This window comes from Mustela putorius, unplaced genomic scaffold, assembly GCF_011764305.1.
Source record: "Mustela putorius furo isolate JIRA1106 unplaced genomic scaffold, ASM1176430v1.1 tig00000759_pilon_pilon_pilon, whole genome shotgun sequence".
In the NCBI taxonomy this organism is placed as follows: domain Eukaryota; kingdom Metazoa; phylum Chordata; class Mammalia; order Carnivora; family Mustelidae; genus Mustela; species Mustela putorius.
In genome coordinates, this window is record NW_025421467.1 from 3,960,930 (window position 1) to 4,033,018 (window position 72,089).

The 72,089-nt window shown below is 34.9% G+C and overlaps 1 long non-coding RNA gene across 1 annotated transcript; it reads right to left on the minus strand.

Annotated features, from left to right (window-relative positions):
* Nucleotides 1-25,560: 25,560 nt before the first annotated feature.
* LOC101693118 lies at nucleotides 25,561-34,394 on the minus strand. Its single transcript, XR_201316.3, has 3 exons — nucleotides 34,227-34,394; nucleotides 30,538-30,626; nucleotides 25,561-25,656 (listed from the first exon to the last, which is right to left on the minus strand). It is a non-coding gene; the product is annotated as an uncharacterized LOC101693118 (long non-coding RNA).
* Between the last annotated feature and the right edge of the window lie 37,695 nt (nucleotides 34,395-72,089).

A 72,089-nucleotide genomic window follows, 5' to 3' on the forward strand; every position in this document is an offset into this window, starting at 1 on the left:
GATAAAAAGCTTCCAGGAAAAACAAAACCTACAAGAATTTGTGATTACCAAAAAAGCCCTACAAGAAATACTGGAAGGGGTCCTCTGAGTAGAGAGAGAGCCTAAAAATCACCTAGACCAGAAAGGAACAGAAATAATACATAGTAACAGTCACCTTACTGGCAATACAATGACACTAAATTCATATCTTTCAATAGTTACTCTTAATGTAAATGGGCTAAATGCTCACATTCAAAGACACAGGGTTTCGGACTGGATAAAAAAAAAAAAAAAGAACCATCAATATGCTATCTGCAAAAGACTCATTTTAGACTCAAAAACACCTACAGATTTAAAGTGAGGGGATGGAAAACCATTTACCATGCTACTGGACATCAAAATAAAGCTGGGGTGGCAATCCTTATACTAGACAGATAAGATTTTAAACCAAAAACTATAATAAAGAGATGAGGAAGGACATTATATCATACTCAAAGGATCTATCCAACAAAAAAAACATAACAATTATAAATAGTTATGCCTCTAATATGGGAGAAGCCAATTATATAAGCCAATGAATAACAAAATCAAAGAAACACATCAACAATAATACAGTAACAGTAGGGGACTTTAACACTCCCTCACTGAAATGGACAGATCATTTAAGCAAAAGATCAACAAGGAAATAAAGGCTATAAATGGCACAGTGGACCAGATGGACTTTTTAGATATATTCAGAACATTCAATCCCAAAGCAACAGAATACACATTCTTCTCTAGTGCACATGGAATATTCTCTAGAACAGATCACATTCTGGTTTACAAATCAGGTATCAACCAGTACCAAAAGACTGCGATCATTCCCTGCATATATTTAGAACACAATGCTTTGAAACTAGAACTCAATAACAAGAGGAAAGTTGTAAAGAACTGAAATACATAGAGGTTAAAGAGCATCCTTCTAAAGAATGAATGGGTCAACCAGGAATTTAAAGAAAAATTAAGCAAAATTCATGGAAACAAATGAAAATGAAAACACAACTGTTCAAAAGCCATCCTAAAAGGAAAGTATATAGAAATATGAGCCTTTCTCAAGAAACCTTTCTCTTGAGAAAGGTCTCAAATACATAACCTAACCTTATATCCAAAGGAGCGGGAAATAAAGGAAATAAAAGAGCAGAAAATAAAGCCTGAACCTAGCAGGAGAAGAGAAATTATAAGAACAGAGAAGAAATAAATGAAATAGAAACCAAAAGAACAGCAGATCAGATCAATGAAACTAGGAGCTGGTTCTCTGAAAGAATTAGTAAGACTGATAAACCCCCTGGCCAGACTTATCAAAAAGAAAAGAGAAGGGACCCAAATCAGTAAAATCAAGAATGAAAGAGGAGAGATCACAACCAACAGCAAAGAAGTACAGACAATTATAAGAACATATTATGAGCAATATGGAAGAAATGGATGCATTTCTAGGAATTTATAAACTACCAAAACTGAACCAGGAAGAAATGAAAAACTTGAACAGACCCTTAATCAACAAGGAAATTAAAGCACTAATAAAAAATTTCTCAACAAACAAGAATCCAGGGCCAGATGGCTTCCCAGGGAAATTCTACCAAACATTTAAAGAAGAATTAATACCTACTCTTCTGAAACTGTTCCAAAAAATAGAAATGTAAGGAGAACTTCCAAACTCTTTCTATGAGGACAGCATTACCTTGATTGCCAAACCAAAGACCCCATCACAAAGTAAAATTACAGACCAATATTCCTGATGAACATGGATGGAAAAATTCTCTTGAAAATACTAGCCAGTAGAATCCAACAGTACATTAAAAGGATTATTCATCACGATCAAGTGGGATTTATTCCTGGGCTGCAAGGGTGGTTCTGAATCTGCAAATCAAGCAATGTGATACAATACATAAATAAAAGAAAGAATAAGAACCATACGATACTCTCAGTAGATGCAGAAAAAGGATTTTTTTAAAAAATTTTATTTATTTGACAGAGAAAGAGCACAAGTAGGCAGAGCAGCAGACAGAGGGAGAAGAAGGCTCTCTGCAGAGCAGGGAACCAAATGCAGGACTCAACCCCAGGATCCTGGGACCATGACCTGAGCTGATGGAAGCCGCTCAACCGACTGAGCCACCCAGGCACCCCAGTAAAAGGATTTGATAAAGAACAGCATCCTTTCTTGATCAAAACTCTTCACCGTGTAGGGATAGAAGATACATACTTCAATATCATAAAAGACATCCATGAAAAACTTACAGTGAATAACATTCTTAATGGGGAAAAACCGAGAGCTTTTCCCCTAAGGGCAGGAACATGACCACTATCACCACTGCTATTCAACATACTACTAGAAGTCCTAGCCTCAGCAATCAGACAACAAAAAGAAGTAAAAGGCATCCAAATCACCAAAGAAGAATCAAACTCTAACTCTTTGCAGATGATATGATACTTTATAAACACCCCACCCCAAAACAGCTAAATTTGCTCAGGAATTCAGTAAAGTGGCAGGATATAAAATCAATGCACAGAAATCAGTTGCATTTCTAAACATCAACAAGACAGAGGAAAGAAAAATTAAGGAGTTAATCCCATTTACAACTGCACCCCAAACCATAAGATACCTAGGAATAAATCTAACCAAAGCAGCAAAGAATATGTACTTGGAAAACTATAGAATATTCCTAAAAGAAATTGAGGAAGACACAAAGAAATGGAAAAATGTTCCATGCTTGTGCATTGGAAGAACAAATATTGTGAAAATGTCAATTCTACCAGAGTAATCTACACATTTAATGTAATACCTATAAAAATACCACCAACCTTTTTCAAAGAAATAGAACAAATAATCCTAAAATTTGTATGAAACCAGAAAAGTCCTCAAGTAGCCAGAGAACTGCTGGAAAAGAAAAGTAAACTTGGTAGCATCACAATTCCAAACTTCAAGCTCTATTACAAAGCTGTAATCATTAAGGCAGCATGATATTGGCATAAAAACAGACACATAGATCAGTGGAACAGAATAGAGAGCCCAGAAATGGACCATCAACTCTAAGGTCAACTGTTCTTTGATAAAGCAGGAAAGAATGTTCAATGAAAAAAAGACAGTCTCTTCAACAAATTGTGTTGGGAAAATTGGACAGCCACATGCAGAAGAATGAAACTGGACCATTTCCTTAAAACAGACAAAAGACTCAAAATGGAGGAAAGACCTCAATGTGAGACAGGAATCCATCAAAATCCTTGAGGAGAACATAGGCAGCAACCTCCTTGACCCCAGCTATAGCAACTTCTTCCTAGATACATCAACAAAGGCAAGGGAAGCAAAGGCAAATATGAACTATTGGGACTTCATCAAGATCAAAAGCTTTTTGCACAGCCATGGGAACAGTCAACAAAACCAAATGACAACTGACAGAATGGGAGAAGATATTTGTAAATGACATATCAGATAAAGGGGTAGTATGCATGCAAAATCTATAAAGAACTTATCAAACTCAACACCCAAAGAACAAATAATCCAATCAAGAAAAGGGCAGAAGGCATGAACAGACATTTCTGTAAAGAAGACATCCAGATGGCCAACAGATGAAAAAGTGCTCCACATCACTCGGCATCAGGGAAATACAAATAAAAACTTCAATGAGACACCACCTCACACCAGTCAGAATGGCTAAAATTAACAAGTCAGGAAACAACAAATGACAAGGATATGGAGAAAGGTGAACCACCCTACACTGTTAGCAGGAATACAAGCTGGTGCAGACACTCTGGAAAACAGTATGGAGGTTACTGAAAAAGTTGAAAATAGAGCTACCCTACAACCCAGCAACTGCACTACTGGGTATTTACCCCAAAGATAAAAATATAGTGATCTATAGGGGCACGTGCACCCTACTGTTTATAGAAGCAATGTCCACAATAGCCAAACTATGGAGAGAGCCTAGATGTCCATCAACAGATGAATGGATAAAGAAGATGTGGTATGCACACACACACACACACACACACACTGGAATATTACGCAGCCATCAAAAAATAAAATCTTGCCATTTGACAATGTGGATGGAACTAGAGGGTATTATCTAAGTGCAATAAGCCAATCAGAGAAAGACAATTATCATATGATTTCAGTGGTATGTGGAAATTGAGAAACAAGGCAGAGGATCATAGTGAAGGGAGGGAAAAATGAAACAAGATAAAACCAGAGAGGGAGAGAAACCACAAGAGACTCAATCTCAGGAAACAGAGTAGCTAAAGTGGAGATGGGCAGGAGGGATGGGGTGGTTGGATGATGGATACCACGGAGGATATATGCTATGGAGAGTGCTGTGAATTTTGTAAGACTGATGAATCACAGACCTGTATCCCTGAAACAAATAATACATTATATGTTAATTAAAAAAAAAAAACTATATTTGCTCAACTCTTACCACAGAAAAGCTGATTCAAAAGGCCTGGAATAAGAGAGGAGATTACTGGTAGGTACATAAGGAAATACTAGTTTAGGCTTGTAAGGTGATTTCAAATATTACTTTTCCAAATTGAGGACCTTTGATTTGACCTCAAGGTCTCAAGCAATACTCCTCAAAGAGAATTAACTGACTAATTCTTTACTCAGAATTATATTCAGTGACAGTTAAAAAGTAAGTGGTGGGGCACCTGGGTGGCTCAGTGGATTAGGCCGCTGCCTTTGGCTCAGGTCATGATCTCAGGGTCCTGGGATCGAGTCCTTCATCAGGCTCTCTGCTCAGCGGGGAGCCTGCTTCCCTCTCTCTCTCTCTGCCAGCCTCTCTACCTACCTGTGATCTCTCTCTGTCAAATAAATAAATAAAACATCTTTAAAAAAAAAAGTAAGTGTCAAAGAATGTTTTATTCTGTTTTGGTTTTAAAACACCTCACAACATAGAATATTGAACTCAAAATACAGTTTTTTGTTTTGTTTTGTTTTGTTTTTAAGCAACAGATTACTCAGATCATGCTTTGGGGCCTGAAAGTATAACATACTTCCCTTTCTTCCTCCTTCTTTATCTAGATGGGAGCGTCAAATGTCTAACATACTGTACTTGTTCTTCATTATTTTTTCCAGCAGTCTTATTCATGAAATTATACAAAGAGCAAGGAAAGCAGCTGGTTTCATTAAAAATATTAAATATTCACAGATGCCTATGTTGTATCAATCTCTATAATGTCTCTGTCCAAAAGGTGAAAGAATGGCCATGTGGCACAAATAGTTGGATTTTTAATCCTCAGCCATACTCTTCTTCGTGCTCTTCAGCACCAAGTCCACTGTGCCATCTGATGTCAATATGCAATATGCAATATTCCTTTCATAAAAGAAGTGATGGGTTGTACAGAAAAGAGCATAGGATATAAAAAGAAAAGGCCAACTGTTTAGTCTTACCCATGTGTCTTTTCTTCATGAACCTCATAAATTATGTCTCAACAGATTTGAGCACCACTTTTCTCACTAATGAAAAGTACTTAAAATATATTCCTCACCTAGGAAGAGCTCCAAAACATTAATGCATAAAATAGAATATATATATATATATATATATATGTAATGCTTTTGTGTTTCTAAAACATTTTAACATAAATTATATAAAAATTAAAATATATAGACTTATTTTATGAAGTGTAGAATAAAGTTATTTTTACATTCTTGTTTTTAACTTAAGAATGTTATTAATATTGCTTCCATGCTCCTTTTCCATAAAAATAAACCATCAAATTGTCACTTTCTAAATGGTTAAATGAGATCTTTCATCTCTACTGTCTGCTCCTATACACTATACTATCTCAGAGAACTTCTTTCTACATGCTTCCTGGCCCACTAACATCAATAAAAACTCTTATATTTGCTTATGAATTCATTCTTCATGATTTTCACTTATATTGTTGCACTGATTTTCCATAGTGATCTATGAAATATGGACAACCCATGATTTCTCCATTTTGAACATGAAGAAGCTGAGGTCTGAAAGGCTGAGTAAGACATGATGAGTGATAATAAAGATCAGAGGTTTGCTGAATCCTAATAAAATGTTTTTTCCCCTAAACTCAATATATAATATATTTATTACATATGTACATGCTCTAGATTTATATGTATCATATACAAAGATTTGCCTTTTGAAGTATCAGATTTTCACTCAAGAAACTTTAAACCCTCTACAAAATATCAACAGCTTTTTTAAATCCTTCACCATAAACAGTGATTTCTTTAAAATGAAGCTAATTTGGCCCAACAAGGAGTACCCAGTTGCCATGAGAAGTTTGGCATCGCTACTGATGACTCATGCATTTATATGCAGTTTTCCAAGTACATATCATGGCCTTATTTAGCCTAGAAGGCTAGATATATGAGAGAAAATAATGACAAAGACACACTTTATGCTCCCAAAAACTTATATAATAGAAGAAAACATAGGGTGCCTGGGTGGCTCAGTTGGTTAAGCCACTGTCTTTGGCTCAAGTCATGATCCTGGCGTCCCGGGATCAAGTCCCACATCACTCCCAGTTCCATGGGGAGTCCGCTTCTCCCTCTCACGTTTCTCTCTCTCTCTCTCAAATAAATAAATAAAATTTTTTAAAAAGTAGAAGAAAATATAGACAAGTAAACAGATAACCTAATACAATGCAAATGAGTAAGTGTTCTCACATAGATAAGTAAAGGGTACTTAAGGGAGGGGGGGATACAGAAAGACCACTGCTAAGGCAATCTTGTATGGGCAGGGAAGTCTTCTCTAAAGGAAAATACATTTGAAATACATTGGAATGGAAATCTGAAGAATGAATAGGATAAAGCAGAAGAGAGGAAAACATTTCCAGAAGTACAAACAGAAAGTATAAAAGTATGATGAAGGAAGAAGGGAAAACATAACATAACTTTTTTTTTTTTTTAAAGATGAAAGTTGTTTATATATGGTACCAGAAGACTAATAACGTAACATAAGAATGCCAGAAAGTCAACTGCAGAGATGGGATGGGCCCCAATTTTGAGATTACTGGTAGGCAAAGTGAAGAGTTTGGACTTCACTTAAAAAAAAAAAAAAAAAAAGTATCATTGAAGGATGCTGTTCCCAATGTGACTGTTAGAATTTCGATATATAAATCTTTATGGGGACACAATTCCACCCACAACAGAGAAATGTGATCATCCACAACCTTTACTTAAGTGTTCTTCTCACCAAGGGTCCCAGGTTGACATCTCTGCAAGCCTATGTACTTTTGTGATTTGTTAAATTCATAGTATAGCATTATAAATCTCTCTTTTACTGGAGGTTATGGGTTTTTACTCCACAGTCTATATTGCTTTCTGTGCTTAATTTTCTCGGCAAAAATCTGTAGCACTCTGTGACTTACGAAATCTATTATGCACTTCCATTAAGGAACTTTAATACAGATAGTGGTAACTGTGTGATATAGCTAAAGCATTCCCTGACCATTCAATGTTTATAATGACTCTTTATTCACCTTCTGAACTATTTTTTTATAATCAGTGAAAAATATGTATACATTTTATCACCAGCACAGGGTGACACAGAATAGAGAAACCAGGATAAGACTCTTTCAGGACCCAGCCACTGAAGTACAAGCGAAATTTTATTTTTCCTGAACATAATCAACGTTTAAAACTTTTGTTTTAAACAATGTTTAAAACAAAAGTTTAAAACTGTAGTATTCTAACCATAAGTTTATTAATACTGATTGTATTTCATAGAAAGATGTTGAATATCCAAAGAAAATAATTCAGTTACTTATAATCTCTAGGATTAACACTAAAATGAACACATCTGTTTATTTCCAGTCATCAAGTCTTCCTACTTCTCTTTCTCCTCACCCTCTTTCTTATTATCACACCCTTCCCACAAAATTACATATTATTTATATCCATCATTTCCCCCACATACAATCCATCATGAGCATTTTCTGATGGCAAATGAATTATTGGAATTAGGGTTTGGCTGAGCACAGCAACAGCAATTGCAACAACAACAAAAAAAAAGCCTGTCCCATTACAATCAAAATGTTTTCCTAACTGGAAGAAGTTAGTCTACAAGCTGTATATGATTTTCCTAGTGTCGGAGTAGGATCCTTCTATCTTTTTCTCCTTAAAAGCTTCCATTGCCAAGGTTCTCACGTAGCCCTAGATGGCTCTCTATCTCTAACCAGTATATGTTTGTTAACATGGGAGTTGTCCTCTTTAACAATATGTAAAATTCCACTCACTCTCCTCAATCTAAAAGTGAACACCCACACTCACTTAAAAATCTTGCCTAAATGCTAGCCTAAGTCAGCACTCTGTGACTTACTTTATAAACAACTATGTCTACACAGCATGATACCATACTACACCTAATATCAGTAACTAAAATTGTAGTAACATTTTTCCATTAGTAATTTTATGCTACTTACTGTGAAAGAAATATTCAAAAATTTTCCTTATTTAGAATATATACTCTTTAATTATTATAATTGAGTCACCAGAATCTGTATCCTTCTAAAATGTAATTTTACTGGAATATAATAAACAACTTTACGAAGCACAATTTTGGAAGGACAATGGCAAAATAGATAACTTTATTAAGGCAATGGCCTTTCAGTTAATTTGATACAAAGACTGTCAAGCTTTTGACTTTCTCCATGTTGGAGGACACAGTATTATTACAAAGGCAAAAACACTGATCCCTGAAATGGATAAAATCTTCAGCTACATTATTTCTGAAGGGAAAAACAGTAGCTCAAACTAACCATTTCATTTGCTATAAACAATGTATATGTCCATGGCTAGTCCCATAACTAGTACCTATAGAGCAATGTGGAAAAAAGCACGATGAACTGACATTCAACAAAATTGCTTTAAAAGCGGAAATTATACATTCAAATATTTTTCTTTCAAGTCTATTTCTAGCACTAATTTATGTGCTAAAAAATAAAACAGTGTAATAGCATATTATTCCTATTTTTCTGCCTTATTAGACAAGATAAATTGTGTAATCTTCTTTCATAGCACACAGTGATGTAGAGAGTCATTTAATTACCTGGGGATCAAAGCAATTTAGGTAACTCTTTCTGATCATTATCACAGAGACTCAAGGAACCAAAATGCTCAATAATCAATAACAACATCAACCTCAAAACAAAGTTCAGCCCTTGTAATTTTCCTAAAATAGGAAGGCTCATTGTTTGACCAAGTAAGATTTCACTGACTCCAGAATTCCTCAAGTTCCTCTCCTCTGACATGGTTCATCACTTCTTTAGTTAGTGTTTTGTGCCCACTCCACTTTCAACACTTCTCACATTTATTAATTCTTTTTCCTTATTTAGTGTATTCTAGTAAGCAAGCTTTAAAAGCACCAGAGTGATAACTGATATGTGTATACTCAATACCTAGAGCTGTCTCTGCCATATGCTGGGCACCAAATACATAATTTATTGAAAAAAAAAAGTTTAACAAATATTTACATCACCTTTTACAGATCTCCCTTTAGAGCGTACATTAGCTATAGGTGTTTCTTCATGACAGGGTGACAAAGGACAACTCTATATATTTCTTTAGTTAGTGTGGGAATTAGCTCTGCGAAATAATAATAGGTTCTTCCCTCAAACTACACAAAGCCCGCCATGTTAACAATGAAAATTCCCATAAAAAAAAAAAATTGAGGAAAGGCTATTCTGTTTTTTTGATAGCTGCATGAAATTTTAACATACTGAAGTATCCAGTGGTTTTGCACTGAAGACAGTTTTGTCTTATTTAACCCAAATTTTCTTGTTTATTTATTAAAACAAACAACAAAACAAAACAAAAAAGACATCTTCCCACAGAGTCACCTTGTTGTTTTGCAAGACATCATTTTGGGAAACTCTAAGTTACATAAATATCACCAGGGAGTCTGGTGCTCTTCACTAGCTGCGCCTTAAGTGCTTGTGAGGCATTTGCAAAGTGCATGACAGTAATGGTCTGAGTTTTTATAATTTTAAATTTCATTTTTAGCAAGTGTTTTGTACATTTCTTTTCAATAACTGCCAAATTTGTCAGCACTGCATTTAAGTAATTGCGTTATTTAATAATGGTGTTAATTATACATCATAATGTATGTAACAATTTGCTTTTTCCCATTTATTCTGATAAGTGTTTATTAACAACAAACTGTGCCAGGCTATACAAATAAACATCATCTTGCCCTCAAGCAGTTACACAATACAATAGTTACAAAATCAGAAACAAGAAAGTGAAGTAGAGAAATGCACGGCTTCAGGACACCTGATTATTTGAATATGCACAATATTTGAAAGGTAATAATTTTTTCTTAGGTCCTGAGTTCAGATTCACATTTAAGAATCAACCATTCATTGAACTACAGTCTAGTCCCTTAGGGTTACTTTCGTTTAATTATCTTGAAACAGTCTAATTTGGTAATTTTTAAACTGTTAGGAGGTGTTCTGATACCTTTAAGACAGCTGTGTAAAATTTTAAGAGATATACAATCTCTAAAAATATACCCAAATGTACAAAAATCCTATTGGGTTGCAAATCTCAAAAAGCTTTATTGAAGAGATGTTTTATCTACATTTTTCATAGGAGGAAATAAAGTTCAAAAAGGCCAAATAATTTATCTATGAATATCAGCTGATAAATGGATAAAAATGGAAATTCAAACCCAAGACGTCTAAGACTTTGTCTAAATATTCTTTTCCCCAGACCACATCTGCCTTTTCCTTTGTGTGCCTGAAATTTTCACTAGAAAATTATGTTTTTTAATTGGAATTTTTTGCAATGCTTTCTCAAGTTAACTAAATAAACAATTTAGATGAACTTTACTATTAAAACTAGATATAAAAAATTGTTTGGTAGAGAAAGTTCTTAAAAAATTAAAGGCCCTTAGAATTCATTAATTTCAGCTATACAGCTCCCATAGCATTTTATTTCTGAGGACATCATTTTGGGGTTTTCTGAGCTATTTGTGGAATAATACTTCAACTAGCACCTGTTCCTAGGATGCTCAGGTAATGGTTCAAGCTGAAGCGATGGCACAGATTGTTATTGATATGTTAGAGTTGGCTAGTAAGGCTTACCACTTTTGCCACTGAATCAGGTGATATCTAAAGCTTTCTTTTCTCCAGGTATCCTTAACTAAGGCCTCCAGAGACAAAAAAGATCATACCAATTGTAGATTTTCAATTGGCCTTATAAGACTTTTCTTTTCACCTTTTCAGTATTTATCTGAGATGACAGAACTAGAATAAAGTTGACTTTTGCTATGAAATCTGATATCTAGAGTTATCTAGATCTTAAAGATCTAGAGTCTTCCAGAAAGTTTATAGATTGTTATTTTTATACTGTAGTATGTAAAAGGCCACAAGATACAGAATAAAATCATAGTTCTATCATCACAAAATACATGGAGTTGTAAACATTCTTTAGCTTCAATGAAGGTTTTTTTTTAAATATGTACAATAAAGGAAACAATGCTTATCTAAGGGGGTTACAGTGAGGAAAGAAGTAAGTGCAATCATAGTTTTAGTCTTTATATGCAGGTATGGTGGCTGTGGCTGGCATTTAATAGATATTAAATAAAAATCAGTTTACATGAATCTTTTTTACAACTATGCTCTCTCCAAGTTCATTGATTATAGGCTATTATAGCAAAAAGTTTTCACCACAATTTTTTGTATAGATTTTTTGGTTAAAAATTCTGGAACTCGAGGAGTCAACATGGCAGAGAAGTAGCAGGCTGAGACTACTTCAGCTAGCAGGAGATCAGCTAGATAGCTTATCTAAAGATTGCAAACACCAGCAAATCCATCCGCAGATCGAAGAGAAGAAGAACAGCAATTCTGGAAACAGAAAAACAACCACTTTCTGAAAGGTAGGACCGGCGGAGAAGTGAATCCAAAGCGATGGGAAGATAGGCCCTGTGGGGAGGGGCTGGCACCCGGCAAGCGGCGGAGCAATGGAGCACAAAATCAGGACATTTAAAAGTCTGTCCCGCTGAGGGACATCACTCCAGAGGCTAAACCGGGGCGAAACCCACGCGGGGTCAGCGTGGCCTCAGGTCCCACAGGGTCACAGAAGGATCAGGGGTGTCTGAGTGTCGGGTATTGGGACGGGAAAGCCGGCTACAGAGACAGAGCCAACAGTGAGCTCCCAGCTCGGGGTTACCTTGAACCGGCCGCAGGCTTGGTGAACTCGGAGCGCGGCCGGAAGTCAGGCAGACGGGAGTAACTGGGTGCTGTTCTCTGAGGGCACAGTGAGGAGTGGGGCCCCAGGCTCTCAGCTCCTCCAGGCCCGAGAGCAGGAGGCCAACATTTGTATTCCTGTCCTACAGAACTCTACGGAAAGCGCTCAGGGAACAAAAGCTCCTGAAAGCAAACCCGAGAGGATTACTCAGCCTGGCCCCTGGTAAGGGCGGTGCAATTCTGCCTGGGGCAAAGACACTTGAGAATCACTATACCAGGCCCCTCCCCCAGAAGATCAACAAGAAATCCAGCCAAGACCAAGTTCACCTACCAAGGACTGCGGTTTCAATACCAAGGAGAGCAGCAGAATTCCAGAGGAGGAGAAAGCAAAGCATGGAACTCATGGCTTTCTCCCTGTGATATTTTTAGTCTTGAAGTTAATTTAATTTTTTTTTCAATTTTTTCTCTTCTTCTGCTAAAATTTTTTTAACTTTTACCCTTTTCTTTTTTTAACATTTTTAACTAGTTTATCTAATATATATATTTTTTCTTTTTTATATTTTTCTTTATTCGTTTTCTTCTTTTTAATTCTTTTTAGTCTCTTTTTTCTCTTTCTTTCTTTTTGAACCTCTTTTTATCCCCTTCCTCCCCCCTCACGATTTGGGATCTCTTCTGATTTGGATACAGCATATTTTCCTGGGGTTGTCGCCACCCTTTTATATTTTACTTGCTCCTTCATATACTCTTATCTGGACAAAATGACGAGGCGGAAAAATTCACCACAAAAAAAAGAACAAGAGGCAGTACCAAAGGCTAGGGACCTAATCAATACAGACATTGGTAATATGTCAGAACTAGAGTTCAGAATGTCAATTCTCAAGGTTCTAGCTGGGCTCGAAAAAGGCATGGAAGATATTAGAGTAACCCTCTCGGGAGATATAAAAGCCCTTTCTGGAGAAATGAACTAAAATCTAACCAAGTTGAAATCAAAAAAGCTATTAATGAAGTGCAATCAAAAATGGAGGCTCTCACTGCTAGGATAAATGAGGCAGAAGAAAGAATTAGTGATATAGAAGACCAAATGACAGAGAATAAAGTAGCTGAGCAAAAGAGGGACAAACAGCTACTGGACCACAAGGGGAGAATTCGAGAGATAAGTGACACCATAAGACGAAACAACATTAGAATAATTGGGATTCCAGAAGAAGGAGAGAGGGGAGCAGAAGGTATACTGGAGAGAATTATTGGGGAGAATTTCCCCATTATGGCAAAGGGAACGAGCATCAAAATCCAGGAGGTTCACAGAACGCCTCTCAAAATCATTAAGAATAGGCCCACACCCCATTATCTAATAGTAAAATTCACAAGTCTCAGTGACAAATAGAAAATCCTGAAAGCAGCCCGGGAAAAGAAGTCTGTAACAGACAATGGTAAAAATATTAGATTGGCAGCTGACTTATCCACAGAGACCTGGCAGGCAGAAAGAGCTGGCATGATATTTTCAGAGCACTAAACGAGAAAAACATGCAGCCAAGAATACTATATCCAGCTAGGGTATCATTGAAAATAGAAGGAGAGATTAAGAGCTTCCAGGACAAACAAAAACTGAAAGAATTTGCAAACACCAAACCAGCTCTACAGGAAATATTGAAAGGGGTCCTCTAAGCAAAGAGAGAGCCTAAAAGTGGTAGATCAGTAAGGAACAGAGACCATATACAGTAACAGTCACCTTACAGGCAATACAATGGCACTAAATTCATATCTCTCAATAGTTACCCTGGATGTTAATGGGCTAAATGCCCCTGTCAAAAGACACAGGGTATCAGAATGGATAAAAAACAAAACCCATCTATATGTTGCCTACAAGAAACTCATTTTAAGCCCGAAGACACCTCCAGATTTAAAGTGAGGGGGTGGAAAAGAATTTACCATGCTAATGGACATCAGAAGAAAAGCAGGAGTGGCAATCCTTATATCAGATCAATTAGATTTTAAGCCAAAGACTATAATAAGAGATGAGGAAGGACACTATATCATACTCAAAGGGTCTGTCCAACAAGAAGATCTAAGGGGATCTTAGGAGCAGCCAACTATATAAACCAATTAATAACAAAATCAAAGAAACACATCAACAATCATACAATAATAGTAGGGGACTTTAACACTCCCCTCACTGAAATGGACAGATCACCCAAGCAAAAGATCAGCAAGGAAATAAAGGCCTTAAACGACACACTGGACAGATGGACATCACAGATATATTCAGAACATTTCATCCCAAAGCAACAGAATACACATTCTTCTCTAGTGCACATGGAACATTCTCCAGAATAGATCACATCCTCGGTCCTAAATCAGGACTCAACCGGTATCAAAAGATTGGGATCATTCCCTGCATATTTTCAGACCACAGTGCTCTGAAGCTAGAACTCAACAACAAGAGGAAGTTTGGAAAGAGCCCAAATACATGGAAACTAAGCAGCATCCTTCTAAAGAATGAATGGGTCAACGGGGAAATTAAAGAAGAATTGAAAAAAATCATGGAAACAAATGATAATGAAAATACAAAATCTGTGGGACACAACAAAGGCAGTCCTGAGAGGAAAATATATAGCGGTACAAGCCTTTCTCAAGAAATAAGAATGGTCTCAGGTATACAACCTAACCCTACACCTAAAGGAGCTGGAGAAAGAACAAGAAAGAAACCCTAAGCCCAGCAGGAGAAGAGAAATCATAAAGATCAGAGCAGAAATCAATGAAATAGAAACCAAAAAAACAATAGAGCAAATCAACGAAACTAGGAGCTGGTTCTTTGAAAGAATTAATAAAATTGATAAGCCCCTGGCCAGACATATCAAAAAGAAAAGAGAAAGGACCCAAACAAATAAAATCATGAATGAAAGAGGAGAGATCACAACTAACACCAAAGAAATACAAAGTATTATAAGAACATACTATGAGCAACTCTACACCAACAAATTTGACAATCTGGAAGAAATGGATGCATTCCTAAAAACATATAAACTACCACAACTGAACCAGGAAGAAATAGAAAGCCTGTACAGACCCATAACCAGTAAGGAGATTGAAACAGTCATTAAAAATCTCCAAACAAACAAAAGCCCAGGGCCAGATGGCTTCCTGGGGGAATTCAACCAACATTTAAAGAAGAACTAATTCCTATTCTCCTGAAACTGTTCCAAAAAATAGAAATGGAAGGAAAACTTCCAAACTCATGAGGCCAGCATCACCTTGATCGCAAAACCAGACAAGGATCCCATCAAAAAAGAGAGCTATAGACCAATATCCTTGATGAACACAGATGCGAAAATTCTCACCAAAATACTAGCCAATAGGATTCAACAGTATTTTTTTTTTTAAAGATTTTATTTATTTATTTGACAGAGACAGAGATCACAAATAGGCAGAGAGACAGACAGAGAGAGAGATGAGGAGAAGCAGGTTCCCTGCCAAGCAGAGAGCCCCATGCGGGACTCGATCCCAGGCCGCTGGGATCATGACCTGAGCCGAAGGCAGAGGCTTAACCCACTGAGCCACCCAGGCGCCCCACGATTCAACAGTATTAAAAGGATTATTCACCACGACCAAGTGGGATTTATTCTAGGGCTGCAAGGTTGGTTCAACATCAGCAAATCAGTTAATGTGATACAACACATCAATAAAAGGAAGAACAAGAACCACATGATACTCTCAACAGATGCTGAAAAAGCAATTGACAAAGTACAGCATCCCTTCCTGATCAAAACTCTTCAAAGTGTAGGGAGAGAGGGCACATACCTCAATATCATCAAAGCCATCTATGAAAAAACCACTGCAAATATCATTCTCAATGGAGAAAAACTGAAAGCTTTTCTGCTAAGGTCAGGAACACGGCAGGGATGTCCATTATCACCACTGCTATTCAACATAGTACTAGAAGTCCTAGCCTCAGCAATCAGACAACAAAAGGAAATTAAAGGCATCCAAATCAGCAAAAAAGAAGTCAAATTATCACTCTTCACAGATGATATGATATTATATATGGAAAACCCAAAATACTCCACTCCAAAACTGCTAGAACTTGTAAAGGAATTCAGTAAAGTGTCAGGATATAAAATCAATGCACAGAAATCAGTTGCATTTCTCTACACCAACAGCAAGACAGAAGAAAGAGAAATTAAGGAGTCGATCCCATTTACAATTGCACCCCAAACAATAAGATACCTAGGAATAAACGTAACCAAAGAGGTACAGAATCTATACTCAGAAAACTATAAAGTACTCATGAAAGAAATTGAGGAAGACACAAAGAAATGGAAAAATGTTCCATGCTCCTGGATTGGAAGAATAAATATTGTGAAAATGTCTATGCTACCTAAAGCAATCTACACATTTAATGCAATTCCTATCAAAGTACCATCCATCTTATTCAAAGAAATGGAACAAATAATTCTAAAATTTATATGGAACCAGAAAAGACCTCGAATAGCCAAAGGGATATTGAAAAAGAAAGCCAAAGTTGGTGCCATCACAATTCCGGACTTCAAGCTCTATTACAAAGCTGTCATCATCAAAACAGCATGGTACTGGCACAAAGACAGACACATAGATCAATGGAACAGAATAGAGAGCCCAGAAATAGACCCTCAACTCTATGGTCAACTAATCTTCGACAAAGCAAGCAAGAACGTCCAATTGAAAAAAGACAACCTCTTCAATAAATGGTGTTGGGAAAATTGGACAGCCACATGCAGAAAAATGAAATTGGGCCATTTCCTTACACCACACACGAAAATAGACTCAAAATGGATGAAGGACCTCAATGTGTGAAAGGAATCCATCAAAATCCTTGAGGAGAACACAGGCAGCAACCTCTTCGACCTCGGCCACAGCAACATCTTCCTAGGAACATCACCAAAGGCAAGGGAAGCAAGGGCAAAAATGAACTATTGGGATTTCATCAAGATCAAAAGCTTTTGCACAGCAAAGGAAACAGTTAACAAAATCAAAAGACAACTGACAGAATGGGAGAAGATATTTGCAAATGACATATCAGATAAAAGACTAGTGTCCAAAATCTATAAAGAACTTAGCAAACTCAACACCCAAAGAACAAATAATCCAATCAAGAAATGGGCAGAGGACATGAACAGACATTTCTGCAAAGAAGACATCCAGATGGCCAACAGACACATGAAAAAGTGCTCCATATCACTCGGCATCAGGGAAATACAAATCAAAACCACAATGAGATATCACCTCACACCAGTCAGAATGGCTGAAATCAACAAGTGAGGACATGACAGATGCTGGTGAGGATGCGTAAGAAGGGGAACCCTCCTACACTGCTGGTGGGAATGCAAGCTGGTGCAACCACTCTGGAAAACAGCATGGAGGTTCCTCAAAATGTTGAAAATAGAACTTCCCTATGACCCAGCAATTGCACTACTGGGTATTTACCCTAAAGATACAAACATAGTGATCCAAAGGGGCAAGTGCACCCGAATGTTTATAGCAGCAATGTCCACAATAGCCAAACTATGGAAAGAACCTAGATGTCCATCAACAGATGAATGGATAAAGAAGATGTGGTATATATATACACAATGGAATACTATGCAGCCATCAAAAGAAATGAAATCTTGCCATTTGCAACAACATGTATGGAACTAGAGCGTATCATGCTTAGCGAAATAAGTCAAGCAGAGAAAGACAACTATCATATGATCTCCCTGATATGAGGAAGTGGTGATGCAACATGGGGGCTTAAGTGGGTAGAAGAAGAATCAATGAAACAAGATGGAACTGGGAGGGAGACAAACCATAAGTGACTCTTAATCTCACAAAACAAACTGAGGGTTGCTGGGGGGAGGGGGATTGGGAGAAGGGGGGTGGGTTTATGGACATTGGGGAAGGTGTGTGCTTTGGTGAGTGCTGTGAAGTGTGTAAACCTGGCGATTCACAGACCTGTACCCCTGGGGCTAAAAATATATGTTTATAAAAAATAAAAAATTAAAAAAAAAAACCCTTCTGGAACTCACCATACCCTCCAAGTGAGAGTGTCCACTGCAGCTGTAAACGGAAGTCAGTTACTGCTATTTCTACAACTAATATATCAGAATAGGCTCAAAAAGAAGGGTGCCTATTTTGGATTAAAATATACATACAAACTTCACAATGAGTAGAGAATCTATTTTATTTTGGATTACACTGGGGTTTTGTTTGTTTACAGTACTTGCCAACTTGTGTTTGTTCTGAAGTTAGAGTTAGTCCACATTGTTGATGATATTGTAATTTTATTCTTTAAAATTCAGAAATACACTTAAAGTATTTCCAGTGTTTAAATTAACTTAAAAAAAAAAACAGTTCTTTTTTTTTTTTTTTTAGAGAGAGAAGTTTTAGGTTCATAGAAAAGTCGAGAGGAAGGTACAGAGATTACTCATATGTCCCCTGCCCCAACACATGTATAGTCTTTCCAATTATCTACATTTTCCACCAGAGTGGTTCATTTGTTAGAACTGATGAACTTATATTGACATGTTTTAATCAGATTACCATTCACTCTTGGCGTTGTACATTCTATGGGTTTGGACAAATGTATAATAACATACCATTTCAGCATCATATTGCTGAGTATATTCATTGCCCTAAAAATATTTTGTGTTCTATCTATTCATCTCTTTCCCTCATTCCCTAGAAACTGTTGATGTTTTTCCTGTCTCATAATTTTGTCTCTTCCAGAATGCCATGAAGTTGGAAATATACAGTATGCAGCCTATTCAAATTGGCTTTTTTCACTAAGTAATATGCATTTAAGGTCTTCCATGTCCTTTCATGACATCCATTTACTATTAAACGAAATGTGTTTTCTTATTTATAGTGGGTTTCTTATAGATAACATATTGTTCTCTTAGCTTTTCAATTATTTGAGGATTCTATTAATATAATCTCTAGCTCATAAAGTCTTTCCTCGGCCACACAGTCTACTAATAACCCATCAAAACATTCTTCACTTCTGTTAGTGTTTTCAATTGCTAGAATTTTTTTCTTTTATTCTTTCTTAGGATTTTTCTCTGTTTCCCTATCCATCTGTTCTTGCATGCTGTTTACTTTATTCATTAGATTCCTTAAAATGATTAATGTAATCATGGTTGTTTTAGACTTTTGGTCTGAAAACTCTAACATCCCTACTATATATGATCTTGATGCTTGCCCTATCTCTTCAAATTGTGTTCTTTTGCCTTTTGATATGCCTTGTAATTTTTTTTTCTTGATAGTCAGACATTATGTAAAAAATTCACATAAAGAAATGTTATAAACAGACCTTAGTTAGATGCTGAGGTGTGGGATGAGGGGGAGTCCTATGATTAGGACTCCAGTCTTTCAGTGAGCCTGTTCCTCTGGACTATAAGCTCAAGTCTTTCTTTACCTTAGTGTTTTGTTTTGTACTGTTTTTCCTCCCCTCAGGTTGGATAGGATGGCTAGAGTGGGCCAAAGTTGGTATTTTCCTTCATGCTATTCCATTATACTCTGATAATTCCCCAGCAGGTTAGGTTCCAATTTAACTAGTTTTCCTTGAGGGCAGGCCTTGTTAAGAAAAACAACGCAGGGGCGCCTGGTTGGCTCAGTGGGTTAAAGCCTCCACCTTCAGCTCAGGTCATGATCCCAGAGTCCTGGGATGGAGCCCCGCTCTCTGCTCAGTGGGGAGCCTGCTTCCCTTCCTCTCTCCCTGCCTGCCTCTGTGCCTACTTGTGATCTCTGTCAAATAAATAAAATCTTCAAAAAAAAAAAAAAAAAAAAAGAAAGAAAGAAAAAGAAAAGACAAAGCATTTTGGCACATACCAAAATAATTCCTCTACCATCCCCCAGCTAGAGGTCAGAGAGGACTTTTCTCCAATATATAATGTGGGAAACCAGCTGAGCTTCTGGAGGTAAATTTCATAAAATTGTGGGGTAGAAAGGTTGACTGGGTCCCCCTGGAGTTTTTAACTCACAGAATCATCCATACTGAGCCTCTTGTAATTCCTCAATCACAATTCAGTTATTCCTACTCCAGTACTAATTATTGGTTATTTCTGCTCATGAGTCTTTGCTTTGGTAAGCTGTAATTCCCTGTATTCACTGTCTGATTCCCCAGTATTGGAGAAATTAGTGTGCTCTGTGTTCTCTCTTTTCATATGAATCTAAGATTTGTTGATTTATGTGTCCAGTTTCTTACTGTTGGGCTAGAGTGACTTCCAAGGGTGGCATAAGAAACCAGAAGTCAGTCCTTCAATATATTTTTTATTCTAAAATAGTTAGTGATCATGTCCAGAGTTTTAAAGTGTTTATAAGTTTTTATTTCCAGGAATCTATCCTAGGGAATTGATATAAAATGAAGGGAAAAAAAACATAAAAGAGCTATTAATTTACTAATTCATCCTTTTATCCAAGTTTTAATGCCAACTACAATCCAGACACAGGTCTAAGTTCTCAGATAGAAAGATAATTGAAGTGAAACCTCTATAATCTCTATTCATCATGAACTCACCAAGTCAGGAATATGGTATGCTTTCTACTCCAGGTTCCTTTAAGGAAAAACACTAACTCTTCACAAAATATGATCTGCCTACAGTGTCTCACTTAAGTCATTAGGAATCCTCTCTCACATTTTCTAGACTCTTCATTCTGGCTCCTTCAAAAAGCAACTGGTGTGTGTATGTTGGGGATGGGGAGAATGGCTGCCTAACATCTATTTTATTTTCTTTTGGCAGGAAAGGACAATTTTCTTTTGGGGATTGTCACATATTCTTTGACTGCAATTAGAGTGAAGGCTGAAATATTAATCTAGGTGCTATACTTGATCATTGTGTTGAAAATGACCCAGTTTACACAAATAAAAAATTGTTCTCTTTCCCTGGAATCCATTCTTAAACAGAGAGAGCTAAGCTAGCATTTGTGCTGAGATAAAACTGGAAATTAGTTATTGTTGTGTTTTTTAACCTAGATCTTGGGTGTCCATGACTACTAATTTTTATCCAGTTGGGTTTTCTAGACTTCGTGTTATTTTTGAGTCTTGATAAATGCTTACTATTGATTCCCTTCTGGTTTGAGTTTCTCAAAATGGATTTCTATTACTTATAAAGAAGTAATTTAAATAACATATCCAGATTTAGTGTCTACTCTGCCTTTTTGTTCATTCTTGAGAATTTTATTTTTATCTCTTTCTTTCTTGCTGGCTTCCAAGTAAACCATCATTGGTACCCCCAAAGAGATTTAACTTGTCTTCCTCTGATTCTCTAGCCCAGAGTTCCTTCTTTGTCGGTTTCAAAATTCCTGGTATAAATGCTCTGGTCACAGTAATCAGTGCCTTCTTGGAGACTGGTATTAAATGTATACTAAAGCTTTATAAGAATAATAATATAAGCAAGCTATTCACAAAAACATGCATCCTCCAAAAAAGCTAAAGTGAATTTTAGTATCATCTCCTGCTCCTTCCCATGACCTTCCCATGACCTTGCACTTAGCCTTCTGGCCATACCAACCATTATCCCCAAGCAAATTGATTTATTAAGAGCTCTATGTACTTGCAACACTATTCACCCAGCCAGGGTATCTTCTTCATCTCTTCTCCCAATCTCTGCTTGTAAACTACATACCATATGCCTATCACAAATTATCGGTGTGTAACTATTTATGGGATTCTTTAAGTTATTTTCCAGGCACTGTGCTAGCTTTATATGGATTATCACATTTAAGCCTCATAAAAACACAAAGTAGGTACTATACAGCCTACTTTATAGATGAAGAAATTGGCTTTGTAATACCATGCAGTAGGAAGTAGCAAACGTTGGATTTGGAGTCAAAGCAGATGTGGCCTATTGATTCTGCTCCTAATGCTTACAGAAAATGGACTTTTTATGTAGTCCGTGCTTATTTATGTTTCTACACTTAAAACATAACTGTGTGTATACTATAACTTAATTGCATATCTACTGTCTTTGTTAAATAACTTTTAACAATTAAAATTAGATTAAATAAGAACATTTTCCTCCAGCAAATCTTATCTGACCTCATTAATATTTTTAATCATTTTCTCATCAGTACAGCAAGAGTATCACATCTTGTTTAGTTCTTACTTCATCCTAATTTTATTATACTTAGCTCTTTATATCTCTGCCATTTATATTAAGCTTCTTAAAAGTAAGAAACAGTTATAGCAAGGAAAATGTGGGATATATAGTAAAAGGCATGAGACTCCAAGACAGGTTATGTTTGGATAAAAATCCCAGATTTTGATGTACTACTAGTGTAGGCTTAAAACAAAGGCTTCTCTCTGAGACTCAGTTTTCTTATCTATAAAATGAAGACTACAATACTTACATTGTAGGGTGTTAAGGAGTGTCTTATTCATAGCAGGTACTGAGTAATTACTGAATCAATGTTAATTAAGGATTCAGTATAAGCTACCATTTAACTCTACTTTTCTCTTTAAGATCTTGCAGAATGTTTTCCCTATCTTTTTCAGATCTTTCAGAATATAACTTTTTTTTTATTGTACAAAGTAATGATAACATAAAAACTTGTAAACTTTTAATATATAAATCTCATAAGTAACATCATCACAACAAAATATATAAGATAGATATTTTAACGCCTGCACATGAATGAATTAAAATGAATGAATTAAACTTCAGTGTGAATAGATTTAGTCTCATCATCTTTCAAAATATTTTGGCCTGTAGACCACAGCTTTATATTTTTTTTCCTGGATAGTTTTTAAACAAAATTTTAATTTTTTGCAATACACTTCTGCACCTTTCCACCTACCTGCCCCTCTTCCACATATAACACTGCTGCATCATCCTGTGTGGTTAAAGTGTGACCAAATGTAATTTAGTAAGGAGAGAGGTGAAGTGACACGAAGCATGAAATTTAAAAATGAATGTTACACTGCTTTTCATATTGAACACTTAGCATTAATTCACACTGCAAGCAACCCAATGCAAATATTTTGTTGCAAAATAGAGAAAAGTAAAGGACTTCTTTACATTCACTATAGTTGTGAGGAAGTTTGAAAAATTTCTATTCCAAGTATCAGACACAGGCACTTAGTTATGTACTGAGATTCAACTTCTGGCAATTTGAATATATATCCCTCAACCAATTATACTCCCACTATTAACTTAGGGCACTGACATATCCGGTACCACATGGATGCACCTATGTGATTCTGGCTGATTTCTGATGGCATCTTATAAAGCTACAGTCTGGATCCTTGGGTCTGACTCTGTCTTATATACTTCTTCCCCTAGGACAATGTCTTTGTTTTTTTGCCAGCCCTATTCCTACTATTTTTTTTTTTAACTTTGGAGAGAAGAAATCAATTTAAACTGACTAAAGGCAAGAAAAGAAAAGGATGAAGAAAATAAAAAGTATCAGTGGATACTAGAGAATGTTTCTAATATCTTGGTCAGACTTGCAAGGCATTACTAGAGATACTCCTAAGAGGTATTCCCAAAACCATTTTTCAACAATTAACATATGTTGGCCTGTGAGTTTAATAAGGCAAAATATAGGCTCACTGTGCCAGGCGCAACTATGAAATTATTTCTGATCTGCACGGTTTACACAATGAATCCTTTCTTCTATCCCACATTTTCAAAATAATTTGTCCTCTTATAAGAAATACTTGGTATATTTATATATCACCTCCATCTCCTGTATGGGCATTTTAAATGCTTGATCGTAATTTTGGAGCTATATGAAGTATAGCTTCAACTACCACTTTAGATAACAAAAAATTTGTGGGATACATGAATGATATATCAAAGAAATTCTGCTAAATCCACATCAATGAAAAACATAAACTATAAGAAGTCTCCTATTTTGGCCATATAATCTAGACATGCCACTTAATGAAAGTACATGAGGTACCAATGGTATGTCTTTGAAGGAATATATGGATGTTTAAATTCTTTGCTGGTTAACCCCCTTCCTCAAAGCCATAGGTCAAGTTCTCAAATGTCCTTCAGAATGTTGGATGAAAGGAATAAAAAAGCAATACTTAATTCCCATTGCAATCTACGGAAAGTAAAATGTTGGATTTTTGGTTAGGCAATCTTTTGATTTTGTGGGTTTCAGATCAAACCTAGTGCTTTCTACTTCATGTTTGGCACCATTCAAACCAAAGTTTTGAGACTTTTAAACCTTGTAATGCATCAGGTCAAGTATCAAATGATAAAAAATATTCAGTGCAAATCACTCTGGTGTTTTCATTTTAAATGCATATACACCTATGTCAGGGGGTAATGTGATGCTTATTGTTGCTGACTACCCATAAAAACAGAATTATTTTCTTTCAAAAATATCATTTATTATTTGTTTGCTAAAACCTATGCTTGCTATAAAGGAATTTACAATGAGAAAAGTGATGTTGACAAGTTCCATAAAAAGAAAGTGAACATAATTGACTAAAAACAATTTCTTTTCCAAATTTTATGTATCTGATGACTTTTCTTAGAGTTAAATTATAAAATTGATATTAAAATTATATTTTAAAATTGTAAAAAGTAACTAGGGCTTTCATTAGGTTTTTTTCACTTAAGACAATTTACTTATTATCAGAGCCCATACATTATAGAAATGTGAACTTTTTTTTTTTTATTTTTTATTTTTTATAAACATGTATTTTTATCGCCAGGGGAACAGGTCTGTGAATCAGCACTCACCAAAGCACATACCCTCCCCAATGTCCATAACCCCACCCCCTTCTCCCAACCCCCCTCCCCCCAGCAACCCTCAGTTTGTTTTGTAAGATTAAGAGTCACTTATGGTTTGTCTCCCTCCCAATCCCATCTTGTTTCATTGATTCTTCTCCTACCCACTTAAGCCCCCATGTGAACTTTTTAATAAATTTGTATGAAAATACTCTTCATTGGGCTCTTTAAAATGACTTTATCTTACTGTGTTCAAATAGATAGTCAGATTCAACTTATTTTACTTCCAAATACATCACCTTCTCTAGAAAGTATGCACATATAAGTACAACTTTCCTTTACTTACCTTTTCTATGAGATAGCAAAATATTTTAATCTAACCGGTCTACATAGAGCATTCATAATCATGTCATTGAAGTTAACTCCATCCTATACTAGCTCTAAAACAAACTGAATTTTCAGAAAAAAAGTAGAAAAAAATATTCACTATGAAAGATTTAAACATTGTAAAGAAGCTCCATAGTTCTGGCAAAATAACTGATATAAACTCAGAATGATTTTGAATATTATTTAGGGCAAAGCAGTAACTAGAACAGAGCAAGTTGTTCACACTGCTTTCCTACATCCAGGTCAGGGCACAGTGCCTATAATGAATGCCTGCATATACAGTGGGTTGTGTTAATTGAGCACTTACTAGATTCACCACTTTTATAGTAAATAAAAGGATGTCTGATTTTTGTCCAAAAAGAGATGCTCCCTCATTCTCCATGGTTGCTCACTGCAAATACAAAAAAAAAATGGTTCAGACCCAAGAAATGGCTCAAATAGAGCACTGAGAGACTTCATTTTTTGAAATGCCTAGCAAGAATTTTAAGGGCCCATAGTAGATTACCAATCCATCAGACTAAAAAAGATCACCATTCCATCAGATTAAAAAAAGATTACTAAAACCAAAAAACTTTAAAAATAATAGAGAATATTTTTAAAACTATGAAATACAATTCATAGAAATGAAAAATACTATAAAGATGAATTCAATGAAGAGATTAAACTGAATAGCTGCATAGAGAAGTAGTAAACTGGAATATGAGAAGAATCCTTTCAGAATAAAGCACAGAGATAAAATTTTGGAAAAGAGGGTAAGATAAAATAATACAATACAAAGATGAAACACTTAATAGAGTCCTACAAGTTGGAAATTTAGGTAGAGAAATTATTTAAGAGATAATGGCTGAAAACTTTCCAAAATGAACAAAGGACATCATACACATATTTAAAAGAAAAAAATCTGAATGAATCCTTAGCAAGTTAAATTAACTGCAATGTATACTGAGGTTCAACATATTGCACTTACTGAAAGACATAGCCAAAGGGAAAAAATTAAAATAAACCAAAACATATTAAAGAGAAGAAATTCTCACAAAGAACCTATAGTATGTTAACATCTGAATTCCTAGAGTTAAGTTTACCCATTTAACAGTTAATAAAACAAGAAATCCACTGAAGTCAAGATATTTGGTGTTCCACGGACATGTACGGAATGCACCAATGCCCCTTGGAGGGATTCATATAATACACTGCACAATCTTCTTGTCATAGGCTGTATCAGTGGGCTTTCCTTTTCTCTTCCTCTTGCTTTTCCCATCCTTTTGTTTCTCACAACCAAGAAACTCTAGGCTTTAAAACAGAGTCACTGCCAAAGTCTACTCCCCCATCCCCTCAAAGTTCTACCTTTCATTCTAATCTGGATAATCAAAGAATGTATTCCCATTGAATAAGATGATATTCCTGAAATATTACTGAAATAAATTCTGCTTATTATTTATTTTTTCAACTCACAAAGTTTATGCCTCAATCATTTAATGAAAAGTTATTCCAAAGTTGCATCATTAAGAAAACATGGATGCTGTAACTCTGTATATATATGTACGTGTGTGTATTTTCAAATTTCTCCTGTTCTCAAAGTAGTTAACAACAATATCAACCAAAATAAATAGTCTTACTCTTTTTACTTGGAACTTTTTAAAAAATATTCTGTTTCTATTTTCTCTACATCTATGTTCATGAAATTTTCTCCTTTTTTGGCTTGTCTGATATTACTCTTTGTTTTGTTTCATCCTGCTTTTTCACTTGTAAAATGAGGTACTGAAATGTGAAGGCTCTGATGTTAAGTTGGCTTAAGTGTTACCTCGGTCCTGCTATATAGGAGTTGTGTGACTGAAAATATTGTGCCAGCAGAGCCTCAGCCTTCTCAGTATTGAAATGATGATGACTGTATCACAGGCTCTTTTGAGAATTAAATATTTTAACATATAAATGGCTCAGGTTACAGTGTTTGTTTATTAAATGTTAGGTACTTCAATATACTTCTTCTTGCCTTTACCTTAACTCATCCCAAATGTATTTGACAGTTTCAGTGATTGCTTTATCTCCTCACTACTCCCAGTCCAAGTCTTCTAATCTTACGTCTGACCCAAGCATTCTTTTCTTTTCTAAATAACTCACTCCATCCATGCATATGATTTCTAGCCACTTTACAATGAAGATACCTTTATCTTCATGTCTAGCTTTGCTATCCTTTTCTCTCATGAATTACAGGTCATTTGGAAAGTTTTGTTCATGGAAAACACAGGCGGACTCATCGTCTGATTGTTTCATCAAGCCTAGTCTTCCTTACTGCAGTAAATGAACTCCAATCCATAGGCACTTTTTTTTAAAGTAAAGACTTCAAGAAGTTTACACAATTCCTTCCTCCTCCATTTTTCATATACAATCAGCAACTAAGTCTAGCTAATTCCATCTTCTAAATGATTATCAAATATATCTTCTCTCTCAAACTCTTCACACATTATTTCCTCAGTTACAGTACCCCAATAAGTCTACCTTCATAACACCTGTCTTCAGGATAAGTTCAAGCAAACTTATGTATCACTGGCAGAGCAATCATTCTAAAATCCAAATGCATTCTTCTACCTGGAATATTGAATCCTTATATTGTTTCTCCTAAGTCCCTGTGAAGTAACTGAAAAGAAAAAAAAAAATCTATGAAAAGAAACTCAAGCATTAACTTCTCAGGGAACAGTGGCCTCATCTTCCAACCATAGATTTGGTGTTTCATCTTGGTAGTACCATAGGAACAGAGACATATTTTTCAGGGACTTATGAATGTTTTTATCTTTCTCAGACCACACTTTATCATATTGTGAGCAGTGGTATAATCTTCTATATTTCTCACTAGATAAGGAGTTTTCTAACATCATATGTAATAAACACTTATTCAGTGATTAATAATTGTCAGGGAGTATGTTAAAACTATGCATAGATTACATCATTTAATCCTCATAAGCTCTTGTGAAGTAGATAATAGTATTATTATGAACAGTCAACAGATGAGGAAACTAAAGGGAGAGAGGTTAAGTAACTTGCTGACTATCTCTTGGCTAGATGGTAATGGAAGACAAAATTCAAACCTAGACAAGGTAGCTCCAGGCTGTTTTCTCACAAACTATACTATACTTTCTCCTTTAGAGATCAAGAGCCATTTCTCTGTTTATCTGTCTTAAATGTGCAGGACAATACTAAAACAGTAATAGACACTTTGTAAATATTCACTGGATGATTATTACATAAATGAATGAATGACAAATGAATAAATGAGTATTTTAATAGAGTGCTTTTTGCCTTGATATACTGGATTTGCATGGAGCATTGGGTGTGGGCATAAACAATAAATACTGGAACACTGAAAAGAAATAAAATGGGGGAAAAAAAATGATTTGGCCAGAGAGCAAGAAACTGCCTGCACTTAAAATACTAATGAAAACTATATTTGAGTTAAAACATATTAATGGGAAAAAATATCATATTTTTTAAATTTGGGAGTATTACAGACTATAAGGATTAAATGATTGCTGTTTTTAATAAATGTATAAGCTTGCTTTATGTTTAGATTCAAAATATAGCCACATACAAAATGAATCTGCAAAATTCTTTGTTTCCCCCCTCCCACTGACAAATTAAGCAATTTTAGAGATAGTGACCATGAGCAGCCTAATGAAATATGGTATCATCAGATTCCTCATCTGTAAAATTAGGACAATGGCCTATAGAGTCTCAAAGGTCCCTTCTAGTTCCATCATTTATAATCCTCTGACTTAATTTATATCATATGTTTTACTAGTGCACAGCATGTTTTCTTTTAGTTCCAGACTAATTTCTTTCGTTTTCTAAGTCTACAGACTAGTGCTAATTGTCATGCCTAATCTATAGGCCAATTTGTAAAGGAAAAAAAATCCATTGGGGATATTGCAAAGAATCCACAATTTACAGAGGATAGAGTGGGAAACCTGCTGTGCCTGGATTGAAACAGCTGTTTTAAGAACCTTAAGCATCTGGGGAAGTCATCCAGAGAAAGGCCATCCACTGTGCTTTGATCTCTCCACTGAAGCACTGCCTGCCCATATGCTTGGTGAAAGTCCAGCCTGTTAGACCCATGCCTAGGGCTAGCTTTCCCCCTTGTTTCTGCCCAGGAAATGGCACCAGAGTGTTTCTAAAGTGTAAGTGAAATAAAATTTCATTATGGTAGAGCTTTGTATGAAACTGAGGTTACATGATATTACATTAATTAAGCTAAGTAAGTCAACATTGTGCTTTATAAGCAGATAAAACAAAATAAAAAGGGAGGAAAGGGTAATGTTCAAAAACATGTGTGCAGAACTGGATAGTTTTTTTAAATGCTTCTCAAATATTTTCTCTTTTAATCCCCATAAGAGTCCTCTGAGTATACTCTAGTTACTTCCATTTTATAGATGGAGAAATTATATTCAGATAGTTGCTTAAGAGCCCCTAATTAGTAAACATGGGGTCTGGGCCCAAACTCAAATCTCCTGTTACAACTTCCTTATCCTTTCCATCACCATGTGTCACTGTAAGAGATAAGATGATAGGGTAGATATAGTCAAGGTATATTTAATTTCCTAAAATAAACTGTATCCATATATAGAAAGCAAAAAATATTTTTTGAACATTTTACTTTAAAATCTTTTTTAAAGAGAGAAGCAGGCATAGACAGACAGGGGGAAGCAGGCTCCCTACTGAGCAGAGAGCCCAACTTGGGACTTGATCCCAGGACCCTGGGATCATGACCTGAGCTGAAGGCAGAGGCTTTAACCCACTGAGCCACCCACGCGCCCTGAAAGCAAATATTTTTTATGGAACGAAGAATAATTTGCACTGGTTGTCATTTAAGAAACAATTTTATGTAGCTTATTTCCGTAAGAGCACAAATTATCTTCACAGAATATTCAATTTTATTATCTTATTCTCGATTAGTGAAAACAATAATATGATAGGACATTGATGATGTAAACTAATCAAGCATTCACACAAAAAAGACGTTTAAAGTCTTAAATGCAAACCCTTCTCCCGAAACCATGGGAAAAGTCAAAGGCATCACTCTGTTAGGACTAACTCATTTTTTATACCTACCTTTGTGAAATCATTAATTGCCTACCTTACCTAGTCTTTTCCTCGTTTATCAACAATACCTCAAAAAACTAAAAACAGCATTTTCCAGACTTTCTAGGCATACAACCTCTGAGTAGCACATAGTAGTTGTTGGGTGGCTCCAAAGGAAGTTCTTTAAGTGTGAACAACTCACTGAAATGAACATCTTGACTTTGCCCTTTTCTCTTCTTCCTGGAATGTTGGCATGGTGCTAGTTGTCTTTTCATAGTCCTTAAATGGCAGCTATACAAGTATGAAACACACTGTTATGGATGGCTGAACAGAGAAAGAACATACTTAATATTGTGATGAATAATGCAGCCACTGACTGACCCTATCCCAGCCTGTCTGGCTCTAGGCTTTTTCCATGATACAAATAAACTGATACTTGGTTAAATTGCTATTTTGGGGGTTCTCAGTTATATACAGATGAACATAATACTTGATATATTTACCCTGAACCAATCACTATATCCAGAAAGAAATATGGGAACTGACTGGCTTATGTCTGTCTATTGCCTCTCACCTTACTAATTTCTGTCCATTTATGTATTTTTTCCAATCAAGCTAGTCAGGGCCCACACCACAAAAACCTTATAGATGCTATAAAATGGGAGAAAAATCCAGGTACTGTGAGAAAGGGACAAGAAATAATGAATGATACGTAGTCCCTCACAAATGCCAACTATAATATCTACGTACCATATTTTATTTAACTTGTCCTCCATCTGGAGACATTTAGACTACTTCTATTTTATCATTATCATAAGCAATGTCTTGTTAAACTCTGTTGTAGATAAATCATTGTAAGAGTTTCTGTATATGTATGTGTTTTGTTTTTTCTTTTTAATAGATTACTAGGAAGAGAATTATTGGTACAAATCTTACTACATTTTTTATAATCCTTGACATATTTTGCTAAATTGATTTAATAATGTTTGTTTCAATCAAACTTCTGCTCCAGGTATAAGAATGCTCAAAGTAAAGTTACCATCATGATCACTATTTATTTCTATCATCATATATATTACACTTAGCTGCATATGCAAAAATTTAATTTAATTTGATTCAAACAAATATTTTTTGTTTTAGTTTTTGGATAGTATATTTATTTGTGAATCATGAATTAATTAATAAAAATTTCAAAGTATGTTAAGTATAATTTTAAATAAATGTCAATTAAAATCTGTGTCAGTGCTTCTCAAGCTTGAAAGGGCTTTTTCACCCTAGCTTTACTAAAGTATAATTGTATACTTTAATTGTATACTAATACTAATTGTAAACTAGTATATATTTAAGTTGTATAACATTATAACTTGATATCTGTTTACATTATGGAATGATTACTACAATCAAGTTAATTAACACATCATCACATCACAGTTACTATTGTGTGTGTGATGAGAACACTTTAGATTTACTTTTAGCAAATTTTAAGTATACAATACAGTATTATTAACTATAGTCATCACTCTGTACATTGTACATTCCTCATAACTGAATGTGCAAAACTTATTCCTCATAACTGAAAGTTTTTTTCCCTTTAACCAACATCTCCCCATTTCCCCCCTCCTATTCCCTGACAACCACCACTCTACTATTTCTAGGAGTTCAACTTTTTTAGATAGCACATATAAGTGAGATCATACAGTATTTATCTTTCTCTAATTTCAGTTATCATTATGCTCTCCAGGTTCATTCATATCATCAAAAATATATATATCATATATATACATATATCATATTTTCTTTATCCACTCTTTCCTCAAGAGACATTGTTTCCAAATGTTGGGTATTGTGAATAATGCTAGCAATAAACTTGGGAGTGCAGATAGCTCTTTGACATACAGATTTCATTTCCTTTAGATATATACCCAGAAATGAAACTGCTAGATCATACAATAATTGTTTTTATTTTTAATTTTAACTATATTTCCTTTTTGTGAACATTCAGTTTATGCCCTTAATTTTTCTTTTTTCCTTTTTTTTTAAGATTTTATTTGACAGAGATCACAGCAGGCAGAGAGGCAGGCAGAGAGGAGGATGCAAGCTCCCTGTGGGGCTCAATCCCAGGATGCTGGGATCATGACCTGAGCCCAAGGCAGAGGCTTTAACCCACTGAGCAACCCAGGTCCCCTGCCCTTAATTTTTCTAAGGACTGTATTATCTTTGTCTAAGGATTGTCTATGTCTTTTTCATAAGTGTTGAGTATTTTTCTACTTCCTTAACTGTATTTAAAACTTTCAATATTTTGAATGTCAAGATTTAAAATTTTAGAATAGCCCAAGTTTGTGAAGCATCTTTTGTGTTCCTACATTGCTTTTACATTTAACTTTAAATTAGTTAAGTACTACTCATTTATATTTTCTTATACCAAGGTATTTTATTAGTTTTTTAAAATGGCTTCTTGTTTTAATGATTATCCCTAAGGATAGTTAACTAATCTGATTTTTAAAAATTCTATTATTATTTTTATTTTTACCACTTTCTTTTCTATAGTTCCTTTGGATTGATGATATGTACCCAGCCTGTTTAGGAAAATGCTCATTATTTAATATATCTTATTTTCTTTTTAAATATTTTACTTATTTGAGAGAGAGAGAATGCACTTCAGGAGTATGAGCAGGGGGAAAAGCGAGGGTGAGGGAAGGAATCTCAAGCAGACTCTCTCTGACAGGAGGCCCATCAGGGCTGGATCTCAGAACTCTGACATCATAATCTCAGTTGAAAACGAGAGTCTGACTCTTAGGCAACTAAACCATCCAGGCGCCCCTAATATTTCCTCTTTTCTAAAACAAATTTAAGAATATAAACTCCCCGGGGCGCATGGGTGGCTCAGTGGCTGCCTTCAGCTCAGGTCATGATCTCAGGGTCCTGGGATCGAGCCCCGCATCAAGGCTCTCTGCTCAGCGGGGAGCCTGCTTCTTCCCTCTCTCTCTGCCTGCCTCTCTGCCTACTTGTGATCTCTATCAAATAAATAAATAAAATATTTTTAAAAAAAAAAAGAATATAAACTCCCCTCCAAGTTCTTATTTAGCGTCATTAAACCTCACACATCATGTGAAGTTTACTCACCTCATTTTCATAAACCCATTTTTACATTCCAGATCTATAGGTCTAAGAATGTGTTTGTTAGCGAGTTACTAATCTTATATTGTAATCATCATGTGGAGCTGATATTTTATAATTTGATGGCACTTTCTTTACAACCTGGAAACACCATTTTTTTTTTTGTAAATGTTGCATTAATCTCTGAAAAGAATGGGGGGATTCACATTAACAAGATGGTGAAATAGAACGTTCCTGATTTCTTCCTCCTCCTAAAGAGGGATGCAAGTAATAAGCGGCTACACATGTCGGATGGCTCTGTGAAAAAATCCAGAAACTGGCTGAGAATCTCCTATACACCCAGTGGCTGTGAAAATACACACAATGGAACACGGAGGAAGAGCTGAAACACACTCTCATCCTACACACCACCCCTGGCACAGCACCATACAATCCAAAAGGAATCCACTCCCACCTTTTTCCTGAAGAGTGAAGAAAAGTTTAGACGACGCAACCAAGGCACCAACCTTTACTATGGCCACCCGAGAGCTGACCCCTAACGCATGTATTTCTGGGAGTTGACAGAGATTCGTTGACCCTCTGGGACCACAGAGAACCAAGAGTTCACGTTAAACCGGCGCAAGAGCGCCTCCAGCCGCTAGTCCGCTCCGCTCTGTGCGGAGTGAGCCTCTGCCAGGAAGCTCAGCTCCCAGCTTCTCCCTGGAAGCCTCTAGACCAGGCTTTGGGATCTAATTTCAGGCTGGGGCTATAGGGTCCAGCTTCTAACTTTCCTACCTTTGGCGGCTGGCAGGGTCCTCAGCGAGCTTGGCCAGTTTCCGCCTGGTGAGACCTTGAACTCAGTAATATCATCACCCACCGCTGTTTTTCAGGGGGACTCGGTGCGAGCCACTGACACGTGAGGTAAGAGAGGCTCATGGGCACTTCCGGCGTACCTCCCGCCCGCCGTCCCCTTGCTCTTCTGAGGAAAACAAAGGAACGCCCACCTCTCGCTTCTTCCGGGAAGGATCCGGCCTATACTTCCCGAGACCTCGGGTCCCTGCAGCGGCCTGACGGTCTCCTGTGTCTGGGAACTCCTGAGGCCTGGCATTTGCCGCTCCTTCGCATCTCCGGTGAACAAAGCAGAAGCTTTAAAGGGCTGCAGGCTCTCCTGCGAGTCTGGGCCTCTCCCGCTCCTATAATAATGCCCACCTCCCACCTTCTCCTTGAAAGGGGTTAGACTGCACATCCAGGGCCTCGTCTTCTCTGACTTTTCTCCGGAGGTCTGGCTCCTAACTGGCTTGTCTCTGGCAGGTGATCCCCAGTCCCCCGGTAACCTGAAACGGCTGTGGGCACTAACTGCAGCACCCCTCCGGCCCTCTCACCCCAACGACGGAGCTAAGCCTCCAGCTAACCACCTATCTCCGAGAGCTGAGGAGGCTTGCCATTTGCTTGTCCCCTGAGAGTGACAGCAAAACAACCGTCAGAAAAGGCACGGCAAGAGTGCAGGCATTTGCCACACTCCGTCCCCCAGCTCAGGGCAGAGTGGGTGGGCACTCCAGCTCCCAGGTTCTCCTTGAGGAGAGAAGGAAGTGGACCGCACATCTAGGACGACATTTCCAGCTGCTCCTGGAAGGACTGGCTTCTACCTTGCCTGTCTCAAGAAACTGAGGCACACCTCATCTCCGGAGGAAAATGCTAACTATGTGAGGAGATGGTTATGGTACAATTAGCTTGACTATAGTAATCATTTCATTATGTGTATGTGTAATAAAATATCATGCCATAGACATTAAATATGCTTATTTTTTAAAATTTCCCGGGTGCCAGGGTGGCTCAGTGTGTTAAAGCCTCTGCCTTCGGCTTAGGTCATGATCCCAGGGTCCTGGGATTGAGCCCCGCATCAGGCTCTTTACTGAGCCGAGAATCTGCTTTCTTTTCTCTCTCTGCCTGCCTCTCTGCCTACTGTCTGTCTGTCTGTCTGTCTGTCAAATAAATAAATAATCTTTTAAAAAATTTTTATTTTATTTTTTTTTTGAAAAGGAAAGCAAATGTGTATGTTCAGCTTTTGGGGAGCAGAGCAGTGTTACTGATTATCTATTAGAACAATTCATAGATTATGTTGTTCAAATCTTCCAATTTTTCAACTGTTTTAGCTACATAGCTATCATTTTTAAGGATTTAGAATGTCCCTTATGATTTTAGATATCTTTTAACTAAAAACCTTTTTCTATCATGAATCACACCACATTTGTCGATAATGTCTTTTTACAGGAGAGTGGGGAAGACAGCAGATGTATATTTTTAAAATTTCGAATCCCACTCCTTTTTCAAAACTCTGCTGCTCACGTATCTCTTAGATAACATCTTTTATGCTATCCATAATTCACCCAGACCCTCATCAATATTATTATAGCCCTAAATTCTCAGAAATTGACTTCTGAGACTCATTATAAGAGGATGTTCCCTTATTGGCAGACTTTGCTTATTGATATAAGGAAGAGTGAGACACATTTCAATATAATGTGTGGTTTATGTAAATCTGATTTTTTTTTTTTTTAAGATTTTATTTGTCAGAGAGAAGAGAGAGAGTGCACAAGCCAGGGGGAGGGGCAGAGGGAGAAGCAGGCTTCCTGCTGAGCACGGGACTTAATCCCAGGACCCTGTGATCATGACCTAACCCAAAGGTAGACCCTTAACCAATAGAGCCACCCAGGTGTCCCTGTAAACCTGATTTTAAAAGCATATCCTTATAACTAATATACATAATATTTAATGTTGATTTAATATTTTACAAGCCCAATGATTTATCTTAGGTTAAACTTAAAATCATAAGATAAGAGATTTTGCTTGATTCTTCTAATATTAAATCAATTATATATTTTAATCAGTCAGACTCATGGACCGATTTTCAATGATAAACACACAGGAGACTTAGATTTAAGACAAACAGGCACTTTAATATATTCACTATGAGGATTATGCCATTGCTTTTTGAGGGAGTGGAACACTGATGTTCATCATCTTGGAATCCCAGCCTGGTATAAATGTGCATTAGACTAAATTCTAAGCAGAAGGTTTCATGAGGGATAACAAATAGTGATTAAGTTATAACTTTTTCTGATTTTGATGATTGATTTTTCCCTTGCAAATATACTCTAGTCATCTTGATTGGATTTGAGGATATTACACATATTTACAAATTGTCCTGAAGGATGAGCTATTTCTCGGATGGCACCTCTCAAATATTACCTTTTGATTTTTCCACCTTTTCTCTTCTGTGGCTAGTCTTTTACTGAAATTAAAGGGACACATCTTTCAAACTTATTCTCAAAATTCTCACTTCATTAATTTTAAGTGTTCTTCCTGTCCTTTAGCTGCTAAAAGTAAATCAGAACCATTCTCAATGTTTCTTGACCTATAAGTGGCTTTTGATAACATAGAAATTTCACTAAAATAAATGCTTTTGATATATATTTTTAGCTCATAATCCTTTAAGCTATTTTAAAGTGCTATTGATTGAATAACTTAAAAAAAGATACATTTTCAGTTTTAAATGATAAAATGATTTTCCTGTATCACATAATTTTCTATCCAATATTCTATAATTTTGTTTGCGATTATGTAATCATAGGCTCCTAAATAATAGCTCTGTAAATCTTCAAGATCTTTTAATGTTTTACATATCCTAACTCATCTTATTCTCATACCACTTTACAGAGAAGGAAATGAGTCACAGTGAACTCAGATGACTATCCTAGGTCACAAAGCTGGTAAGAAATGAAGCAAGGATTTAAATCAGACCAGCCTTGTCTGGTATCCTCTGGGCTTTATTGGAACTTCTGGCAACATAGGATAAACAATAAATCAAACTGCATATTATTATACACAAAAGAATATGGGAAACTTTTTAAAGGGATTCAAAGGAGAAAAAATATAGCATTGTCTTGGAAGTAGAATGACAACGTACCAAGCGTGGACAGTATTTTTAACAAGGTAAGTGTAAAGTAGAAATTGGACAGTTCCATTATTTCTACTACTTATTAGTGTAACTTACTCTTTCTCTTATTTTAACCCCAAAATATTTTCCCAAAGGAGTTTGTAAGAATGATGTTATGCTCCTATCATTACATATTTTTTTGTGAATGTTTTAGATAATAATCAAGAAAGACTAAAGGATAGATAATCAAAAGAAAGGAAAATTATCATTAGTCTTATTAGCCTTTGCAGAAGTGATTCTTTTAAAAAAATTTTTTCAGTATAGTTAATGTACAGTGTTACATTGGTTTCAAGTGTACAATACAGTGATTCTATGATTCTGTACATTACTCAGTGTTTATCACACTAAGTGTACTTTTAATCCCCTTCACCTATTTCACATATCCCCTCCCCTGACCTCTCCTCTGATAACCATCAATGTGTTCTCTATAGTTGAGTCTGGTTTTTGTTTTTTTGGTTCTTTTCCTTTTTCTTTTTTCATTTGTTTTGTTTCTTAAATTACACATATGAGTGAAATCATATGGTATTTGTCTTTTTCTGACCGGCTTATTTTGCTTAGCATTATATCCTTTAGATCCATCCATGTCATTGCACATGGCAGCATTTCATTTTTTTTATGGCTAGGTAATATTCAATTGTATGTATGTATACCACATCTTCTTCACCCATTCATCTGTTGATGGACACTTGGGCTGCTTCCGTATCTTGGCTACTGTAAATAATACAGTAATCATTGGGGTGCATATATATTTTCAGATTAGTGTTTTCATATTCTTTGAGTAAATATGCACTAGTGGAATTACTGGATCATGTGGTAATTCTATTTTTTAATTTTTTTGAGGAACCTCCGTACTCTTTTTCACAGTGGCATTCCTACAGTTTGCATTCCTACAAGAGTGCATAAGGGTTCCTTTTCTCCACACCTTTGCCAACACTTACTGTTTCGCATGTTTGATTTAGCCATTCTGACAAGTCTGAGGTAATATCTCTTTGTGGTTTTGATTTTCATTTCCATGAAGATGGGATATGTTGAGCATCTTTTCATGTGTCTGTTGGCCATCTGTATGTTGTCTTTGGAGAAATGTCTGTTCATGCCTTCTGCTCATTTTTTAAATGGATGTGTGTCTATGCCTGTGTGTATGTGTCTGTGTGTATGTGTTAAGTGTGTAAGTTCTTTATATATTCTGGATTCTGACCCTTTATTGGTTGTGTCATTTGCAAATATCTTTTCCCATTGAGTTGTCTTTTCATTTCATTTTTTTTGGCTGTTGCTGTTTTTTTGAATTTTGTTTTTGTTTTTGCTTTTGTTTTTTGCTGTGCATAAGCTTTTTACCTTATGTATTTGCAATAGTTTAATTTTCTTTTGTTCCCCTTGTCTCAGGAGACATATGAAAAATGTTGCTACTTCCAATGTCAGAAAAATTACTGTCTGTGCTGTCAGGGAAATTACTGTCTGTGCTCTCTTTTAGGATTTTTATGGTGTCAGGTCCCACATTTAGGTCTTTAATCTATTTTGAGTTTTTCTCTGTGTATGGTTTGTAAAGGTGGTCCAGTTTCATTCTTCTGCATGTTGCTATCCAGTTTTCCCAACACCATTTGTTGAACGACTGTCTTTTTCTGATTGCATATTCTTGTCCTTTTTTGTCAGATTAATTGACCACATAATTGTGAGTTTATTTCTGATTGTTTTTTTAAAAAATATCTCCCAAGAAGCTCAATTAAAACATTGTTGAAACCTTAAAAATTCATCTTATTTGAATATACAATTTGAAGAGTTCCATATGGCAACATAAAATATAAAATGCCTAGTTAAATGAATAAAAATATACAGAACTTAAAAATGTGCATTATAAATGTTTCTTAGAAGGAAACTGAAGCAAACAAATAATTGAATTATATACCTAATAATAGAAGGTATTATCTCTGTTAATTTACTGTGCACATATTTATTGAATAATCAGTTTATGGCAAATACCCCATGGATAAAATGTATGAGCCAAACATTGCCTTTACAGAACTTACTATCCAGCGGCAGAAGGATTAGTCATATGGCCTATAAAGTTATTATATAATAGAAGACTGTAACCTAGTAAAGGAGTTCATAGGAACTACTCTAAGAAAGAGATAAAATATGTAAAATCAAAAATAATTTGAAGAGGCTCCTACCTGCAGTGGGTGCGAGTGGTTAGCCTCTTCAAGGCAAAAGGAACCTTTAAGACTCTGGTTGGAGCAGAAACAGCAGTATCGGGGGAAAACTCCTGTGGAATTAAAGTATGGTGAGTGAAAAGAAGTACATTGAAAGGTGAGACTATGATAGGGGGTATATATCAGATGATGTTAATCCTACTTAGACATGGTAAAGATGTGCTCTTAAGAGCAAAGGAAGACCATGGTAACATTTCAAGTAAGAAGAAAGTGTGATCCTTTTTTTTTTTTTTTTTTTTTTTTTTTTTTTTTTTTTTTTTTTTTTTTATAAACATATATTTTTATCCCCAGGGGTACAGGTCTGTGAATCACCAGGTTTACACACTTCACAGCACTCACCAAATCACATACCCTCCCCAATGTCCATAATCCCACCCCCTTCTCCTTTTTTTTTATTACCAACAAAAATCACCCTGGCTGCAATGAGAGAACAAATTAAAAAGGGGATAAGAATTCCCTGAAAGACAAGAAAGGAAAGCATAGAAGATGAAGACAAAGAAGACACCCAGGCCTAGGGATGGAAGTAGTATCGTTTAGTGAGATAGAAATATTGAAAGAACTGGAGCACCTGGGTGGCTCAGTTAGTTGAGCATCTGACTCTTGGTTTTGGCTCAGGTCATGATCTCAGGGTTGTGAGAGCCCTGTGTTTAGCTCTGCTCTCAGCTGGGAGTCTGCTTGAGATTCTCTCTCTTCCTGTGCTCCTCCCCAGCTCACCCTCTCCCTCTCTTTCTCTTTAAGAAATAATTGAATAGGGGCACCTGGGTGGCTCAGTGGGTTAAGCCGCTGCCTTCCACTTAGGTCATGATCCCAGGAGCCCCGCATCGGGCTCTCTGCTCAGCATGGAGCCTGCTTCCCTCTCACTCTCTCTGCTTGCCTCTTTGCCTCCTTGTGATGTCTCTCTATCAAATAAATAAATAAAATAAAAATAAAAAAAAGAAATAATTGAATAGATATTTTAAAAAATTGAAAGATTAAAAGATTTGAGGAAATCAGAAAATAGAACAGGAATTTAAAAAAAAAGTAAACCAAGCATCTCTGTATCTCTATCTGCACTGTTTCTCTCCCTTCTCTAGATATATAAAAAGAATTTTATATAATGAAAGAATTATTCAATGAATAGTCATGGGACAAAAAATAACTGTGGAAGACAAGTTAATTATATAAATTTCAAAACATTTAACAAATTAAATTTCAAATATAGTAAGTATTTAAAGTCATGTTTAAAAATTTTAAAATTTAATTAGAAGATTACCCAAGTAAAATAAAAATTAAATATTCTTAGGAAATATTTTGATTATTAACTTAGGCTCTTGACTTCAAACAGATACTTTTGTACTGTGTTTTGACGTGGGGCTGGAATTTTGCAAACCAATTTTTTCCTTTGATAGATGGTTCCTTATTAGAGTCTTTCAGTAGAGGTAAAGAAGGTTGTAGGAAGAAGAACGTGTGACTTCTGTTAGCTTCCTGCTTCTCTGGCCATCACCACAGCACTTCTTTATCCTTAGAGCAACAAAGAACCAATTCCTGTGGTAGCAGCTGATTACACTTTTCAATCTTTTAATGCTATGGGAAAGCATAACTTTCTGCTGTGGCATCTCATACATAGCCCCATCTTAACATCTTCTGTTCCTCAGAGATCTGAGTTCCACATTCAGAGGACTCTTCCTCCAGGTTTCTAAATGCTACCTATTCCAACCTTAACTCTTTGTTTCCCAGCCATGAAAGTGGTAATTGCTTCCTTCTGTGATACTTTAGTATCTCCTTTTTGTCTTTCTAGTTCTCTGAGACATGGTGTATAATTCTTTATACCAAAAACTCTGTTAAACTGTCTGTTGAAATTTTTGTATCTGGACTAGACTGGCTGATACAGTACTGTTATTTAACTATGGATATCCTTTAAAGAAATCTTAAAAGGAGAGATTTACAGACCTGTTAATGTTAGAAAACCTACCAGTGTTCTGTGGGAAACTACTATTTGTTAAATACTTCTCTAAGTGTTAGGAACACAGGATTTAAGACAAACTTTGTTTACTCCTGCAAGAAAACAAATGAATAAATAAAAGGAGGAGAGTAGAAAGAAATGAAATTAGATAAGAAATAAAATTGATTAAATAAATAAAATTAGCAACATTTATTATATGAAGACAAAAATGGGTAAACACAGCACTGGATTAGTGGTACTCAACAGTCAAAAACAAGGTTATATTTTTCAAAACCATTCTTTATGTAATTGAAGGATGTTAAGGCCAACTTAAGAACCCAATTGAGGGGCACCTGGGTAGCTCAGTGGGTTAAAGCCTCTGCCTTCGGCTTAGGTCATGATCCCAGGGTCCTGGATTGAGTCCCGCTTTGGGCTCTCTGCTCAGCGGGGACCCTGCTTCCTCCTCTCTCTCTGCCTGCCTCTCTGCCTACTTGTGATCTTTGTCTGTCAAATAAATAACTAAAATCTTTAAAAATACAAAAAGAACCCAAATGATATATGTCTCATATTAAGGATTTTAGAAATTTTCTTCTTTACAGCATTTTTCTATAAATGGTTGTTAAATGGATATTAATACATCAAAATTGCAGAAATGTAATGATAATGAAGCTTTAAGATCTAAAAAGCTTTCAGATATACTATCTATTTGTGACACAAAGAATAACTGAATAAATAATCATTTTCATAATTATTTTCTCATTAGTTCTTAAAATTATATTAATTCTTTCAAATACTCTTTCTCATGAAACAAATACATATTAAATACTTACTATATGCCTTGCACTCTTTCATGTGCTGATGACTTCTTTGCCTCCATGATATGGAACCAGTACCATCAGTATGTAAAAAAAATAAAAATAAAAATAGTTGACTGACATTTTAGTAGTAAAACTCCTATGAGGATCTTTTTTTTCTTTTTTAAGTCAATACCTATCCAAGGATTTGAAATCCCCTGGACAAAATAATACCAGGAATTTCTCCTCTAATATACACCCCTCCCTTTTAAAATTAATGTAGTTTAATAGAAGAAAGAACCTTGATTGTGGAAATCATTGCATTAACATACCTCTTCAGCAAAATACTATCATGCTCATTCTGCAACTCTTAAATTACCAAGTGTGTCAATTTCAGACATCTCAGATAACAAATGTTCTGATTTCTGGCCACTCTCTTCTACTTTCCTATTCTATATCCAATTTTAAAATGTTTCACCCTAATAGTTCCTCTAATTTATTAACCCTGTGTTGTTTGCAGAATGAGAGGTCTATCATTTTTCCGTTTTCAGTTTATAACCTGATCTAACACTACAATCAGTATCATGAATACAATCTCTACTCCAATATTCCTCCCCACACACACACCTTTTGTACTTACCTGACAAAATCTAAATTCTGCAACTATTTCTGCAATATATCCAGACTGCTGATTGTAGGGGTTAGAGAAGAAAATGCAATCTCACTGACGGGTCTGTCTTTGAATTGATGGCTGCAAACCTCAAGTGAGCCTTCAGACCTTCCATAAATCCTGCTGCATTTCTATTAGATATTTTCTTATTGTCTCTCCAGATCCATTCTTTACACTTTACAAAACTGTTCTTTTTCTTGGGATACTGATCTGTATGGGCTCTCTAAGTTTTGCAAAATTTCAACCTTTACTGGGAGCAGGAGTGAGGGATGGAGATCACTTGAAATTTTTGGAGTTTCTATTATCAGCCCTCCCCACTAACAAAAACTTAGACATGGGAGTACCCATGCTTCTCAGGGCCTTACAGAAGTACCTAGATTATTTTTACTTTTTATTTTATGACTTCTTATATTTCTTAGATTCTTTTTACTTTTTACTTTATGATTTCTCCCCTTTTCAGGGAAAGGTTATCTGGTCTCCAGGAAGTAGAAGTATTACACTTCTCAACTGCACTTCAAACACTGTCGCTATAGCATAAGGTCTTTACATCCCATCCTTAAAAGCTAAGCTTTTAACTTCCTGTCAAGACTCTCATTATTTTATATTATATCCTATCTCAATACAATAGGTCCAGCTATATGAATGGGATAGGATTCATTTAGACAGCATGAAATCTTAAAGAATATTGAGGAATAGAGTAATATTTCACACACAAAATATATATGAAACTGAAGTTTTCTAAATTAGCCCTGAGAACACATTAACACTAAATTGAAGAGGCTTTTTCAACTGGTAATGAGTTCCCATTAATGGAGGTATTAAGGTGAATTAGAACAATCATCTCTCTAGTATATTGTCCAGTAAATTAGTACATTATAAGAAGATTGGAGAAGGTAGCTTTCTAAAAAGGATGAATTTTATGGTTGACTCAAATTCTGAAGTTTTATGCTTCTAGTCCTTCAGTCAAAATCATTTTCTTAAGATAATATTTTTCCCTGATGCAATGCTATTACTATGACAAACTCTAGCATGCCCTTGATTGTTTTAGGTATCTGCAGCAGATAAAAGTTATTATGATACTCTGAAAAATATTTCCCAACTTCAGCAACCTCTTCTTTTGTTTTTAGACCCCATATGAACTTGAAATTTTGGCCAGGAGAGCATTAGGTGTCCTATGTGTCTCAAGAAAGAGCTATTTCTTTTGTGGGCGGAACTTAACCCATTATTTTACTTTTATACATTTGTGAAACTCTTTTATTATTTTTTTAAGATTTTATTTATTTATTTATTAGACAGAGAGAGAAACAGAGATCACAAGCAGGCAGAGGGGCAGGCAGAGGCAGAGAGAGAAGTAGGCTCCACACTGAGCAGAGAGCTCAATGCGGGGCTTGATCCCAGGACCCTGAGATCATGACCTGAGCTGAAGGCAGCGGCTTAACCCACTGAGCCACCCAGAGGCCCTGAAACTCTATTTTAGAAGGTACAATAGATTAGATGATGGAAAATACGGAAGATACCAATCATCTCAAGCTCCAAATATATGTATTAAAAGTATATATAATCATAAGATTCAATCATAAGATTGGAAAACGAAGTACTCTAGTTGAAGTCGACAATCTGCCGTGATATTCAGGGAAGGCTCCTGGTGAAAAGTGACATGATGAGTAAAATTTTGAAAGATAGATAAAAGAATTGAAATGACTTAGGTAAAAATGGAAGTGGAGGAAGAGTGAAGAATATTTACTGATTTTAAGAGGCTCTTTGTTCTGTAACCATAGCACAAGATGAAATTAGGTTTTCAAAATGACTTGAGTCTGCCGTGTTCAGGTAAAATTATGGTGATTTCTGCAGTACTCTAACCAGCTAATGAAGGTTTTCTGGTTCCCACCAATTCTTAGGAACCTACAAGGCCAGTTTGTTTGGAAAACGGAGTTATCTTTAAAGATACTCTTTGCCATTTTAATTTTGTTTTATTTTAAAAACCTTTAATACATCAAAATCAAGGAATCCCAGAAAGCAATTCCATATCTAGTTCTTCATGAAGAAAATACTTTGTTTGCCATAGGTAACTATCCATATTCTGCTGCTTGCCGCAATGAGTGAGTTCCTTGTTACCTAGGATGACCAATTTTCTTGTTTGCCTTAGAGAATCCTAGTATAAGCCTGTTGTCCAGGCTTAATTGTTATTAGTTATTCCTTTTACTCTCAGAAAAAAAGAATAATAATTCACTTGGCCACCCAAAATATAGTATAAAAGTATTGAATTTTTTTGTTATATATGCCATGTTTGTCTTTTTAAATTTACTTTAAAAATGTAATTGTTAAGGCACCTAGGTGGCTCATTCAGTTAAGTGTGTGACTCTTGATTTTGGCTCACATCATGATCTCAGGGTCCTGGGATCTTTTTTAAAAAATGTAATTATTATACATTCAATTAAATTGTATTCACACATAGAAAGGAATTAAATTTTGCTTCATGATACATGAATGGACCTTTAAAATATTACATTTAGTGTAATAAGCCCGACATAGAAGAGCATATATTATGTGACTGCACTTATATGAAGTATCCAGAATAGGCACATTCATAGATACAAAATAAAAGAATGGAGGTTACCAAGGATGGGGGAAGGAAAAAATGGAGTTAGTGATTGGTGAGTTCAGAATTTTGGTTGGGGATGATGAAAAATGTGGGTTATAGAATGTGTGGCAGTTATACAACATTGTGAATGTATTTAATGTCTGAATTGTATATTTACAAATAGTTAAAATGATAAATATATTATATATGTTTTATGACAATTAAAAATAGAAGACATGTACTAGCCTAAAACATTATATCAAGATTTGTTTGATAAACAAGCTGAATTAGGTGAGCTGGCATGCTTTACTGTCCCAAATTTGGCATGTTTGTAGATACTCTGGGGAACAAGATGAATGCATTACAATAACTTTGATTCTGACTCTTCATTTATCCTTCTACTATGTTTTTTTATTCTGTTTCCCTAGTACTCTTTCCCAGGAGTTAGAATGAACTCATGAGAGAATACCTCAATTGTAGAATTTCAAGCTGAATAAGTCATAATAAAGCACATTAAAAACACAGTTATTTAAAATTATGTTGGGTCAGTTAAAAAGTGGAGAGTTTGAACTATACGTAGGTCATGATTCACCGATCTTTGTGCCAGTCATGGAGTTATCGATAAAACTTCTAACTGCAAAATTGATAAGATATAAAGCACATGGAAATATAATTATTGAATCTGTATTAATAATAATACATTTAACATTATAGGATGTCCTTAGTTATTTGAAAATGTATTATATTAAGGTGGTGTTCAAATACAACTGTTTAATTTCAAACTGCTAGCGATTTCTCACAATGTTTGACAAGTGAGTAAGTTTGCAGTAACAGAATTATATAGGTGCTATGATCTAATTTTAAGAAGTATTAAGTAGAATAACTATGCAGACTGAAGAACACATGTAAGAGGACTTTATGGAATGGTTTACACCATATGGCGACTTCCTATAGGTAAACTTCATGTTACATTTCTCTGATTTTTAAAAATTATCTTGATTTCGGCTCATGTCATGATCTCAGGGTCCTGGGAAAATTTTAGACAGAAAATTTAAAGAGTTACTACATGTATTTCAGTAGTCACTATTAAAGATTTTTTTAAATAAAAATAAAGTACTATGTTAGTGAAATAATATTTTGTTTTAGCTGCAGTTGTAACATTGTATATTTTTAGTGCACTGTTAAAGTTACAACTACTCTAGTACAAATGGTATGGGAATAAATTAAAAATATTAATAAAACAGTAGATATAACACTTACGAGTATTATACAGTATCAGATATTCACCAGAGAGACTGATGATTTAAAAAAATCTTCCAAGGATATATATGTATATAGTAATCATGTATTATATATTTTATATATTATACTTTCGATTGGTGTGTTGAGAGATAATTTTGTTCTTTGACATTAATTTTAATCCTATGGGCGTAGGGTGGTAGTGGAAATAGTTCACAAGGATTTCTTGGGCAGACAAAAATGTTGATAGACATAATAGGATTTGCAGCTACTTTAAATCAAAATGAGTTCTTTATTCCTCTATCTAGTTCAGGTAGAATTAATTCATTACTAACCTCACAACAAATTTCAAGGAAACTAGGTCTGCTGTAACTGTTAAATTGTGATGGAAATTAGGAAATGTTGAAATGGTCTCATCAAGAGACTGCATAATGTCATTTAGTGCATTAGCAGAGTCCCCCAAATCTTGTTCAAAAGTGTCTTTTTCTATCTTCATTTCACCATTGTGTGGCTCATTTCAGCCAGCATGCCTCAAGTAGTTTATTAACTGTGGCTGAAGAAACTATTCAGCACAGCTCAGTAACTAGCAATTTGACCTCAAGACCATCTTGAGGATTTGACTCTAATGGTTTATTCTTCTGAACAGAAAATAAATAAATAAGTATTGTGTGCTATGAATACACTTCTTGAGTGTGGGTTGTTTCTTGATGATTCAACCCATAATATTAATTCAGTTTGTTGGCTAACAATGATTGTTTTGTGCATATCCATGGATTTCTAAGGTAGCAACAAAGTTCTTTAAACAATAACACTTTGGATACTTAATGTTCTATCTTTACTGTTAATTCTTTTTTCTTAAAGTTTTATAAGGTGAAGGTGGTCAAGTAATTTGGGTTCTAGTCTCTGTTGTATAGTTGGCTTGATATACCTGAGTAAACAACAAAACAATGCTGATTCTTAACAGAAATGTTAATTCCAATTGGCTGTAATTAGGACTGCCTCATTCCTTCTTATTCTCCTTCTCCCCTCTGTCACACACACACGTGTGCGCGCGCACACACACACATATCCCTCTTTTTTCCCCATTTTCCCTCTCTCCACAAGCAATCAGGTTAAATTTTATTTTTGATGTTTCTGGTAGTTGTCTTCCTAGTTCCAAATAATGTGTTTATATGACCATAGTTTGATTAATCAACTTTGACAGTGTCTGATGACTTTCTTCTTCTCAAGAAGAGGAGTGTAACTCATCCTATCCCTCTTATGCTCTTTTTCAATTTTTTGACTTGCTTTTTTTTTATTATTAAATCATCTATTAGTTGATTTAATAATATTTCTTGATACACCAAAATTCAACATTTATGTTATTAACCTATTTTGTAAAAAGAAACTTCTATCCTTACTTGTTTCTCAAATCTTCCTTAGTCTTTTAATCTGTCCAATTTGTTCTTCTATACCACTTTAATATATTCAATGTTGATAACACTATATTTATTCATGAAGATATAAATTTTCTGTTCAGTGTCTAAGCAATGAAAACACAATACTCAATATATCATGATTTTTTAAAATCTTATTTTCTGCCTTAAACTTTTGACTATGGGGAGACTTCCCATTCTTTGCTACATTGCCTCTATGGAGACTGGGGAGAGCCAGGTCTATAAACTTTGGTTTTCTGATTCTGTGGCAGCTCCTACAGCAGCAAGCTCATAATCTCGTACTGCAGCTTGACACAACTCAAACTCCTTAGCACAAAGTGACTCATACTATACTCAGAAACTTCTTTCTCTTAGACAGTTGTCTTAGCAGATAGAGTAGGGTGAAGCCAGAGCCTGCTATAACCAGGAAGGAAGCTCATTCTTCTGTTTACATCCTCTTCTACCAGCAATGTGTCCAATAGACACATTTTACCAGTGAGGAACTGAGAAGTTGCCTAGACTTGGACTTTTTTAGCACAAAGCTTGATAAAAGTTCTTTATTCAACATATAATTACTAGTAAGTCAAGCACACGAGTTTGCCCAGCCCTATTTCCACCCATTCACATATTCTCTACTTTATGAAAAGATTATACATATATATAAATCATAATATCTTTCATTGTGTAATTGAATCTTTTGAGTTTTTAATGTACTTCCAGTTTTAATGCTTTCTTCTTTTATTAGTTCCCTTAAATATGGTCCTTGAACAATATGGGTTTAAACTATGTGTATCCACTTATATTCATATCACTTTCAGTAAAGTACAGTAGTGTAAATTTCTCTTCCTTGTGATTTTTTTAAATTTTTTATTTTTTATAAACATATATTTTTATCCCCAGGGGTACAGGTCTGTGAATCACCAGGTTTACACACTTCACAGCACTCACCAAAGCCCATACCCTCCCAAATGTCCATAATCCCACCCCCTTCTCCCAACCTCCCTCCCCCCAGCAACCCTCAGTTTGTTTTGTGAGATTAAGAGTCACTTATGGTTTGTCTCCCTCCCAAGTCCATCTTGTTTCATTGATTCTTCTTCTACCCACTTAAGCCCCCATGTTGCATCACCACTTCCTCATATCAGGGAGATCATATGATAGTTGTCTTTCTCTGCTTGACTTATTTCGCTAAGCATGATATGCTCTAGTTCCATCCATGTTGTCGCAAATGGCAAGATTTCATTTCTTTTGATGGCTGCGTAGTATTCCATGCATGGAGGTTCCTCAAAATGTTGAAAATAGAACTGCCCTATGACCCAGCAATAGCACTACTGGGTATTTACCCTAAAGATAAAAACGTAATGATCCAAAGGGGCATGTGCACCCGAATGTTTATAGCAGCAATGTCCACAATAGCCAAACTATGGAAAGAATCTTCCTTGTGATTTTTTAATAATGTTTCCTTTTCTAAAGCTTAATATACTATAAACATACAGTATATGATACCTAGAACATATAAAATTTGTGTTATTTGAATGCTTATGTTATCAGTAAGGCTTCCAGTGAACAGTAGGCTATTAGTAGTCAGGTTTTGGCGGAGTCAAAAGTTATATGTGGATTTTGTCCTTAGCCCCCACAATGCTTAAGGGTCAACCGTATATTCCATTATATAATTAAAAACATTCTACCTGTATTTCCTTCAATTTTTGATGGCCAGTATATAACCTGATACTATGTGCTCACGTTGTTAATGAGATAATCATACTTAAGTATTTCACACGTATTAACTCATTTAATTATCACAAAACTCTATGATGCTGGTCCAATTATGGCTCATTTTACAAATGAAGAAACTGACACAGAAATGAAATGACTTGGCAAAGATCATGGAATTAATGGTGTAGCAGACAGTGGAAAACTAAAGCCTCTCAATCACTCCAATATTCTGTCTCTCATATTCATATAGTTATGAAGTTTGTTATGGAGAATTAGCTCCATTATTTATGACAGTCTTCTCCCACTTTTCTATTTTCTTATTTCACCTTAGACACAAAAATAAATGGAATTTAATTGTTAATTTTTGAACAATTGAAAGTGCCTTTCCTTTTTATTTGATAACTTTCTAGTTTGCATATTCTAGGTAGAATCAGTTTTCCTCTGAACAGTGAAATCTTTGCTCTATTTTTCTCTAAGATCTAATATGACTGATGAAGTCTGAAGATCATCTTATTTTCATACCTTTATAGGATAAGCTGATTTTCTTTCCTCTCAAAGTTTTTGTAGCTTCTATTTTCTCTGATATTCTAAAATTTCATAAGCCGCATGTCCAAATGGAAGTGTTTTCATTTGTCGTGTTGAGTCCTTAACTCTGAAAACATGTTAATGTCATAATTTTTGTATATTTCATTATTTTTCCTTCATTGTTTCTGCTTAACTTTTGCCTTTTAAACTTTTATTCAGTTCTTTTGAGAATTGTATTGTATTTTTATTTTTCTAGAGCTATTTCTTGTTCTTGAATCTTTCATTATGTATAACTCTAGATTTATTAATTATACTTAATATGTTAAAGGTTTTGCTTCCTTTGGCTTAAGTTCTCTTTCTTCAATTTGATTCTTTATACGATTAATTTTCCTTAGGTGCCCGGTAGTTCTTATGCATATGGTGAATTTAGGATTAGAATTATGACGGGTAGCTAGATTATGTGGCATTGTGTTTCCACTACAGACCTTTCCTCAGTTGTAAGATCTACTTGGGTGAACTGAGTATGTGGGAAGGTCTTCCTGACAGCAAGACTCACTTTTAGGTTTAATGAGAAATACATGAACATTCTGGAGTCCATACTAGTACAGGAAAACAAACAAACAAACAAACAAACTTTTGGAATCAAATAGTCATACTAGGTACCCTTCTCATTCTCAGACTTACTGCTTTTTTAGACTATAGAGTAGAAATATCCATGTAGACAAGGAACAATGGAGAGCAACATAATAGCTTGCCATGTTGTAATATGGGAGGGGCAAATATGTAGGAGATTCTCAGTCTTATGAATGCATCTTTTGATTAATTTAACCTGACTGTTTCTCACAGCCTATTACTGTTGTCAGTAGTCACTAAGCTGAGAGACTTTCTGCCATTCTGCATGCTAATGAGTATGTTCTGGTCTATGTCTTCCTCCATTCTTGCTTATCCCTTAAAAGAATTAATGATATAATAATGAAAGATGAATTGTCCTGCCATTCTTAGAACTGTAATAGATTTCTTGTTTAAATGAGATTTAGGGACCTAAAACATAGTTGTTAAGTTTGCAGTATTGAACTGGAAACTCTAAATTTAAAGTTCTAATTGTCGATGCCTATTTGCCTGGGACAATTTGAAATTCATGTGAAGGTGACAATTTTAGCAGTATTAGGCATCAAAATTACTTAAAAGCACCAAGCTTCTCGGGGTACCTGGGTGGCTCAGTGGGTTAAAGCCTCTGTCTTTGGCTCAGGTCGTGGTCCTAGGTTCCTGGGATTGAGCCCCACAACAGGCTCTCTGCTCAGCAGGGAGCCTGCTTCCTCTCCCTTCTCTGCCTGCTTCTCTGCCTACTTGTGATCTCTGTCTGCCAAATAAATAAATAAATAATCTATTAAAAAAAAAAAAAAGCACAAGCTTCTCTTGGTTTTACTTAATTCTTATCTCCTCTTCCCACTCTATATTTGTCCTTCCTCTTCATGGTAGAATTTCTATAAAAAAGTCTAATTTCACACCCTCCAATATCTCCTCTCTCATTCTTACTTGAGAGGTCTTTAAGACTTTATCCCAGCACTCCAGTGAGACTGCTTTTTCTAAGGACATAAAGACCACTTGTATTACTGGACTTACCATCAATATTTGGCCCCACTGATAACTCAGTCCTTCTCAGAACATCCTTTTTCTACTTCTCTTGAGATAACCTCCTAACTCTAAGGTGATAATTTTCTAGTTATCTAAAATAAGGAACTGAGTCCCCACCTTTTTTAAAATTTTACTGCAGACATTTTTTTGGCTTTCATTCTTTCCTCTTCTCCTTCAGCCCACACATCTAAGCAAATTTATAAGAAAACCTAGGTGCTCACTCCTTTGGTAGCATCAGATAGCAGATTTAATCCACACAAGTTTCCTGACTATGCACAGAAATCCTCAGCCTGACTCCACCCTGAACAATAATAAAAACTCCAGGCCAGTCCCCCTTCTTTGGCCTCTCAAGTCATTTTGAATCCATTTGGGAGGACTTTCCTTGATGTCTCCATAAAGCCTCTTAAAAGTAATAAGTATTTTTATATCTTCTTGGTACATGTGTGACATCATCAGTTTCCACATATGAGCTAAATTTCTCAATCCTTTAACCTCTTAATAAGGCTCAATAAAAGGAACTCTTCTTTACTTTAATCCCAAATATATGATCTACATCAATTCCTAATTGTATTATCTATTCTTCCCCTCAATTTCCAACATATATATCAGTTAACTTACTGGATGTCTCTCCTTAGATGTCTAATAGACATCTCAAACCCAGTATTGAATACTGAGCTCCTAATCTCCTCCAGAACTTTTCCTCCCACAGTTTTTCTGTTTTGTATTTCTATTTGCTATTTAGTTACTTGGTTCAAAATCTTGGAATAATCCTTAACTTCTTTCCTTCACAAATATATTTGTAAATCTTATCTGCTACACAGTTTAATGTTTACCAAACCTTACCATCTTACACTGCTATTACTGTGAAGACTATTATGTAAGCTGATATCATTTTCAAACTAGGATTAATGAAACAACCTATGAACTGACATTTCTTTTCTAGCTCTTAGCCCACACTCTTCAGACTCTTCCAAACATAGCAGCCAAGGTGGTCTTACTAAAAATGTAAGTTAGACCATGTCACTTCTCTGCCCAGTCCCACCCAGGCTTCCTAGTTTATTAAGAATAAGAAATAAATTCCTTTAAATTGAATACAGAAATCAATATAATTTGCTACCCTGATTCTCTGACTTTATCTCCTATCACCTTCTCACTAATTTGCTCTACACTTGCCACAGTGACTACCTCTCCACTCCTTAAATACAACAGATATATTTCTCTCATATGCCTTTGTATTTACTATTCCCTGTGTCTGGAATGAAATTTTCTATGTAATTCATTGCTCACTCCCTCCGTGTGCTTAAGGTCATTACTCAACTCTCACTCCCTGCAAAGTCTTTTTCTTCAAAACATTCTCTGTCCTCTTTACTTTTCCATACTATACTTACAAAATCAACAACTGATATACTGTTTTACATTTTGTTTAAATTTTGTTTTGTAACTTATTTTCTACCACTAAAATGTTTCATGAAAACATGAGTTTTTCTGTTTTGTTCATTGCTCAAACAGTATTTAACACATACATGGTGCTAAATAATAACTTGTTGAAAATTAATTTAAAATAATTAGTTTGATAAATAATAACTTTAAAAATTAATAAATTAAATTAAATAATTAAGATAATTAAAATGAGTAGTTTTATATAATACAGCATTGGTGAATGACTTCTACTTGAGCTTAATGTTCACTTTATAATTTAATCAGTATAATGTAATTTAATCCCTTAACTTGCTTTGTCCATTTCTATAATGGTTACAACAATAAATTATGCTACCAGGCTTGATGATAAAAAGTAATCTGTATGACTTATCTAACCCATGGTGAGGTATATAGGTTATTATGTTTTAATCAAGTTCTAGAATAGCTTAGTATGTAAAATATTTGAGGTAAGTGTGTGTGTGTGTGTGTGTATCTCTTAATTTTGCCACCTTTTAAACATGTTTCCTTAAGAGCAATGATTAATAAGTGAACAATAGTTATTATTATATCACCCATTGCGAATAACTCAATCTGACTCCCTGTCTCCTGGGTGCTGAGTAATGGATTAACTTGGGGTGGTTATGATCAAGCTCTGAGACTGAGAAAGAAAACTTCACCATACGGACTGCAGATGATATATAGAGGGTGGAATGAGTTAGAACCAAGTGTACAATTAAAGTCCATTTAGCAAAATAGAGATGACACAAAAAAAGTGGCCAAAAGTAGAAATTAAACTGAATATAGATAGAAGGATCATTAAAGCCGGGTAGACAAAATACAGCAACCTTAGTGAGTCATGGAGAGTTGATGAACCAGTATAATTGCCTGGAATAAACTTTGTTACCTCTGGTTGAACGTGAATATGTCCTGTGGGGTAGAACAAATAGATATTCTGACCTCAAAGAGATTATAAATATCTTTGAGATTTATATGAGGAAAAACAGAGATCAGAATACATGAAATATCAACATATATTTCATTGCACAAGCATTTCTTAAAAATTGAACTACACAAAATCTTAAGTCTTAATAGTTGCAATAGAAAGTGAAAGCACGGGAACCTGGGTAGCTCAGTGGGTTAAGCCGCTGCCTTCGGCTCAGGTCATGATCTCAGGGTCCTGGGATCGAGTCCCGCATCGGGCTCTCTGCTCGGCAGGGAGCCTGCTTCCTCCTCTCTATCTCTGCCTGCCTCTCTGCCTACTTGTGATCTCTGTCTGTCAAATAAATAAAGATTAAAAAAAAAAAAAGAAAGAAAGTGAAAGCACATAATGAATAAAATTTTCAAACATTTAAATGAATATAAGAAACAACTAGGTTCCCTTAAAACATTTTAAGTATGTAGTACATTTGAGTGTTTTAGACCACCTTTGTTCAGTATTATATCTGTTTTTAAATGAAATGAAAGCCACAGAAAAGAGTTACCTTTAACTCTGCCTCTATACTATAAAGCTATCTATAAAAATAACTAATCATTAGTAAGGATTCTTTCTACCAGGGGATATTATTACAAGGAGATTGCTTAAGTCTGAATGGTCTATCTAGATTTTATGGTATTAAGATTCTTATATTACAATTGTATCATATGCAAAAGACATTATTTGTCTTAATTTAAAAAATCAAGTTTGATACTAATGGATTATGTAGTTAAAAAAAAAAAAGCAACTTGGAAAGAGACAATTTACATTTTAATGTATCAGGCTGCTTCTATCCAAGGTGGCCAAAGCTTCTCTTTTGAGAAAACCAGGTTAACTGTATTAATAGTTGGACTGTTAAGCATGTCACTTAATACTGTTCACTAACATTTATTGATTCTTGGGAGAGACTTGCTAGTAAAGCCTCATTCCTGTACTGCTAAGATTAGGTTTATCCTGCATTAATGCTTTAGTTTGATCATTTAAATTTCTCTCAAGCTGAAGTTTTACATTTTAATTTATTCTTGGGTCTATGACAGTGAAACTACAACTTTAAGACTCTGCTCATTGAAACGATTTAGCCTTGATTTTAATAAGCCTAGGCAAATTGGCAGCTTTAAATAACACACAAAAAGTATTTTTCAAGCTTTTTGTACATAACTACACATGATTATCAATGTTATGAACAATGAGATGTGATTGTTCACAGAGGAAGAAAATTCCCTTTTATAAATTACAGTGTGTCTGTTCTGTCCAAGTAAAAAACTTCACAATAGTTTTGAATGTCTTTCTTTTTTTTAATAGCCAGTGGTGTGGGGGGAGAATATAAAATGAGTCAATCAAATTAAAAGATGACTAAATTTTTCTTCTTTTAATATTGTCTCTGGGTTTACCCATGAAAAGGAAAATTATCCAAAAGTTGTAAACCCAAGTATCAGAAGTTAAAGATGTATCTAATTATTCAAAATTATCTTCTTTCATAGACTTTCTTTGTATTTCTATAGTTTATTTTAATAAGCATGATGGTCTAATTTCATGTCAAGTGGCCACTTCAAGTCACCCTAAAATGTTTTTTGAGGGCTATGGAATATGAGTCATGATAATCAGTAAAACTCTTTTTTAAAGAGTTTTTTTTTTTTAAAGTAGTCATTGAGTTTATATATCAATTCTTTGTTATTTTAACATCCTTCGTATATTTCCCATCTCCACTTCCTATTTTTCTCACATTTCTATAGATATAGTCTTAGGAACTTATTGAATTTCTTTGAAATCATTCCAGTGATGCAAAGATAGCTAAAAAATAGAAAATCTTCTCACATAGCTAACCATATAAAAAGGTCTTTTTAAAAAAGAAAAGAAGCATGACCATCTCAGCATACACTACAAAGGCATATGACAAAATTTTAAAACTATTTGATTTTCAACCTTTAGTAAAATAACAGTAGTTGACTCTTAATTTAATACAATTGAAAAATGAAAAAAAAAGTATCTGTACATAACTTTCTAATGTTTTATTGGAAACATCACTGAAAAAATATTAAAAGAATTTCTGTTGAAGGCTTGATGGAATAAAACAAGCCCAATATATATATATATTTTTAATACTGATTTAGAAATACTAGCCATTGCAAGAAAAAAAAAGATTAAAAAATATTTCATTAGATCAAGCAAAATTGTATTGGAGAAGTGTGGGTATTGAATGGTAACAAATGAGGTTGATGCAGGAGGCACATGTCATATTAGATAGAAAGGCATTGGCCACTGCTTGTGATGGGCAATTAATTATTCTAAGTGTATTGAAAAGGAAATGGAGAAACTTTAGGAATCTCAGAGGACATCTCATGAACAATTCTGATGATTAGTTATCAAGAAGTTTTTCCTAATAGTTTTCTGTTCTAATTTTCACAAACTGCTGCACACTATTTCCCCATCCCATGTTGCTATTTTCATTCATGGAAATGTTCTGTGGCTAGCTTCTGACTCTCCTGTTTTTACACTTGTCATAGCAATTCTCTGGCTGTGGTCCCAAAGCCTTAGGATGATATCCAGGCTGCCTCAAAACCAATGGTAGAATTAGCAAAGATGTAGTCTTTCTCTTCGATTCCATGGTGTATTTTTGTTCTCTGGTTCTATGGGTAGTACTCTTTATGCTGAATCTCACAAGCCTCAAAACAGACATAGGATCCTACCTGTACCCCTTTCTCCAATGAGCCAGAACAATATCTTTCATTCTTTATTTCTTTGGCCATTTTTATTTGCCTCTTGTGCTTAATTTCCTACTTTTTAAACTAAGCAAAGCAAACAAACACAACTAAAACCTTCCCAGCATATTCACTAATACAAATGCATATCAGTGTGTGGGACCAGGCTCCACCAGGCCAACAACCACTTGGTCCCAGTTGAGACAATATCTTACAAAGTCATTTATTTAAAAAAAAAATCCATTAGAATAAGTAGTAATTTAATTTCTACCTATTAAAGAGACTGAAAAAAATTCATCCTATGTGTAAAGTTTGATCTTATCTGTATTATTATAAGAACATGTTTTTTATTAAAACTACAGATTATAAAAGGTCTATGTATTTGGAAATTGTGACACATGCAAAATATAAAAAAGAATATTAAAGACTCATAGTCTACTATGCAAAGCAAATGGCTGCTAACATTTTGTAAGTATTGGTGTATGAATAATTACACTTGGTAATTATGTGTTTGTACCAGTTGAGAAGTTGATTTTGCCCCTTATTTATTTTGATCATTTTCCACATCTTAAATATCTTTTATTTGATTTTATAGTCAGTATCTTGGTTTGGTGTCATATTTTAAGTCTATATTCTGTTTTCTACAGGTACAACAGTTTGGTTCTCTTTTACTTTCTATTGAGGTTTTGTTTAAATAAACAGAATTGTAACTTGATATCATCAATGTTAATATTATTTCAAGTGAAATTTCTATAATAGTTATTTTTGATACTGGGATAAAGTTTTATTATCTTATTAAAGTATTTATATCTATGTTTTATTGGATACATTGTATATTACTGATTCTTTTATTATAAAAAGTCTCATTCTAGAATTTTTAGGATTTGAATAATCTCTCAGTTATTTAGAGTGTGTCACTGAATACTTGTTTTTCTAAACAAAATGTAGATGACATATTTTATGAGATGTTTAAGAAAAACTTTTACAATTTATTTTAAATTGATTTTGCCTTTCTGCATAAAAATTAGATTGGCTTTATCTAGAAATCTTGTTTTACAATCTTTATTATCTTTTGGCAATCTTACTTTCAAGTGTTTGAAGTCAGCCAACTACTTTTCCTTTTTGTAGGTACTAATTTTTTTTTTTTCCCCCTAGAAGTGCATAGAGAGTATTTTTTAAATCCTTTAAACATGAAACACTTTCACAAAGGCATGCTTGACTTCTGGTATCTTTTAACTAATGTTGACCTCTTTGAATTTTTCTTTCTTTTTTTTTTTAAGATTTTATTTATTTATTTTTATTTGACAGAGAACACAAGTAGGCAGAGAGGCAGGCAGAGAGAGAGAGGAGGAAGCAGGCTCCCCGCTGAGCAGGGAACCCTATTCGGGGGGCTCGATCCCAGGACCCTGGGATCATGACCTGAGCTGAAGGCAGAGGCTTTAACCCACTAAGCCACCCAGGCGGCCCTCTTTGAATTTTTCTTATACATAAATTCAGTTTTTTAATACAGAATTATTTTTAATTATTAATTTAAAAATCATTGATCTACCTTTTTATAACCTGTCAGTTTTGTTCCCTCCATCTGGGTTGGATCATCTTAATCAGTATTCTACATTTTTCCTCTTTGGCTTCTGAGGTAATTCCTTAAGACTGTTATTTATTTTATTAATCTTATTTTCCTTAATGTCCAATCTGATTATCTCATCTCCTTTGTGGTTTTTATTTAAGCAGTCATAGAATCATATTGTCTTTTCTGTTTCCCCTTGTATAAATTTTACTGAGTTGTTTTGAGAACTTAAATAAAATATTTCTAAATGTTCTTTCTTATAATAGCATTGTTTACAATTGTCTTTCAGAATTGTTTCCTTTCTTTTAAAATACAGAGTTTTCATATAGCTCAAGAATTATTTTTTCTTGTTATTTACTTTATTTTGATCTTCTGGTATTCATATTTGAAATGAATTCTGTTTATATCTTTCAGATCCAGACAAATGAAAAGGAAGAATATTCAAGTTTCTATACTTGGCTGCTCTATTTCATATACTCTGCTTGAAGATAAAGGTAAGGTGGCTAAAGCTCAATGTAATTTGACTAGAAAGTGTCCTCTCTCCTGGGTTTTTCCTCAGCGTTTGGCATTACTTTCTTACTTTGGTAGGTGACTGTTTTCACTGTATTTGTAAGCATGGTAGTCATTCTTAAAAAACAGATTTAGCAGTGTGTTTACTTTTTGACTGTTATGGCTGTGTCTGAAAATTATTTAACCAGGAGCAATTGCCAGCTTAGATGATCTAAAGAGTGTAGTGTAGCTGCTTGTATCTGACTCTCTTGTTGGAGTTGTTGATGAATTTATTTGTTTCTTTTGATTCGTTTCTTTTTTTTTTTTAATTTATTTTTTATTTTCAGCATAACTGTATTCATTATTTTTGCACCACACCCAGTGCTCCATGCAATCCGTGCCCTCTATAATACCCACCACCTGGTACCCCGACCTCCCACCCCCTGCCCCTTCAAAACCCTCAGATTGTTTTTCTGATTCATTCCTTTTGATTTGATGTGCAAATGCCTTCTGTCCCATGCCTCTATGTGAAGGGATGTTAGTGGGGCTTTGCTAAGTTCCCTGTATTTATTCCTCAACATTTCTATTCCTTCCCAGAAAGGAACATCACTCTGTGTCTAAGATATTCTAAATCTGATGCTATTCATTCTATATCTAGGAGAAAGAGATTCCTTAAATATACAAAATTGTTCTGTTCATACTTTCTCCGTTTTTTTAAAAATTCATATCATACACAGTCAACATTGAAATAGGAATCAAAGAGGTTGTTTTTTTATTTGTTTGTTTATTGCTACTTCTCCTAGAAGGTGTGATTTTTATTTAAAGACAATAGAATCTCTCAAAACTCTACTTCATTTCCCTTGGTCCCTACATAGTTTTGTCATGTTGTTAAACAAATATAAAGTTTATTTATTAAAATATAGTTAGATTATGTTCTTCAAATAAAAAATATTAAGTGCTTATTATTTGTGTGATTTTCTGGTTAATAATACGTATTTCTCTGTGGGGGTATAGGGGTAATAGTGAGCCTTGCAGTAATGTGTAGCCAGGTCTGGTCTTGTTAGAGACATAAGAGACACACAGAAATAGCTACCTAAGGCAGAAAATCTAAAATGTCCAAGTAATAAAGATAGTAAGAACCAAAGGTGCTCAAAGGAGGGAGTTTATTAGATTGGCTTATTCAGAGAAGGCACTAGAATTTTAACTGGAACTTGAAGGACGGGTTTGGTTTCAGTAAATGTGAGTAGCAGTTATCCTAGTAAGAGGAAGGGAATGGAAATCAGGACTAAGAGACATGTTAGAGAGAATGTTTTGCTTATTAAGATTATTCATCGGGGCACCTGGGTGGCTCAGTGGGTTAGGCCTCTGCCTTCGGCTCAGGTCATGATCCCAGGGTCCTGGGATCGAGCCCCGTATCGAGCCCCACATCGGGCTCTCTGCGCTGCAGGGAGCCTGCTTCCTCCTCTCTCTCTGCCTGCCTCTCTGCCTACTTGTGATCTCTGTCAGATTAATAAAGAAAAAATCCTTTAAAAAAAAAAAAGATTGTTCATCATGATGTCTACTACAACTTTTGCATATCTGCACCTAAAACTTTAGTTAGTTATTATTTTATGGCAATTTAGTTATTATTTTTAAGGCAAACTCACTTCTATAGTGAGTTTAGGATGAAATCATGCAATTTTAGCAGCTTGACTTGAAGGTTTTGAGGGTATCAGCTACCTCATTTTTATTAAAAGTGTTTCTCTTCTACAACTGTTTTAGGAAAGAATTTGATCAAATAGGAAAGAGTAGCTTGACGTAAGTGAACTTTTGTTACCAAAGTTTCACCTAAATTTTGCTCTATACAAAATTGGATGGCAACATAATCTTTGAATCTGAATAACATTAATTTAACAGAATTATTTTTCTTTTTTGTAGTGATAGTTTTTTCCGCAGCATTGAACTACTGTATTGAAAAAGAAAACATCTTATTACATCAAAGTCCAGTGATGTGTAAATACATTGGGCAGTATCAGCTACTGACCCTTCTATCTTAATATTTGATTTTCTCCATTGCCAACAAAGTTCATTTTTCCTGTTTAGAATAAAATCAAAGAAAAACATTTTATTCAAAAGGATTATATTAGGCACTCTGTTTTTGTCTCTTTCTGGATAATCAGGACATTTTGGTATCTTGTAAAGAACCGGGGAAAATTTAGAATCACTGAGTTTTATTCAGTGTCAGAATATTTTCAGTATTGGATTGAAAGTTACGTAAACTTATTATGCATATTCAAGAATACTGTGTCATAATAACACAATATTTACACTGGATGGAGAAATCCTGAAAAAGCTTAACTTCTCTCTTCTCACAAATTGGGTTTTTTTCATATATGTTTATGATCATTTTTAGTCTGAAACAAAATCATTTGCTCAGAAAGATCTGTTATTTGTCTTACATGCTTAAACTTTATTAAATCCTAACATTAAAGGTATGACTTTAAAGTCAGATAAATGCATATCGAAATATGGGCTTAAATGGTGACAAATTATATAATCCTGAGTAAATAATTTTGATTTACTTGACTTGTTTGAGTAAATGTTTATGATAGAAACAAACACATTTAGATGAACATAATACAAAAATCAAGGAAAATTTTATAAAACTACTACTGATTAGGAATTCATATTAGGAAATATGCAAGTATTTTCATTTATTACATCAAATTTATTTCAACCTTCTGAAGTAGATTCTCTATATATTTTCATTTTACAGTGAAGACAATGAAGGTTAGATATTTATTCAATTTGCTTTAAGGCAATTTGCTAAGATAAGACAGAGTTTAGCTTAAAATCAAGAATATGTACATATATAACATATGTATAATTTTTTTAAAGATTTTTATTTATTTATTGGACAGAGAGATCACAAGTAGGCAGAGAGGCAGGCAGAGAGAGAGGAGGAAGCAGGCTCCCCACTGAGCGGAGAGCCCAATACAGGGCTCCATCCCAGTACCCTGGGATCATGACCTGAGCCGAAGGCAGAGGCCTAACCCACTGAGCCACCCAGGCGCCCCCATATGTATAATTTTGTGTATAGGTTCTGTACTATATATATATATATATAGAGAGAGAGAGAGAGAACATGTGTGTGTATATAGATAGTGTATATATATGTATATGATTCATTAATACAATATGTTCATATGGCTTTCTGTTCTGATAATAGTGAATTTTAGTGTACTCAACCAAATTTTCATTTCCTCTTCCTCTCTTTTCTTTATATAGTACTATCACTATTTTTAGTTTAACTAATAATAAGTGTTTACATCTTTCAATTTCATTTTGTTCTCTGCAGAGTAAGTTAGTATTTTATGATTGCATTTTTTATTGAATATTGTATTATTTTCTTCATTCTGTATTACATATTTTGAAATTCACATATCCTTAATGACTATACAAGTTCTTTTTTTTAATGTGCTTATACAAGGTATTTTATTGAATGTCCTGCTTTTTCCCTCAGAGACCTCAATTCTATGACTGACAGTACTTCTACTTTTATGTAGTTTGCTCCCCAAATCTACTACAGAGTTGCCATCTTTCTATTACTGTGTTGAATCCACTGCTTGTTGTTATTAGACTTTCTTCTTTCTTGGCATATGCTCATGTCATTTATAGTGTGTTAAGAACTCCCATAATAGAGTATGTGGTAGAACAATTTTATAACACCCTATATTTCTTATGTATTTTTATGCCTTTATACTTAATTGATTAGTTGGCTTACCTAGAATTCTAGGTGGAAAATTATTGTCCCTTATAATATTGAAGTTTTTATCTCCCTTATTCTAGCCTCCTGGGTTGCTGCTGAGAAGTGTAGTCCCATTCTGATTGTTAATCCTTTATATATTAACTACTTTTTTCTGAAAACTTTTATCCGTGGTGGTAAAAATTTTATGATGATATGCCTAGTTGGGAGAGAGTCATTCTTATTAAATGAGTCATTCTACTCTTTAAGGGCCTGTGGATTTTACATTTGTGAAATGTTCCTGTATTAATCCCTTGATAGTTTTCCCCTCTTTTATTTTCCTTTTTTTTTTTCACCTTTGAACCCCCACTAATAGGAAATCGAACTTCCTGGATTGAGACTAATATTTTAATTTTTCTTTCTTTCTTTGTCCATTTTCTTTTGTTTCTACTCTTAGGAGAACACCTTAAGTTTAAAACTTTTTAAATGCAAACCTGGTGATTCACATACCTGTACCCCGGGAGATAAAAATATATTATATGTTTATAAAAAATTAAAAATTAAAAAGAAAAACAAAAAGCTTTTTAAATGTAGGAGTTACACATAAACATTTAAGAGCATTTTCTTCTCTTATTGCTCTTTTTTTTCCCCAAAATACATTGTTATTTCATTTGTAAAATATCTTCTCTCTCAGTTTTTTCTTTTTTAAGATTTTATTTATTTATTTGACAGAGAGAGAGACAGCAAAAGAGGGAATATAAGCAGGGCAAGTGGGAGAAGGAGAAGCAGGCTCTGTGCTAAGCAGGGAGTCCATTGTGGGGTGAGATCCTAGGACCATGGTATGACCTAAGCTGAAGGCAGACACTTAACCACTGAGCCATGCAGGTGCCCCTATCTCTCTCAGATTATTAATGAGGATTTTTTTCTTGATTTAGTTATTCTGTTGGCACATTATCCCTTTTCTCTCTATGTTTCTGGTGTTTTGTGGGGATTGGGGATGTTGATTTAGGAAATAGGCATTCATTTCATGCACCTCCTTTTATAGCTGTCCAGGATCTGTACCTGAGTCTCTCTGTATCAGCCTCCTCTGATTTCTGAGTCTGAACAGAATTCTGTGAATCAAATTGTCTTTTTTTTTTTTATTAATCAGTAGTTCACTCTGCATCCAAATTAGTCTATATCTCTCTAAACCAGAAAGAGGAAAAAAATTATTTAGCTACTTACTCCACAGCTAAGTGTTTTTCCCACAGAGCCCTGGAAAATACTAAATTTAAGGCAAATAAATATATAAATGGGAGTGGACATTGAGTTAGTAATCATGGTAAATAATTATGTGACTATCAACAGATAGAAAACAAAAGAACTGGGCTGATCTGACATGAACCTCTGTTATCAAGTCACTTGCAATGGTAGTGTTTATTCATAGGGTATTTCCGAAAACCTATATTCTAAGGGCTGAGAGTTCTGCTTGAATGACATGGTCCATGCTGACCTCAGAAGGAAAGAACCAGGGCAGAGACTGAGGAAAGGCCAGACTTAAAACAGAAAAGAGACCCTTCAGAGAACAGGTATGTCCAGAACAGAGTTATAGTTAAGTGCAAATCAGCCCCCACAGTAAACAATACAAAATTTAGACTTGAAGGAATCTGTCCTTTCTACTTGTTCTGTTTGTAAACCTCAAAATGAAGGCTGACAGTTAAAAGTGCCACAGTATTCTAAGAGCCTAGGTCAACCATCCTATAGCCAGAAAATGTGAAGAGAGACATACACTTACATACCAGCTAGGGATACCCAGTTGTATACACTAATTATGATTATGATAGATATCCATTCATAATATATGATGAGACTAATCAGAGAACTTCAGATAGCTGAAGAAAACTGAGAACATTAAAAGAAAAGAGGAAGGTTAAAAAAAAAAGAATAATAGCCATAGATAACAATTAATTTAGGAAGTAGAAGACAATTTAAAAAAATAATATTTATTGATATATTTAAAGATTTCCAAAGTACATTGGCCCATATTTTTTTTGTAAGTAAATAAGACATTTAAGAGATAGGATGATAAATAAAAAGATAGACCTGAAATTTTGAAACACAATTTCTAATAACAAACATAACGTATACATAAATACAAAGACAGAAAGAATAGGGACAAAAACCAAAATGTTAATAGATTAAATAGGTTTAATTTAAAAAGGGAAAAAGTGCAAAACTGTAATCCTGCATGTAAGGGGCTTAGAAGTCATCACTGTATCCTAACAAAGTGAAAAAAGACTGCAAAGATTGAAAAATCAGTAATTCTTCTAGGATCCATAAGAGGTGACACAGGGATAATGCTGCCCCCATAGCAGAGATGCAGCCATTCAAGTGCAGGGAGTCACAGCTGATAGAAGCAGAGATTTGGCAGCAGATACCACTGCAGGTACTAGCGCTGATATGGGAAAAACTGAACTGTAACTGGTGAATTAAGGAGGTTGAGTGTTGAATTCCACATTTAGTCAGTCATAGGAAAGAGTCCACAGTTTTGTGAGATTTACCTTTAGGAGCACAACCAGCTTCTCACAGTAAATATTCATAAAATTCCTTCATCACTAAAAATCCTTCTTGTGGGAAAAGGGGAAAAGGAACCATATTGGAATAGTCCAGAGTACCCAGTTCTTCTTAACAAAAGCTACCTCAGGTGAAACTAGTTAACTGGTAAGGGCCTAACTGACGAGAAGAAAAAATATACCCAACTCCAAACCACTCTAGCCATCCTGTGTTACCAGTGGGGGAAGGAAAACAAAACAAAACAAACAAAGGAACACATATAAAGTGCATAGTCCAGAGGTATTGGCTCACTAAAAGACTGAGACCTAAAAATAGGGCTATAGAAAATTTCCCCTCCTCCAACACCTCACCAGCTCAGTACTAAAGGCCAATTTACCATGGTTCCTTTTATCTAGTTCATCATATCCAGCTATCAATAAATAAAGACTTTCTTGGACAAACAAAAGCTTGCCTATAGATCTGCCTAGAAAGAAATGCTAAAAGGTAGTCCTTAGAGAGAAAGAAATAACATATCTTAAAAACTTGGATTTATTTAAGGAAAGATATTGAAGAAGGAGTTAAGTCAAGATTAAAATATTATTCTTATTCTTATTTGATCTAACAGATAATTATTTGAAATGTCAATACTGTATTTGATTATATATAAGATATATATGCTTATATAGCTTACATATAAGTGGGATGAATGACCACAATGAAGGAGGAAGGCATTAGGATTATTTTGTTATTTGTTATTATAGATACTCACACCACCTGTGAAGCATTGCAATGTTATTTGAAAATGGACTTGGATTAGTTGTAAATATATATTGCAAATTTCAGGGCAACTACTAAAATAAAGTTCAAAAAAAGATGTATATCTGATATACTATTAAAGAGAGATAGCAGAATCATATAACATGCTCAATTAAAATTTAAAAAGCAACAAAAAAAGGAAAACAAAATGAAGAAAAAGGGCAATAAATAGAAAATAACAACAAATGTGGTAAGTATTAATCTAAGTATATCAGTAATCATTTTAAATGTCAGTTAACTAAATTCAATAAAAAATAGTAATAGAGTGAATTAAAAAAAAATATTCAACTATATGCTATCCACTAAAGAAACATATAGATTAAAAGTAATGAATGAAGAAAATACATCATGCAAACACTAAAGAAAGCAAGAGTACTAAAGAGTAGCTATATATATTAATTTCGTAGAGGAGACTTCAAAGGAGGGTAAGTTATAGGGGCAAAGAAGGGCATTATGAGGAGATTAAGAGTTACAAACTTCCATTTACAAAATAAATAAGTCACAGAGATAAAAAGTAGAACATAGGGATTGTAGTCAGTAAGATTGGTAGTAACATTACTGACAGATGGTGACTGTACTTATCATGGGGAGCACTGAGTTATATAAGGAATTATTGAAAAAAATTACTAAGTCATTATGTTGACACCTGACACTAATATAACACTATGCTAATTCAACTGCAATAAAAAATTTTAAAAAAATGATAAAGAGATTAACATTCCAAGAAGTTGTAACAATCCCTAGTGTATATGTATTTAATAACAGTGGCAAACTGCATGCGGCAAAAACTAATAGAATGTCAAAGAGAAATAGATGAATCTACTATTATGGGAAGAGACTTCAACAATTCTCTATCAGATATGGACAGATCGAGCCGGCAAAAAATCAGTAAGGACATAGTTGAGCTCAAAAACACCATCAAACAACAGGATATAATTGACCTCTACAGACTACTTCATCTAACCCATTTTCAAGCTCAAGGTAACATTCACTAGGATAGACCACAATCTGGGCCATAAACCATACCTTAATAAATTTAAAAGAACAGATCATAGTACATCTACTTTCAGACCATAATAAAATAACCTTAGAAATTAATAACAGAAAGATAACTGGAAGACCTCCAAATATATGGTAATTAAGTAACACGTTGCTAAATGACATATGTATGACTCAAGAAGTCAGAAGAAATTAATATGTATTTTGAAATAAATAAAATGAAAATACAAATAATATGGGATGTAGCAAAAGTAGTGTTTATAGGGAAATTGGTAGCATTGACTGTTTGTATTAGAAAAGAAGAAAGATAATAAATAATCTAAGTTCCTACCTTAGGAAATTAGAAAAGTAGAGCAAATTAAATCCAAAGTAAACAAGAAAGAATGCAGAAATCAATGACATTGAAAACAGGGTATCAATAGAGAAAATCAATTAAACCAAATTTGATTCTTTGAAAAGACTAATAAAATTGATAAGACTCTAGCCAAGTAAACTAAGGAAAAAAGACAGGGTAGGTACACAAGTTATTAACATTAGAAATGAAAGGTCCCATGGGCATTAAAATGATAAAATATTGTGAACAACAGAGGGCACAGGTCTACTACAGAAAATACTCTGCATAATACCATAATGATGGATATAAGTCATTATAAATGTGTCCATATCTACAGAATGTACAACAGCAAGGTAAACTATGAACTATGGGTAATTATGATATTTCAAATGTAGACTCATCAGCTGAACAAACATATCACACTAGTGAGGGTTGTTGATAATGTGGGAGGTTATGCATGTGTTGGGGAGGGAGTATGTGGGAAATCTCTGTAACTTCCTCATAATTTTGCCATGAACATAAAACTGCTTTAAAAAATAAAGTCTTAAAGAAATGAAATCTTGCCATTTGCAACAACATGGATGGAACTAGAGCGTATCATGCTTAGAGAAATAAGTCAAGCAGAGTAAGACAACTATCATATGATCTCCCTGATATGAGGACGTGGTGATGCAACAGGGGGGCTTAAGTGGGTAGGAGAAGAATCAATGAAACAAGATGGGATTGGGAGGGAGACAAACCATAAGTGACTCTTAATCTCACAAAACAAACTGAGGGTTGCTGGGGGGAGGGGGTTTGGGACAAGGGTGTGGGATTATGGACATTGGGGAGGGTATGTGCTTTGGTGAGTGCTGTGAAGTGTGTAAACCTGGTGATTCACAGACCTGTACCCCTGGGGATAAAAATATATGTTTATAAAAAATAAAAAATTAAAAAAAATAAAGTCTTAAAAAATTACCCACACAAAAAAAGTATAAGGATATGGAATAAATGAGAGGAATTGAGGAAAATTCCAATTTGCTTAACCTCCACCAAATAGGATATCCAGAATTGAAATCAGATCATGGGGAGAAAGAATAATTAAAGTAATAGAAGAAAATTAATATGATTGAAAATCCAATAAAAATCATGATATTGTAAAGTTCCACAGCATGTTGAGCAGGATAAAAGGAAAAGTATTAGATATAAAGTTTTATAGCTCCAAATTAAAGAAAAAATTCTAAAAGTTTTGTATAAGCAAATGTAAGAGACAGGAAGAAGTCTTATTTTATTGTAATTAATTCCTCTATGGAACATTAAGCCAATTCTTGCTCTTGGTACCTTCTAGTTCTCATCAAAACTTCCCATATGTACTCCAGATTTCTGCTATACATAATCTTTTATGGAACATCTGTTTTTGTTTATCATTCAATATAACCCCATGTTATTTTCCTATTTGGGAAATTAGTATCTATGGTCACAGATTTCATCTATTCCTATAACCAACATTTCTATTGATATACTTACTCCTTTTTTTGGTATGTTCATTCTCATTTTATTGTGCCATCCTGAAATAGAAAGTTGTGCGATTATTATGAAAATGTGACAAGTTAATTAATTAATTTCTCCATAACTTAATTTTCTCATAGAAAAAGTCCTGGTGAGACTCAGAAGTCAGAGGAGTTTGGTAAAATCAGAGTTAGGTACAGGTCTTAGACTGCTATGAAAACAGGTACATGAAAATTGTTCCAAGAAAAAAACTAAATGAAGAGGTTAAAAAAAACATTAATAAGGAAATGGTCCAATTTCATTTTTCTGCATGTGGCTGTCCAATTTTCCCAGCACCATTTATTGAAGAGGCTGTCTTTTTTCCATTGGACATTCTTTCCTGCTTTGTCGAAGATTAGTTGGCCATAGAGTTGAGGGTCTATTTCTGGGCTCTCTATTCTGTTCCATTGATCTATGTGTCTGTTTTTGTGCCAGTACCATGCTGTCTTGATGACGACAGCTTTGTAATAGAGCTTGAAGTCCGCAATTGTGATGCCACCAACGTTGGCTTTCTTTTTCAATATCCCTTTGGCTATTCGAGGTCTTTTCGGGTTCCATATAAATTTTAGCATTATTTGTTCCATTTCTTTGAAAAAGATGGATGGTACTTTGATGGGAATTGCATTAAATGTGTAGATTGCTTTAGGTAGCATAGACATTTTCACAATATTTATTCTTCCAATCCAGGAGCATGGAACATTTTTCCATTTCTTTGTGTCTTCCTCAATTTCTTTCATGAGTACTTTATAGTTTTCTGAGTATAGATTCTTTGCCTCTTTGGTTAGGTTTATTCCTAGGTATCTTATGGTTTTGGATGCAATTGTAAATGGGATTGACTCCTTAATTTCTCTTTCTTCTGTCTTGCTGTTGGTGTAGAGAAATGCAACTGATTTCTGTGCATTGATTTTATATCCTGACACTTTACTGAATTCCTGTATAAGTTCTAGCAGTTTTGGAGTTGAGTCTTTTGGGTTTTCCACATATAGTATCATATCATCTGCGAAGAGTGATAATTTGATTTCTTCTTTGCCGATTTGGATGCCTTTAATTTCCTTTTGTTGTCTGATTGCTGAGGCTAGGACCTCTAGTACTATGTTGAATAGCAGTGGTGATAATGGACATCCCTGCCGTGTTCCTGACCTTAGCGGAAAAGCTTGGACCATTTCCTTACACCATACACAAAAATAGACTCAAAATGGATGAAGGACCTCAATGTGCGAAAGGAATCCATCAAAATCCTTGAGGAGAACACAGGCAGCAACCTCTTCGACCTCTACCACAGCAACATCTTCCTAGGAACAATGCAAAAGGCAAGGGAAGCAAGGGCAAAATTGAACTATTGGGATTTCATCAAGATCAAAAGCTTTTGCACAGCAAAGGAAACAGTTAACAAAATCAAAAGACAACTGACAGAATGGGAGAAGATATTTGCAAACGACATATCAGATAAAGGACTAGTGTCCAGAGTCTATAAAGAACTTAGCAAACTCAACACCCAGAGAACAAATAATCCAATCAAGAAATGGGCAGAGGACATGAGCAGACATTTCTGCAAAGAAGACATCCAGATGGCCAACAGACACATGAAAAAGTGCTCCAAATCACTCGGCATCAGGGAAATACAAATCAAAACCACAATGAGATATCACCTCACACCAGTCAGAATGGCTAAAATCAACAAGTCAGGAAATGACAGATGCTGGCGAGGATGCGGAGAAAGGGGAACCCTCCTACACTATTGGTGGGAATGCAAGCTGGTGCAGCCACTCTGGAAAACAGCATGGAGGTTCCTCAAAATGTTGAAAATAGAACTGCCCTATGACCCAGCAATTGCACTATTGGGTATTTACCCTAAAGATACAAACGTAGTGATCCAAAGGGGCACGTGCACCCGAATGTTTATAGCAGCAATGTCCACAATAGCCAAACTATGGAAAGAACCTAGATGTCCACCAACAGATGAATGGATCACGAAGATGTGGTATATATACACAATGGAATACTATGCAGCCATCAAAAGAAATGAAATCTTGCCATTTGCGACAACATGGATGGAACTAGAGTGTATCATGCTTAGAGAAATAAGTCAAGCAGAGAAAGACAACTATCATATGATCTTCCTGATATGAGGAAGTGGTGATGCAACATGGGGGCTTAAGTGGGTAGGAGAAGAATCAATGAAACAAGATGGGATTGGGAGGGAGACAAACCATAAGTGACTCTTAATCTCACAAAACAAACTGAGGGTTGCTGGGGGGAGGGGGTTTGGGACAAGGGGGTGGGATTATGGACATTGGGGAGGGTATGTGCTTTGGTGAGTGCTGTGAAGTGTGTAAACCTGGTGATTCACAGACCTGTACCCCTGGGGATAAAAATATATGTTTATAAAAAATAAAGAAAAATTAAAAAAAAAAGATATTTCACACATGAAATAATAACAAGCTATTTTAGGAAAATGAACATTTAAGAGATCTAGAAAATTATCTTGAATAATAACTGCCTCATTTAAAATATTTTAAAGATAAATTTAAGAAGTAAGTTTGCTGGCACATTATATTAACTTAAAAAATTAGTAGAGTACTTTATCAGTAGTTGGGGGTCTGCAGAGAAACAGAATCAGTAGGATATCTATACTATATTTTTATCTATAGCTCTACTTTAATCTCTGTAACTATGTACAATCTTTCTCTCTCTCTCAGATTTTTCATCTATTTTATCTATCATCTATCAAGAGAAATTTAATTTAAGGAAATGTTTCATAATTACAGGAGTTGGGGATTTTAAAAGTTTTGAGACAGACTGACAGAAACTCATTCAGGAGCTGATGCTATGGTCTTGAGACAGAATTTCTTCCCTGAAAACTTTGGTTTTGCTCTTAAGACCAT